Raw genomic sequence first — 63,663 nt, 5'->3', positions numbered from 1 at the left:
CAAACTCTCCCCTCGAGAGAGTCATTCCAATGCTATCCATCCACGGATGACTCTCCCAGGTTTTTTCCTCCAGCTCAAACCTTTTCCTATGCATGTACTCCAGACATGGATAGCCAACTCAACACTTAGATGTGGAATAGGTTTTGAAAACATGTCCAAAAACAAGATCATATGATTTCCCCCCCCCAAAAAAAAAAATCTTGCATCTCTGCAAGATGCAATGACAATTCCATTTTTCCAGGAATTCAGTTAGAAAACTAGATGTCACCTTTGACCATCCTTTATCTCTCTTTCACCAGGAAATCGCCAATTCTTCACTCACAATATATCCAGATCACCATGCCCAACTCCTACTACGTTGGCCCAAGCCACTTTTGTCCCTGGCCTGCATTTATTGCAGTAGCCTCCCATCTGTGGTCCTTACTTCCATTCCTGTTGCATTGTGGGCCTGATCCTTTGTCAAACATGCTGGATGGTGTCCCTTCTTTGCTGAGAACCCTTCAGTGGCCTCCCATCTCTCTGGGAATAAAAACTCAAGCTCTCACCAATGACTTGCAAGGTGTATGGGATCTTGCCTTCTTTCCCTTTCTGACCTCATCTTCTGTCACTTTCCCCTCCTTCATTCCACTCCAGCCAAGATGGCTACTTCTGTTTCTGAAACATCTAAGCATGCTGCTCTTGGGAATTTTGCAGTTGCTCTTCCCTTTGCCTGAACACTTTCCCCCCGGAGAGACCCCATTGGCTGGCTTTCTAACCTTCTTCAGGCTTTTGCTCAAATGTAACCTCATTAGTAAATTTTCCCTTGAACATTCTATTCAAAATTGCAACCCACAATCCCAGCACCCTTCCCAGTGTTCTCAATAACACTTACCAGCATCTGACATACCATATGTTTTACGTATTTGTCACTTATGTATCCGAAACGCCTGGAACACTACCTGTAACATGGAAGGTGTTGGGCGTTGTGTTAAATGAATGAATGAATGAATGAATGAATGAATGAATGAACGGACGAATGAAGCAGACTGGGCACGGAGAGTTCGGCTTCTGTCCTCCAGTCACGTCCAGGCAGGGGTCGCAGAGGGGCCGCACCAGTGGCCACCCAGTGCAGGGAGAGACCAGCCGAGGCCACCTAGCTGGGCTGCGGGCAAGGTCGTCGGGCGGGCGCTGAGGGCGGGGCCGGGCGGGCGGGGCGGGGCGGGACGGGGCCCGGCGCCTGCGCCTGCGCCATGAGGCCATAAAGACCGCTGCTTGGGACGGGCCAGCTGCACGCCGTCAGCCCTTCTGGTTCCTCCGCCCTCCTCGCCGCCCGTGCATCCCGCTGCTCTCGCCATGGCCGCACTCACCCAGGACCCGGAGTTCCAGAAGCTACAGGAATGGCACCGCAAGCACGGCTCTGACCTCAACTTGCGCCGCCTTTTCGAAGGGGACAAGGAACGCTTCAACCGCTTCAGGTGCGCGCGGGGCCGCTGGCGAGCGGGACGTGCGGGCCGGGATCGGGGCGCGCGGGGCCGCGGCGCCTTGGCTCAAGGTGTGCGGGGCCGGGGCCGGGGGGCCGGGCGGGCGGTCCCTGGGAGCCCCCGGCCCGGACCAGGACCCAGGCCGCACTTCGTCCTTGACGCCTCCTTGAAGCCGGTTCCGGGAACTCGCCGGAGGTCCCGGGGCTGCTTAGCGCTGAGAAGTGGGCCCCTCCGCGGCTCCCCTCCACGGGGACATGCCCATCACCCTCCTCCCGTCCCCACCGCGCAGCCCCCGCGGATTGCAAAGAGGCTCCTTCGCTGTTGCGAGGAGCGAATCTGGCTGACGCAGCAGGCGGGGAAGGGCTCCCTGCTTCCATCCGCTCGCTGCTGAGGGCGTGGGACCCTCGGCGGGGTTCGGTCTGGGTGGGGCAGGCCGGGGGGGGTGGGGGTGGTGGTGGTGGTGTTGCAGGCAGTCAGGTGGAAGGGTGGAGATGTGGGGACGTGATTCCTGCGGAAGAGGCCAGGTCTGGAGACTTGTGAAGGACCAGGGAATAGAAAGGAGTCTATTAGGGGACGTCTTGGGGGAATGGGAATGGGGCCCGACCGTGCTCTGGTGCAGGTGTGTTGGGGCGGGGGGGGTGGTGGTCTGTGGCTCCGGCTGGAAGTCCCCTGTGGCCAGCCCTGTCATCGGGGTCCTCCCCTGAGTAAGCTGAGGTGCAGAGTGGGGAGTTCAGGGAGGGACGGTGAACCTCGCTCTGTGTCTTCCCATCCCCCAGCGCAGTTTTAGCAGAGGAATGGCACCTCACCCGGAGACATGCATTCTGTTCAGAGGCTTGGCCCCTCTCCCTGTGCCGCTGCTGCAGGGTCAGCCTGGTGGGCGGGCAGGTGACAGATACCACCCTGTGCTGGGCAGCTGAGGCCTGGTTGGGGTATGGCACAAGGAGGATTTTTTTTTTTTTCTTTTTTCTGGAAGCAGTTCTGGTTAGGGAGCAGGCTGGGGGTACCTGGGTGTGGTCAACGGCTTCTGCCATCTTTCTGCAGCTTGACCCTCGATACCAACCGTGGGCGTATTCTGGTGGATTATTCCAAGAACCTCGTGACGGAGGGCGTGATGAAGATGCTGGTGGACCTGGTAATGTTATTTGGGAGGCTCGACCTGTAACCCACAGTGTGGTGGGCAAGCTGGGCTCCTGGGAGCCCTCATGTCCTTGAGCATCTTTACTTCCTTCTCTCTGTGGACCCCAGTGACTGTGCCAAGCAGGGCTCTGAGCTCCTGGCCTGACCTCAGGTTCTGAACTGACCCTTCTTAACTAGGCGGTGGGAGAGGGTGCCAGGCTGCAGCCGTCTGTCGGCCCCACCTGGGGCTGCCCCACGTCTTGTGCCTGGAGCTTGGACTCCTGGTGGCTAAGGTGGGTGGGTCCCAGCCTTAGTGTCTTCTCTTGCAGGCCAAGTCCAGGGGTGTGGAGGCCGCCCGGGAGAACATGTTCAATGGTGAGAAGATCAATTTCACTGAGGTGAGCATCCCGGTGGCATCAGACTTCCCCGCTCCTCCACCTCTTCCTTCCTTCTCATGACCGTTGGCCTCCCTGTGTCTTCACCCCTCCAGTTAGGCAATGCTTTTGCTTAACAAGGGGCCTGAAGGCCTACTTCCTCCAGCACATTGCCCGACCTTGGGGGGGGGGGGGTGTCTTCCCCAAGACTGCTGGTCTGGACTTGGTAAGCATGGAATGGCTCCCAGTGTCTGCCTAGGGAGAGCACATTTCAAACCTGTGAGGAGGAGGGCTTCTCCAGGCGTACTTGGAGAACTTGGATCTAGCTTTGCTCCAAGTTTTTACTAATGAAAAGAAAACTCTTATGTCAAGAAATAAACCTCCTCAGTGGTAGGAGTCAAGAAGAAGGCCGGGCTTTGGGGGCCCAGCTGGTGAATTGCTGTGGAAGCCCGGAGGCATAATAATCACTGAGCACTCAGAGGCCTGGCCTCAAGATTATTATCCTCCTTTTACACATGAGGAACCTGAGGCTCAGAGGTCAGGTTACTTATCCAAGAGTCATATCTGTACGAGGTAGAGTCAGGATTCAAACACAACCTGTCTTGCACTGCTGGGCTAGACGGAGAGAGGTTGCAATCAAGGAGGGCTTCCTGGAGGGGTACATTTACCTGTTGAAGTGGGGCAGGAGTGGGGCCGGGCAGGGTAGCGTGACCATCTCTTTCCTGCCCACCTGGCATCTTTAGATCTGTTTCCTTCAAGGACTCCTCTGCTGGCTTCAGCTTGATGAGACTTGCTCTTGCATGACAAGGCCAGCTGCCTGGCACCTATCCCAGGCTCGGGGTCCGATTGGTTTGTGATAGGGCTGCTTGGTGAGGGAAGCTTGAGTTGCCTGCTTTTTGCTTTCCATTCAAGAGGCTGGGGGCACTTTTCAAAAGATGCCAGCAAACACCACGTACTCTGATCAGGAAGATGAGATGACTTCAGGCTTAATGAGTGAGCCCTAGTCCTCTGAAGCATTGCTTGTCTCTGACCTGTGTTGTCGCCACTCTGCCTTTGCTCACTGCGTTCCTTTTTTTCCCTTGGCTTTTCACACCCTGAATACCGATGGGCCCTTGGGGCTTCTCCTAGGCTTGTTCCAGTCTCTGTCCCCTCGTGGTCATCTGCAGTGCCTAAGGGAGCAGCACATGCTTTGCCTTACCCCCGGGGCCTGGGGCAGCCCCTACTTCCATAAGCACACAGTGGATCCTCCACGTGAGACCATAGTGCTGACAGAGACCTCGGGGCCTGCACGTCCAATGAATATAAGGGGTCGAGCTGACTCCGGGCCACACTGCACCATGCCCAGCTGGAAGTGGGGCTGCCCTGGGGTGGGGATCTTCTCACTCTGACTCTTGTCCCCAGAACCGGGCAGTGCTGCACGTGGCCCTGCGGAACCGGTCAAACACACCCATTCTGGTGGATGGCAAGGATGTGATGCCAGAGGTCAACAGGGTCCTGGAGAAGATGAAGTCTTTCTGCCAGGTAAGCAGCTATTGGGCTGCACTCGCCTTTAGCTGTATGTGTGCATGTATTTGGGAATTTGGGGGCCCTGGTGGGCCACGCCTCCATTCTCTTCGGAGAGGACTCAAGCCCTCACTGCAGCCTAAGGCGGGGGAGTGGGTATCTGTGTGATTGCTGGCCCTTGGGGGGCTCTGCTAAGGCACGAATCTCCATGACCCCGTTCTGAGGGAACCCACCACTGGCAGCGGTGGAGCAGCTTCCTTCCTGAACGACAGACACCTGTGGGCTCATGGACAAACTGGCCGGTGGCCGAGGTCTGAGAAGAAAAGTGACGGATGGGAGAGTGGGGAAGAGACTTTTCTCATCTGTGTTTAGTCATATGCTCTTATTACCTAGTCTAGAACTAGATAAAAGACTTGCTTTGATGACACTCCCAAGGGCTTCCTATGCATGCACGCATACAGCTGTCATCTCCTCTTTGAAATCCACGCATACCCATGCGTACACACAGGTTCATTCTTACTTACTCTTCTGCAGCTTATTTGTACTTACAAGTATGTCAGCGATGCCCCATGTCAGTGTTAACGTACATGACTTCCTGAGTGGGGCTGTAGGGATATGGCCTCAGAGACCAGCTAGAGGTTTTGCCACATCGACACGGTTGCCTCCGTGTCTTGCCCAGGGGTGATCCTGCAGTGGGCGGCAGACGTCCTCGAGCCTGGAGTCCAAGGATGATGTCTGTGGGCCTGTTTGTGTGTGTGTGGGGGGGGTTTGCCTGTTTGTGACGTGTGCTCTGGGAGCGATAATCTGGGTTCTGGTCAGCTTGTACTGAGAGCAGTGGCCCTCAGGTGGCTGGTCAAAGTCTGGTTGCTTTGGCTCAGAGCCATTTTCAGACCTGAAATGGCAGGAGGTGATCTGGGCATCAATCCTAGAGGCCTGGCAGCCGAACGAGTAGCACCTCCCAGGGTGAGGAAGGCTTGGGGTCCTGATGGGAATCTGGTTTCCAGAATATTCCTTAACAGTGGTTGATCTGTGGGGTGGCTCTGGGTATGAAGGAGGAGATTTCCAGCCGTCTGTTGTGAGTGCCAGAGCTGACATGCCTGGGAAAGCCTGCTGCTCTGTTTGATCAACGCTTGTGTGCTCAGGCAAGCCCATGTGTGGAGAGCGTGCCACTGGCTGTCTGGGGAGCTGATCCCACGAAAGCCGTCCCATAGCGCTGGCTGCTGGAGAACCTGACTCAGACGGATAGGGTATTTATAGTAGAGAAAAGCTGCTGAATGGCAGCAATTCCACGGTGAGGAACACTCCCCATGGCTATGCTCTTACAAGTCCCCTAGGCCCTTGTTCTTGTTGCTAAGTGGTTAGAGTGCTGGCCCATGAACTGAAGGGTCACGGGTTCGATTCCCAGTCAAGGGCATGTACCTGGGTTGCAGGTTCAGTCCCCGGCCCCAGTCAGAGCACGTTTGGGAGGCAGCCAATCGATGTTTCTCTCTCCCTCTTCCTTCCTCCCTTCCACTTCCTATAAAAACCAATGGGAAAATATATCCTCAGATGAGGATTAACCAAACAGAAAGTTCACTGATACTGGGTGAGGATGCCATGACTTGGATTGTGATGGAAAAGAGCTCGGTTATCAGAGGGCACGGGTCGGTAAAGTCAGTGTATGTTCATACACTTGTAGCAATTAGGAAGCACCGTGAGGAAGTAGGGAGCTGTGGTTGCATTGACCTGCCGTGCTGCTTAGGATATACTATGATTTTAAAAAATAAAATCTTTTGCCGAAACCGGTTTGGCTCAGTGGATAGAGCGTTGGCCTGCGGACTCAAAGGTCCCGGGTTCGATTCCGGTCAAGGGCATGTACCTTGGTTGCGGGCGCATCCCCAGTAGGGGGTGTGCAGGAGGCAGCTGATCGGTGTTTCTCATCATTGATGTTTCTGGCTCTCTATCCCTCTCTCTTTCTCTCTGTAAAAAATCAATAAAAATATATATTAAAAAATAATAATAAATAAATAAATAAATAAAACCTTTGTACCTAATTTAGATGACGAGGTTATTAGGTGCATAACTTCCTTTTTTAAATTAGGTACATAACTTCCTGAGTGGGGCTGTAGGGGTATAAGAGACCAGCTAGGAAGTTAACAGAATTGGCATGTGTCGTAAAATACCATCTGGTCAAATAAAGAGTTTGTGTACTTATATTAAAGATAAACACATTTCTCCGCTGAGGTGCTTTATTATAACAAAACTGTAATAGTGAGATTGAGAAAATGTGCAACTTATTTCCTTTTTTGTACTGACGGAAAATTTTCCCATAGGTTGATTACTTTATTATTTAAAACAAAAATAAGAGTTGCAGGATCTCGAAATTACTCCAGAATTTAGCAGCTAAAAACAACAACCGACATCTCTGTGGATCAGGAATTTGCAGCGTCTCTGCTAGCTGGTTCTGCCTCAAGTCTCAGAAGCTTGTGGTTAAGATGTTGGCCCAAGGTTACGCTCATTTGCAGGCTTGATGGGGGCTGCAGGATCTGCGTTCAAGTGGCCCACTAGCGATCCGTGCTGGCTTTTGGGAGCCTTGCGGTTCCTCGTCAGGTGGACCTCTCCACAGACCATTGGATTGTCCTCAGGACAAGGCAGCTGCTTCGCCCCAGAGCGAATGATCCAGAGTGCCTCAAGGTCTTCCATGAGCTGGCATCAGAAATTATTCTGTGATTTCTCTAGTACCCTATTGGTTTTGCAGGCTAGCTCTGATCAGAGTGGGAGGGGACTGTAAGGGCATGAATGCAATGCCAGGAGGCAGGAATCACTGGGAGCCATCTTGGAAGCTGGCTGCCATACTCTGCCCTCTGGCTTCCAGTAATCCATCATGTTCCTCCACATGCAAAATATCCCCAGTCACCTTCTCCGAAGGTGACATCCCATTACTGTATCAGCTAGAAGTCAAGAACCTCGTCATCTAGATTAGGTACAAAGTATAGTAATATCTGCATTTCTTTCTTTTTTTTTTTTTTTTAATCCTCACCCAAGGATATATTTCCATTGGTTTTAGAGAGCATGGAAGAGAGAGGGAAAGATAGAGAGAAACATTGATGTGAGAGGAACACAGCGATTAGTTGCCTCCTGCACACGCTGTGACCAGGGCCCAGGCCAGGGAGGAGCCTGCAACCAAGGTACGGGCCCTTGACCCGACCCTTTGGTTCACAGACTGATGCTCTATCCATTGAGCCAAACTGGCTAGGGCTTCATTTCTTTTAATATAACTTAAATACGGTTCCTTTAGATCTGAAGACATGTGAATTAAAGAGACAAGTTATTTACCCCCTCATACACCCCATATACAAAGGTGAAATAAGCGTAGGCTAACTGATAGGACAATTCCTTTCGAAAAGAGGGGGAAATGGGAGGCACACAGGAGCCATTGGTCCAAAGCAATTCAGAAATCCAGCAGGACACATTTTGGCAGTTCCTTGGTTAGCACTCAAAGCTTGGGAATCATTCCTTAGGGGTTTGGGTTTTGGCTTCATCAGTTCCTTTTATATGAAAGGTACTTGCAAATGCATCGTTTTGTCAGCTGCCTACTCCTGTAGAAATGTGGGTATCTAAGGACTTCTTCTCCTGTTGTACCATCTCTGTCCCTCTTAGTCTAAACTGGTGGTGTTTCTGCCAATTTATCTTAAAAACTTTGTGTCGCCTGGCCAGTGTGGCTCAGAGGTTGAGTGTTGACCCATGAACCAGGAGGACACAGTTCCATTCTGGTCATGGCACATGCCCAGGTTTCAGGCTCCAACCCCAGTGGAGGGTGTGAAGGAGGCAGCCCATCGATGATTCTCTCTCCCATTGATGTTTCTAACTCTCTCTCCCTCTACCTTCCTCTCTCTGAAATCAATAAATATATTTCCTTTAAAAAAAGAAAAAAAACTTGGAGGTTCTGCCCTAACCAGTTTGGTTCAGTGGATAGAGTGTCAGCCTGCGAACTAAAGGGTCCCAGGTTTGATTCCGGTCCAGGGCATGTACCTTGGTTGCGGGCACATCCCCACTAGGGGGGGTGTAGGAGGCAGCTGATCGATGTTTCTAACTCTCTATCCCTCTCCCTTCCTCTCTGTAAAAAATCAATAAAATATATTTAAACAAACAAACAAACTTTGAGGTTCTCCTATAAAGCTTATTGGGGGGTTCACTCCATTAGACAAAAGTTATACCCACAAATGTCTTCAAGGTAACTTTTTCTTACCATTGCTTCTGAGGCCATAGAGATAATAACCTTGAGCTTCTTAAAGCTTTATCTTCACCAAAAGGTTCTCTGTGTTACCACCTGGGCTTTTTCTGAGGTCTAAAGGGTTTACAGCTGCACTCTCAGCTTTGTCTTTATACTATGCTTTTGTGACAGTGCTCTGCATTTGCTCTTTGCCAAGAAGCCATCTCTCTCTCTCTCTCTCTCTCTCTCTCTCTCTTCTTTTTTTTTTAATTGATTTCTAGAGAGAGAGGACATGAGAGAGAGAGAACATGTGCCCTGACCACGAATCAAACCAGGAACCTTTTGGTGCATCAGACGACACCCAACCAGCTGAGCCACACAGGCTGGGGCAAAGAACCATCTCTTAATTTTAGCATCACTTGCTTCCTTGAGAGGCTGTGATTTTCTAACCCACCATTTCCCAGCTTCTTTTTGTTAAAAGTTTCTCTGTGAGCTTATTTCTCTAATATTTTACTATAAACACCAAAAATCCAGGCAGTTCCTTTAATATAGTGAAAAGCTCTGTAGCTAGATCATCCAGGTCATAAATCGGTGTATCTTTTACTTTCCCTGTTAATGCAGGCAACAGTGTTGTTAAATGTTCTGTCACCACATAACAAGGATTGTTTTTCCTCCAACTTCCAATAATGTTTTCCTCCTGTCTCTTCAAATCCACATTAGCAGCCTCTTCAAGGACTATCAAACTTCTGCTAACAGTCTTTCCTAGTATTTTTTAGGCTTTCGTTAACTGATTCTTTTAGATTTTGCCCACAAATTTTGGGGTTTTGTTATGGCAATACTTTCTGGTACCAAAATCTGGCATTATTTATATATCATTATACTAGAGGCCTGGTGCACGAAATTCGTACACTCGGGGGGGTTCCCTTAGCCTGGCCTGCACCCTCTCACAGTCCCTCAGGAGCAGGGGGAGGTGGAGAAACCCTCAGGGGTGATCAGGGCCAGCAGCCGCTGCTTGCACCCACTGATGGCGCCAAGTGCCGGCAGCAGCTCCAGCGCTGGCTGCGGGTGCAAGCAGGGCTGGTGCCGGCAGTGGGTGCGAGTGGGGCCGTCGCTGACAGTGGGTGCAAGAGGTGGCTGCCGGCCTCAATCGTCCCTCAGGAGCAGGGGGAGGTGGAGAAACCCTGAGCGGCGATTGGGGCCAACACCGGCAGCAGGTGTGAGCGCCCAGTGGGACTGCAGCATGTGGGAGCAAAGAATCTTCAGTAACCATCAGAGGCTCGCCCCGATGACAGCGACCCGTGCCTCACCTTGGTCTGGCACCCCCACTCACCTGCTCCACAATCCTGCCGCAGCCAATGCCCGCCGTGTTCCGCACTCTGCCGCCGGCTGCTTACGCTCACCATGTTCTGCACGTGCCCCCTGGTGGTCAGCACACGTCATAGCGACCAGTTGTTTAGTTGTTCGGTCTATTTGCATATTCGGGTTTTATATATATAGATAACATATTACACCCAAGTTTGGCTTTAAACAGCAGTATACATTTATCTCACATAGTTTCTCTGGGTCAGAAATTATGGACTGGCTTAACTGGTTTGGGGGTCTCTCTTGAGGTTGTGGTCAAGGTGTTTGCCAGGGCGGCACTTACCTGAATGTTTGGCGGGTTCTGGAGGATCTTCTTCCCAGGTGGTTCCCATTCACGGATGGTGAACTGGCCCTGGCTGTTGGAAGAACGCCTCAGTTCCTTGCCACATGGGTTTCTTCGTGTGATCTTTTGTGTGTTCTCACAACACAGTAAACGGCTCCACCAAAAGTGAGTCATACAAGACCAAACCTTTCATGACCCAGCTTCTGAAGTCACGCTCCATCCTGCCCGCAGTACCCTAACGGGTGCACAGCTCAGCCCTGTTCAACTCAAGGACTGTGCTCGGGAGTGAATACCAGGAGGCAGGGATCATTTGAGGTCCATGTGGAGGTTGGCTGTGTGTCTGATGTTCTTTTTCCGGTACGGACCAGCGTTAGTGATTGGCATTTCCCATCTCTCGGTCTCTGATACGTTGGGTTCTGCTGAGAGTTCACCCTTGTTTTATAAATTCTGACAGTATTACTGTGAGGGGAGGATGTATCCCACTTTGCTAATGATGAACTAGTTGGTGATGAGCGTGGCAGGCATCTGCCACTCAATAGGCCCCCGTGAGGGCCTGAAAGTTAGCACTGAGGCACAAGGAGGAAGCAGTGATGATGTGTCTGAGCAGCAGCTTATCCTTGGGGTTTTGGGCTAATCACATCTCTCGCTCTATGCCAGCGCGTCCGAAGTGGTGACTGGAAGGGGTACTCTGGCAAGCCCATCACAGACATCATTAACATCGGCATCGGTGGCTCTGACCTGGTAAGGAGAGGACGGTCTTGGGATGGGGTGACGGGTCCCATCCAGGGCCTTGGTTTCTCCAGTGATGGGATCTGGCTGTCCCTGCCTCTTCCCCCTGGAATCTTGTTTTCTGATGCCTTGCCTCCCCACAGGGACCCCTCATGGTGACTGAAGCCCTTAAGCCATACTCTTCGGGAGGTCCCCGGGTCTGGTTTGTCTCCAACATCGATGGGACCCACATTGCCAAAACCTTGGCCAACCTGAACCCTGAGTCCTCCCTGTTCATCATCGCTTCCAAGGTACGGGCCTCAACCCCAGCCTGGCTCCCCTGTGTGTGTTGGGGTGCGGGCAGGGCATGGGACCCTCCCCACCACTTCTGAGTGGACTCTGTGTTGTGGATCCAGTCAGCACAGCTGCCCTCAGACTGTTCCTTGTCTGGGGTCATTCACTGTTTGCCTGATGAGAGCCTGGACTCATCAGCTTGAATCTTGGTCTTCAGGCCGTTACCCAGTTGCTTTATGGGATCTGTGCTCAGCCTGGGACTGTTCTCATCCTTAGTGACCTCTCCCTAGTGTCTGCTCCTTTCTGATCCCAGAGCCATGCTCAGGTGATGTAAGCATTTTGTTTGTTGGTCAGTTATGCCCTATTTACTCACGTTAATGCACCTAAAATATTAAAAATCCCATCTGAATTCTGAGATATAGCCTGGCCCGGGCTGAAGGAACGTCCAGGCGTGGCCGCAGCTCTTCTCCTGGAAGATGCTCTGGCCCTCGACCTGTGGCGGGGATCGGAGGGAGTGGGATGGGTTGTGGCTCTTAGTAGAGTTCCCCTCTGTCACTGTTCCCTTCTGGTTGTGAAGTCTGGGAATCACAGGATGTCGCTGCTACTCCCAGGCCCCTTTTAGCCCCACACGCAGCCACTCGCCGTGGCTGCGTGGACCTGCGGGCGGAGGTCATGTGGAGTCCTGCACCGCTCCTTGTGGCAGCCGCGCACCCCCATGGCCTCTGCTGCTCAGACTGCTGTGCTCTCTGGTTGCAGACCTTCACCACCCAGGAGACCATCACGAACGCAGAGACGGCGAAGGAGTGGCTTCTCCAGTCGGCCAAGGATGTGAGTGCTGGGTGGGCGGTGGGCGGTGTGTGGGCCGGGAGGGCCGGGGCGGGGATGCTTAGCCCTGTAGCCCTATTTCTATAGCAGGAGGCAGCCTGCCTGACTCTCCTGGTTCATGTGGCAGAACCTGCTGTCATTGGCTGAGGGCCCTTTCTTTAAGGCCCCTTGCTCTGCGGGATCCTCTCCTCCCCTGGCCACACCCACTTTCTAAGGAGGGCCATTTCTGGGCCTTGTAGGCTGATGAGGTGGGATGGGCCAGCCAACCTTTCTGTCCTCTCGACCTTTGACCTCGAGGTGGGGCTCCTCCAAGAGCCTCAGAACCAAGGACCTTGGTTTCTCTAGAGGTGGGGGTGTCCCCTCCCGTGGGTGGCCCCCTGGGATGGGTTCAGTAGTAACTTGGCTCTGTCTCTTGTAGCCTTCTTCTGTTGCGAAGCACTTTGTTGCCCTGTCTACTAATACGGTAAGTGCCCGTGTGGGTCCCCAGACTACCTCCCAGGGAGGGCCCACACCACACAAGGACATGGCCTTTCAAAATACGTGCCAAGGTCACGGGTTCAGGGACCTCGGCTTGGCTGATGGGATAGGAGGGTTAGGTGCCTATGAGGGAAGTGAGCTACAAACTCCCCTTGTTTTTTCTGCATTCTCCCAAGTCTCTGCAGCTCCAAGGGCTTTGCACTCGGTGAGATCATGTCGGGCCCATGCGTTTCCAAGGCCCGCCTGATAGTTCAGAACACTCCATGCACACGACCTCCCTTGTCTTTGCTCCCCTACCACCAGCCTCTTCCTAAATGGTGTTGGGGTTGCATCCCAGTTCTTACATAAAGATGGGACTTTTTGCCCAGTCATTGCCGGGATTAGAACGCGGGCCATCTGCCTGCCAGGTCTCATAGTCTGCCTGGCTGGAGGTTGTGCAAGGTAGGGTGGGAGTGGGCCAGCGGAGCGGGGCGGGGCTCTGGGAAGAACAACCACGGCAAACCTTGTGAGCACTTGCTGTGTGGCGGTGGGCTTTGTGCTGGGCTGCGTAGAGTTGGAGCCACACCCAGGTTCCTGACCGCTCCCTCCCGCCCCTTCCACCTCTTCCTGCCTCCACTGCTGACCTGCCCGTCGAGGGAGACAGGCGGCCCTCTTTAGGCTGGCTAACCACAGCACCACTGTCTGGCAGAGCCTGAGCAAGTGGTAGTCAGAGACATGTGGGCGCTCCTGCTGTCCAGGAAGCCCGGAATCAGATTGATCATCCCTGAAGGCTTCCTAGGGCAGAGTCGCCATCCCAGATTTTTGAAAGGGCTGAGCAGGTGTCCTGGCTGTGTGGTACCTGGCCTAGAGGTAGCCCCTGCCAGGGCTCGGGTTCCAGCACTAGGTTACGTTTCCCAGCTGTTCGGGGGATAGGAGAGGGGTGCGTCTCTGGGACCCTGGCAGGCAGATACAGGTGGGTCTTGCCGGAGCAGCATGTGGGCCAGGTCCTCGTACTGGGTGTGCAACCCCCTCGGCAGGAAGGCTTCACAGGCGCTAGGCCACGGCGTGCCGGATTCGAGCTGGCCTGGTGTCCAGCCCTGGGAGTGGGCAGCTCTTGGTCCCTGCCCTGGACCCACAGGCTGTTGCAGCCCTGCCCCATCCGGGGCTCTGCGGAAGGTGGGGGGTGCTCCCATGCTCGGACCGCACAGTTCCTCATCCCCTGGAGCTCCTGTTCTTGTCCAGCTAACCCATGCTTCCTTCTTCCCTCTCCCTTTGCTGTTTGTAGACCAAAGTGAAGGAGTTTGGAATTGACCCTCAAAACATGTTCGAGTTCTGGGATGTAAGTAAAGGCACTTCCTTGCGGGTTAACTTTGTGTCCTTCTCTAAGTCATGACGGCGGAGCCACAGATAAGGGTCCTATGGGGTCAGGTCCACATTTATTCATTACCTGCTGCATGCCTGGCTTTGAGAAAAACCAAGAGGTTCTCAGAGAGGCATGTGGGGCAGGAGCAGCCCAGTCAGGATGAGGGCTCCACTTCCACCGAGGGAGAGCCAAGCTCACAAAGCTAGGGTGACACTCCCCTGGGTGCCTGCCAGCAGCACCCACTGAGGCGTAATGGGAGCCGCCCCTCCCCTCCTTACAAAGCTGAGGCTATGAGTTATTCTCAGTGGTGACCTTTCTCCTGAACTACGGCCGCAATCTGAAAAGGCCAAGGGGCAGGGAGAGGCAGGGGGTGTGACCAGGCAGCCTGGGAAGATTGTGCAGGAGCAACTGGAGGGCAGCAAAGAGGAGGCACCAGGCCCGGGGCCTGGGAAGGGCCTTGCTAGGCAGCTTGCAGAGCAAAATTTGACTGAGTGGCAGAGCCGCAGGCCACTCTACCGACATGTGGTCACATGGACTCATCTCTGCGAGAGCCAGAGCTGGTGCCAAGCAATGGGCAGGAACTTTCCTGAGAGCAGCAGTGGTGTGAGAAGCGCTCCGGCTGTGGAATGCAGGGAAGGCTTGGGGTGCAGGGCTACAGGGCAGGGTGCGCTGTGGGTGCTGTGAATGCGGGGGGCATAACCATGGCAGGCTCACTGAAGAGGGCTTGATCCCTGCGGCTGTTTCCAGGCCTTTAGACTGTTTGCATGGTGACAGCATTCACAAATGTAACCTTTGAAAGCTCTGCAGGCCTTGGAGTCTGGGAGAGAATTAAGCTCTAAGGCATCTTATTATGTGCAATGATTTAATGTCTTTCTAGGATGGGGACTAGTTATGTACCATCCTTGGGAGAATTGAGAAGTCACTCAAATAATTTTCTACATCCGGTGGCTCAGATGAGGAACTGCGGTCGAGAGAGACTGCAGCTCTAACAGATGCTGCATGCCTGCCAAGGGAGGGGAGGTTTTCACCTCCTCCCAGGGTCTGGAGCCTGAGCGAGTGGTGGTCAGGGGCATGTGCTCCTGCTAGCCAGGTTGTGTCCTAGTCTGCGTGTTCAGTGCCCGTACGTGCCCAGCATGCAGAGATGAGCTGGGATATGGCTTAGGGAGAGGCCTGTGTCTCCCAGGTAAGGCCTAGGAATGATACTTGGGCACAGGAACATGGGTCTAGGGCTGCCTAGTGAGGCCTAGGTGGCCAGGCCAAACATACCACATGCCACAGGAGCTGGAGGAGGGACCTGCCTGGTTCACTAAAAGTATATGTTGCTGAATGGAGTCGTTGGCGTCTGAGGAGCCAAGAACAGGGACAGGTGAAGTTTCAGGAGTTAGGGTGTCTCAGGTGAGGCAGAGGAGTCAGGACAGGCATAGGGATATTGCATTGGCTCTGAGGTAAGGTTGGAAGAGTCCAGTCGGGCAGAGGTATGTAAATTGAGGCCCGATCTGTTGAGGTCGGTCATGGGGCATCTTTATGTGTTGGGATCAAGCAAGGGCATGGCAGTCAATCGTGGGCTGTCTCCGGGCTTGCCTGTCAGAGCTAATTTTGCCTGGTGAGATCTGAAGAGGAACCAGGACAGGTACAGGTGGGTTCTAGAAGGTGCAGGAGAGGTAAAGGTACAGGTGAGGTCTTTGAATTCTGGAGGAGAAACAGGTATTTAGAGATGGTTCTATCAAGTGAAGTCTGAGGATCCAAAGTCCCATACAGATCTTTAAGTCTGGATCTGTGAGTTGAGGTTTAGATCTTGGACAGGTACGTACATTGGGGTCTCTCGAGTCAGTTCTGAGAAGTCAGCATCAGGTAATGGGTGGCTGATCACTCAAATGAGGTGATTAGAACTCAGGATTAGACATAGGTGAATCCCCTGAGCCAGGGCAACCACCTGGCTCTCAGCATCCTGACCAGGTATGATGGGCAGAGCACAAGGTACTGCAGAAGCCTCTGAGGTTTCATAACTAGGCCAAGGCATGGCCTGTGGCATTGGGGTCTGGCTGGGGTAGGGTTAGAGAGAGAGGTAGGAACGCACCTGGTTATAAAAGGCGATGATTCGTGTTCTGGGCAGAATGCAGCAGGACAAAATGAGATTTCATCACCCTACTCAGAATGGTGTGCAATTAAAATTTTGTAAATTGTTTATTTCTTGAATTTTCCATTTAATATTTTTGGAGCATGGTTGACCCTGGTTAACTGAAATTGCAGGAAGTGAAATGAATAAGGGGTGACTTGGAGTCTGCCACGGGCAGTCTGTAAAGCCACATCTGTCTGAGGTCTCAGGAGCTGGAATCAGACAAGGTGTGTGTGACTATGTTTCTTAAGGAGGTCTGAGAAGCCAAGATTAGGCACATTTAGGTAGACCTGGGTTGGTCAGGTAAGGACCAACTGGAGCCAAAGATAGGCAGAGACAGAGCTGAGTCTGACAGGTGAGTTCTGACAGGTCGAGGTCAGAACTTTGTCCTCAGGTGATGTCTGAGCAGTTCTGGTGTTGCATAGAGGTCGATGGGGAAAGACTGAAAGCTGGAGTCAGGCCAAGGGATGTAGAACTGTATCCATCTGGGAGGTTTGGGAATTCTGGGTCTGACTCAGGTATGTAGAGCAGGGTGTCAAGTGAAGTCCGAGGAGTTGAAGTGAGATACACAGGTTAGTACTTTTGGGTCTTGAACAGGTAAGTTCTGAGCTGCTAAGGCCAGGCCCTGGTTCTTATTCTACATCTGAGGAGCTGAGGTCACGCACAGGTAGGTAGAATTGAGTATTTCAGGTAGTATCTGTGAAATCAAGGGCAAGTAGAGGTAGGTTGACCTGTAAAGCCACGGCTCAAGTTCTGTCTCACTTTAGAGGCACAGGTAGGTAGAGCAGATTTGTAGGAGAGGTCTGAGGAGCCAGGGTTAGGCTCATTTAGAAAGAACTGAATCTCTTAGAACCGTGGTCGGCAAACTGCGGCTCGCGAGCTACATGCGGCTCTTTGGCCCCTTGAGTGTGGCTCTTCCACAAAATACCACGGCCTGGGTGAGTCTATTTTGAAGAAGTGGCGTTAGAAGAAGTTTAACCCTTTGCACTCGCTTGCTTTTTTCTCGATTCCTTTATTCGACTCGGGATTTAATTTTTTAAATACCCCAGATTTTACAAAGTGCGGAAGTAGAATAAAAAACTGGAGTTTCTTTTCATACAAACTTATTTATTTGGGTTTTTTTATATTTCAAATTATTGATACATTCAAAGAGTATAAAAAGAGCTGCTACCGATGCTAACCGTGTCGAGTCATACTCGACATCCAAGTGCAAAAGGTTAAGTTTTAAAAATTTGGCTCATGATGAGGGAGAATCATTGATTGGCTACCTCCTGCACGCTTCCCTCTCCCTCTGGGAATCAAGCCCACAACCAGGGCATATGCCCTGACTGGGAATGGAACCGTGACCTTCTGGTTCATAGGTCGACACAAAAGAAATTTCAATCGTTGTACTGTTGATATTTGGCTCTGTTGACTAACGAGTTTGCCGACCACTGTCTTAGATCACCTCTGAGAATATGAAGTGAAAACAGGTGGACAGAGCAGGCTCTCTCGGGTGAGATCTGAAGTGCTGGGATTAGGTACAATCTCCTAGGTAAGGTCAAGTTTGGCAGGTAGAACTGCATCTCTACCTATCTTGTAGAGATTTCATGTGAGGTTGAGGAGGTGTGGCCAGGTACACGTATATGGAATTGAGTTTCTCAGGTAAGGTCTATGGAATCTGCATCTGGCACAGGTTTGTATCCTTGGCTCTGTCAGTGTATTTTACGCACAGGTGGGTAGAACAGGGTTTGTCAGGGAAGGTCTGTTGGGGCCAGGATCAGGTCAAGTTAAAAAACTGGGTCTGGCAAGTGAAATCTAAAAAGTCACAGTCAAGCTCAGGTAAGAACCGAATGCATTCAGTGAGATGTAAGCAGGTAAGATGAGGTACAGGTAGGCAAAGAAAGCCCACCAGGTGCAGTTTTAGCAGCCAGGAGCAAGCTCAGGTAGGCAGCACTATCCCAGCAGGTGAAGTCTGAGGAGCGAGTGTCAAGCACAGGTGGGCAGGTCCAAGGACACAGGGTCAAGCATTGGTAGGCAAAGCTGGCCTATCAGGTGTGTTCTGGGACCCAGGGCCAAGTACAGGTAGGTAGAGCTGGGCCACAAGCTGCAATGTAAGTAGCCACAGTCATCTATAGGAAGAGCTGGCCTTCCAGGTTCAGTCTGAGGATGGAGGGTCAAGCACAGGTAGGTAGAACTTTCCCACCCAGTGTGGTCTAAGGAGCCAAAGTCAAGCAAGGTAGGCAGAGCTGGCCCACCAAGTACAGTATGAGGAGCCAGGATCATGTGCAGGTAGGCAGAGCTGACCCACTGCATGCAGTATAAAGGGCCAGTGTCTGCCCAGATGGTGTGGCTCAGTGGTTGAGTGTCGACCTATGAACCAGAAGGTCACGGTTCCATTCCCAGTCAGGGCATATGCCCTGGTTGTGGGCTTGATTCCCAGAGGGAGAGGGAAGCGTGCAGGAGGTAGCCAATCAATGATTCTCCCTCATCATTGGTGTGTCTATCTCTCCCTCTCCCTCCCTCTCTGAAATCAATTTTTTTTAAAAAGCCAATGTTATTTGCAGGTAGGTAGAGCTGGCTCACAGGTGTGGTCTGAGGAGCCAAGGTCAAGTACAGGTAGTAGGTAGAGCTGGTTAACCAGGTGAGGTCTGAGGAGCCAGGGTTAAGCATAGGTTGGCAGAAATGCCCACTAAGTACAGTATAAGGAGCCAGGGTCACATACAGGTGGGTAGAAGCAGCTCACCAGATATGGTCTGAACACCCAAGGTCAAGCACAGGTAGGCAGAGCTGGCCTGCCAGATGTGGTCTGAACACCCAAGGTCAAGCACAGGTAGGCAGAGCTGGCCTGCCAGATGTGGTCTGAGCACCCAAGGTCAAGCACAGGTAGGCAGAGCTGGCCTGCCAGATGTGGTCTGAGCACCCAAGATCAAGCATAGGTAGGCAGAGCTGACCCACCAGGTGTGTCTGAGACCCAGGATCAAGCACAGGTAGGCAGAGCCCATTAGGTACAGTATAAGGAGCCATGGACATATACAGATAAGTAGAACTGCACTACCAGTTGTGGAGGAGCCTAGGTCAAGAACAGGTAGGCAGAACTGACCTGCCAGGTGCTGTCTGAAGACCCAGGGTCAAGCACAGGTAGGTAGAACTGTCCCACTAGATACGGTCTGAGGAGCCAAGCTCAAGTACAGGTAGGCAGAGCTGGCCCACTAGGTACAGTATAAAATGCCAGGGTCATGCCCTAGCTGGTTTGGCTCAGTGGATAGAGCATCAGCCTGTGGACTGAAGGGTCCTGGGTTCGATTCTGGTCAAGGGCACATACCCAGGTTGTGGGCTCGACCCCCCAGTAGGGAGTGTGCAGGAGGCAGCCAGTCAGTGATTCTCTCTCATCATTGATGTTTCTATCTCCCTCTCCCTTCCTCTTTGAAATCAATAAAAATACGTATTTTTTTTAAATGCCAGGGTCATGTACAGGTAGGTAGGTCATGTACAGGTAGGTAGCTGGCCTACCAGGTGTGATCGGAGGAGCCAAAGTCAAGCACAGGTAGGCAGAGTTGGCCCACCAGCTGCAGTGTAAGGAGCCAGGAGCATGAAATGGTCTGACCGATGTTATCAGAGGACCCAGGGGCCAGTACAGTAGGTAGAGCTGCCATCAGGTATAGTCTGAAGAGCCCAGGTCAAGCACAGGTAGGCAGAGCAGGCCCACTAGGTACAACATAAAGAGCCAGGGTCATGTACAGGTAAGTAGAACTGTCGTGTGGTCTGAGGAGAGAAGGTCAAGCACAGGTAGGCAGCGCTGACCTGCCAGGTGCTGTCTGAGGACCCAGGTCAAGCACATGTAGGTAGAACTGTCCTACTAGGTGTGGTTTGAGGAGCCAAACTCAAGCAGAGGTCGCCAGGTATGGCTGAGGAGCTAGGTACAGTGGGAGGAGCCAGGGTCACATACAGCTAGATAAAGCTGGCCCATCAAGTGTAACCTGAGAACCCATAATCAATCTGTGGGGTAAGGAGAGCGGGCCCACCGACTGGAGAAACCAGAGTCTAAGGCAGGTAGGCAAAGCCTGTCTGCCAAGTGTAGTGCCTTATGAACCGTAAAGAGTTAGAGTTGAACGCAGGTAGGTAGAGTTGGCTCTTTCACGTACTGGATTCAGGTGAGATTAGGTGCCCTTGGGTCTTTGTGGTAAGGCCTGAAAGAACCAGGGCACAGCCTTCCGGGACAGGCAGAGAGCACTGTGGGGCTTATGGGGCTCCAGGGGCCAAAGTTAGACACAAGTAGGCAGATGTGGTTCTCAGGCAGGGACTTGGGAGCTACAGGTATGTATGCCTGGATCCTTCAGGTGACGTCCTTGGAACATGGCCTTGGCTCAGGTGCGTTGACCCAGGTCTTAGAAGTTAGGCTTGGGGAACGTGGGTTCGTCACGGGTAGGTAGCACTGCATCTCTCAGGTGGGGTCTGTGGGGCACAGGTATGCAGAGATGTTCGTGTCTGATGAGATCTGTGACTCCTCAGGGAGGTATTGATACACAGGGTAAGCAGGGGTTGGGAGTGCTGGGTCTGTCTAGAAGATGAAAAGAGCAGAGTCAAGCATAGGATATAGACCTGGGCCTCTCAGGTTAGGCCTGAGAGCCCATGTAGATATAGCCAGCTCTCTCAGAAAGGTGTGAGGAGTCTGCGTTGGGCTATCGGTTGAGATGCAGGCAGGTATGTGAAACTTGGTCCATTAGCGGAGCTGTCTATAACTCCCGCCTCTGACGGGCGTGTAACCGTGCGATATGAGGTACTGGGACAGGACACAGACAGAGCTAACCTCCCAGGGGAAGCCTTTGCCTCCATGCCCAATGCTGGCTTTGTCACTGAGACCATTGATCCAGGGTCCTATGGGCAGAGGTGTAGAAACATGATCTTAGGTGGGTTCTTGCCACCTGGATTCAGGTACAAATTGGCATCCTTGGGCTTGTTAGGCAGAATGAGTGGGCAAGATTTAGCCCAGAAATGCATAATTGGTGTGGCTGGTGAGGCCTAAGAAGGAGGTCAGACACAGGTCGGAACTTCAGTGGTAGGATTGGACAAGGTCAGATGGGCGGTGTGGGGCACTCATCAAGGGAAAGACCAAGTCATTCTATGTATGTGTGCCTGGGTCTGCCTGGGAAGGTCTTAAGAGCCCTTAGGATCAGAGAGGACAGATAGAGTGCCCCAGGCTCGGTCAGCATCCTGTCAGGTTGATGGGCAGAGCTCAAGGTATTGTAGAGGCCTGAGGATCCATAACGAGTCCGAAGTGTGGTCTGTAGTCTGGTTGGCATAGGGCCTGACTTACCCAGGTGAGGGAAAAGATAGGTTTATGTCTTATTAGATAAAGTAAGGTCTGGGGCACAGGTCAGGCTCAGAATGTTGAATGGCTGAGGAGCTACATCTATAAGATGTGGTCTAAGAGGCCCACTGTAGCTACAGGTGAGGTCTAGACACCTGTGTTTGCAGGTTGAGGTTTTAGAGTCTCAAGTCAGACACTGACATGGCTGGGCTTTCCAAAAACGTGAGGTCTGTTAGCCAGCCTCAGCCAAGGTCCGCAGCGTGGAATCTGTCTGTCTAAGGGCTTGTTGGCTCTCAGTCCAGTATCTAGAATTGAGTCTTGTTTGGTGAGATCTGAGAGCCTATGTCAGGCATGCTGTGGCCAGTGAAACTGTGTCTGTCAGATAAGGTTCCCCCAAACCTGGACCCTTTCCAGGTGAAGACCCCCACCATCCGTCTTTATTACCCAGGCCAGAGACCTCTGGGCCACTCTTGGTTCTCTTATTCTCCCAATTCATCCTGTTTGATTGAACTTCCTGAATCTGAACTCCCAGAGTAGTATCATTCTCTGGATGACCACTGGGGGTCCTAAGTGGTTTCCTGTTTTCATTTTCACCTCTCCCAGACTTCTCCATTCTCCAGCCTTGCCTCTCAGCTTCTACCCTCCAGCCCCCACTCCTTTCTTCATCTTCTAGATTGTGCTGTGTTTCCTCCTGGCCAGCCTATTTCAATGGGTTTCCAGTACAGAATTAAGCCTTAATGCCTCAAGGCATCCATTTAATGTAATGAAATTAGCATCTGTCCTTAGCATGTAAAAGAACTATCCTTGGGATAAGTGGGAAGTTAAGTCACTCAAAGCATCTTCTGTGGGAATTAATTCTCTCACTATTGAGAAAAAGCTGCTCTTGCCACAGGACCTTTGCATCTGCTGTTCTGGTTGCTGATGGGTAATGCCTGCTCTTCTTCAAATCTAGGCTCATGCACCCCTCAGATTTCTTTTACTAATTTTTTTTATCTTTGGGAGAGGAAGGGAAGGAGAGAGAGAGAGAGATGTGAGAGAGAGACATCGATTAGCTAGCTGCCTTCCGTACATTACCCAACTGGGGAATGAACCTGCAACCCAGGTATGTGCCCTGACCAGGAATCAAAACAGCAACCTTTTGGTGCACAGGACAGTGCTCAACCAGCTGAACCACTGCAGCCAGGCAAGTTCTGAGGATTCTGATGATACAAAGTAGAATCAGTATTATGGCATGGAAAGGCACAGTGTGAATGAATAGTAGGCCTTAGTGTGTCTTGGGCTGAGGCTGCAGCCATCAGTGAAGCTCAACTATGAGCTGCTGGGCCTGTGGCTGTGTCAAGAGGCAGGCTGGGCCCACGTATGAGGCACTGAACCTGTTAGTCTGAGGATGCAGGCATGGCATAGGTACAAGGCACTGGGTCGGTCAGTGTTCAAGGAGATAAACTAGGCACAAGTTTGAGACACTGGAACTGTGGGTGTCTGAGGAGGCCGAACCAGGCACAGGTATGAGGTTCTGGATCTGTGGGTGTCTGAGGAGGCCTTACCAGGCACAGGTATGAGACACTGGAACTGTGGGTGTCTGAGGAGGCCGAACCAGGCACAGGTATGAGGTTCTGGATCTGTGGGTGTCTGAGGAGGCCTGACCAGGCACAAGTATGAGACACTGGAACTGTGGGTGTCTGAGGAGGCCGAACCAGGCACAGGTATGAGGACCTGGATCTGTGGGTGTCTGAGGAGGCCGAACCAGGCACAGGTATGAGGTTCTGGATCTGTGGGTGTCTGAGGAGGCCGAACCAGGCACAGGTATGAGGTTCTGGATCTGTGGGTGTCTGAGGAGGCCTGACCAGGCACAGGTATGAGGTTCTGGATCTGTGGGTGTCTGAGGAGGCCTGACCAGGCACAGGTATGAGGTTCTGGATCTGTGGGTGTCTGAGGAGGCCTGCCCAGGCACAGGTATGAGGTTCTGGATCTGTGGGTGTCTGAGGAGGCCTGACCAGGCATAGGTATGAGGCGCTGGATCTGTGGGTGTCTGAGGAGGCCTGACCAGGCATAGGTATGAGGTTCTGGATCTGTGGGTGTCTGAGGAGGCCGAACCAGGCACAGGTATGAGGCGCTGGATCTGTGGGTGTCTGAGGAGGCCTGACCATGCACAGGTATGAGGTTCTGGATCTGTGGGTGTCTGAGGAGGCCGAACCAGGCACAGGTATGAGGCGCTGGATCTGTGGGTGTCTGAGGAGAACTGACCAGGCACAAGTATGAGACACTGGAACTGTGGGTGTCTGAGGAGACCTGACCAGGCACAGGTATGAGGTTCTGGATCTGTGGGTGTCTGAGGAGGCCTGACCAGACACAGGTATGAGGTTCTGGATCTGTGGGTGTCTGAGGAGGCCTGACCAGGCACAGGTATGAGGCGCTGGATCTGTGGGTGTCTGAGGAGGCCTGACCAGGCACATGTATGAGGTTCTGGATCTGTGGGTGTCTGAGGAGGCCTGACCAGGCACAGGTATGAGGTTCTGGATCTGTGGGTGTCTGAGGAGGCCTGACCAGGCATAGGTATGAGGTTCTGGATCTGTGGGAGTCTGAGGAGGCCTGACCAGGCACAGGTATGAGGTTCTGGATCTGTGGGAGTCTGAGGAGGCCTGACCAGGCACAGGTATGAGGTTCTGGATCTGTGGGTGTCTGAGGAGGCCTGACCGGGCACAGGTATGAGGAGCTGGATCTGTGGGTGTCTGAGGAGGCCTGACCAGGCACAGTAATGAGGTTCTGGATCTGTGGGTGTCTGAGGAGGCCTGACCAGGCACAGGTATGAGGCGCTGGATCTGTGGGTGTCTGAGGAGGCCTGACCATGCACAGGTATGAGGTTCTGGATCTGTGGGGGTCTGAGGAAGCCTGACCAGGCACAGGTATGAGGTTCTGGATCTGTGGGGGTCTGAGGAAGCCTGACCAGGCACAGGTATGAGGTTCTGGATCTGTGGGGGTCTGAGGAGGCCTGACCAGGCACAGGTATGAGGTTCTGGATCTGTGGGGGTCTGAGGAGGCCTGACCAGGCACAGGTATGAGGTTCTGGATCTGTGGGAGTCTGAGGAGGCTTGACCAGGCACAGGTATGAGGTTCTGGATCTGTGGGTGTCTGAGGAGGCCAGACCAGGCACAGGTATGAGGTTCTGGATCTGTGGGTGTCTGAGGAGGCCTGACCAGGCACAGGTATGAGGATCTGGATCTGTGGGTGTCTGAGGAGGCCTGACCAGGCACAGGTATGAGGTTCTGGATCTGTGGGTGTCTGAGGAGGCCTGACCAGGCACAGGTATGAGATTCTGGATATGTGGGTGTCTGAGGAGGCCTGACCAGGCACAGGTATGAGGTTCTGGATCTGTGGGTTTTTTAGGAGGCCTGACCAGACACAGGTATGAGGTTCTGGATCTGTGGGTGTCTGAGGAGGCTTGACCAGGCACAGGTATGAGGTTCTGGATCTGTGGGTGTCTGAGGAGGCCTGACCAGGCACAGGTATGAGGTTCTGGATCTGTGGGTTTTTTAGGAGGCCTGACCAGACACAGGTATGAGGTTCTGGATCTGTGGGTGTCTGAGGAGGCCTGACCATGCACAGGTATGAGGAGCTGGATCTGTGGGTGTCTGAGGAGGCCTGACCGGGCACAGGTATGAGGTTCTGGATCTTTGGGTGTCTGAGGAGGCCTGACCGGGCACAGGTATGAGGTTCTGGATCTGTGGGTGTCTGAGGAGGCCTGACCAGGCACAGGTATGAGATTCTGGATATGTGGGTGTCTGAGGAGGCCTGACCAGGCACAGGTATGAGGTTCTGGATCTGTGGGTTTTTTAGGAGGCCTGACCAGGCACAGGTATGAGGTTCTGGATCTGTGGGTGTCTGAGGAGGCTTGACCAGGCACAGGTATGAGGTTCTGGATCTGTGGGTGTCTGAGGAGGCCTGACCAGGCACAGGTATGAGATTCTGGATATGTGGGTGTCTGAGGAGGCCTGACCAGGCACAGGTATGAGGTTCTGGATCTGTGGGTTTTTTAGGAGGCCTGACCAGACACAGGTATGAGGTTCTGGATCTGTGGGTGTCTGAGGAGGCCTGACCATGCACAGGTATGAGGATCTGGATCTGTGGGTGTCTGAGGAGGCCTGACCGGGCACAGGTATGAGGTTCTGGATCTGTGGGTGTCTGAGGAGGCCTGACCGGGCACAGGTATGAAGTTCTGGATCTGTGGGTGTCTGAGGAGGCCTGACCAGGCACAGGTATGAGGTTCTGGATCTGTGGGTGTCTGAGGAGGCCTGACCATTCACAGGTATGAGGTTCTGGATCTGTGGGTGTCTGAGGAGGCCTGACCATGCACAGGTATGAGGTTCTGGATCTGTGGGTGTCTGAGGAGGCCTGACCAGGCACAGGTATGAGGATCTGGATCTGTGGGTGTCTGAGGAGGCCTGACCGGGCACAGGTATGAGGTTCTGGATCTGTGGGTGTCTGAGGAGGCCTGACCAGGCACAGGTTTGAGGCGCTTGGTCTATCAGTGTTTGGAGAGGCTGAACCTGGCACAGGTATGAGGCTCTGGGTCTTTCAGTGTCCGAGGAGACAGGGTCAGCTATGGTAAAAATCTCCGATTGAGTCTTCTGGCTCTGATCAGTCTCAGCACCTGGCCCGAGGTGGGCTGGGCCCCGGCCCTCTGAGCTGCACCTGTGGAAGAGCATTGCTCTCAGGGGGCAAGTTTTGTGGCAGGAGGGAGGGGCGGGTGTGCCAACCCTTCCTCAGCACCGTTTCCTGTCTCTCTCAGTGGGTAGGAGGACGCTACTCGCTGTGGTCAGCCATTGGACTCTCCATTGCCCTGCACGTGGGTGAGTGTCCGTTTCTGTCTTGGGAGGTGATGTTGAAAGTCTAAGGATGGAGGGTGCTCATGTCACTGAGCACCTTCCTGTGCCCACAGGCCCCTGGCCTTGCTGCCCTTGGCTGGTACATGTCTTTCAGGTCAAGAGGGATGGACCGAGTTTTCTTTGGGGTTTGCAGGCTGGCCTTTCTCTCTGCCCCTCACAGCTGCAGTCCTGCTTGTTTCCCAGAGGGGTTGGGAAAGCCTCGTTTTTCCTGTGAGGCGTTTAGATCCATCTTTGCGCTCAGAGCTGATCCAACAAGAGAGGCTTCCCGCAGGCCCAGTTCCTCCCAGGTCCTCCTTCTCCTGGCTCCCCATCTAGCCTTTCCCTGGTTCCAGAAGAAGCTGTGCCCACTGCCAGGAGGGCTTAGGGCATGACCACTTCTGTTGACTCTGCTTTTGTGTCACAGGATTTGACAACTTCGAGCAGCTGCTCTCGGGGGCTCACTGGATGGTAAGTGCGGAGGCTTGTGTTCTCTGCCAAGCACTGGCCAGAGACTTGTGCTTAGTCCATCTCCCTCCACTCCCCCCTTCCCCCCCCCAATCCCTTCCCCTGCCCCTTCCCCTCCCCTCCTCCCCTCCCATCCCTGGCAGCTGCTCAGTGCCCATCCACCCTGCTCTCATTTCAGGATCAGCACTTCCGCAAGACGCCCCTGGAGAAGAATGCCCCCGTCTTGCTGGCTTTGCTGGGTGTCTGGTACATCAACTGCTTTGGGTGTGAGACACATGCCATGCTGCCCTATGACCAGTACCTGCACCGCTTTGCTGCCTACTTCCAGCAGGTACGAGCTGCCAGGCCAGGCCTTGGGGTCAGCATAGCCTTTGGGGGGCCTGAGAGGCCTATGAGTCCAGGTTCCCAGCTTCCTGCACATCCATTACCCCTGGGCATGACCAAGGCCCACCTCTGCTCCCCATCTCAGGGTGAATCTTTGCATCCAGGATCTGTCTGAGCTGAGTGTCGGCCACGTTTGATTTCCATGGGAAAGGCATGGCTGGTTGTCATGGAGCCCTGGCCAGTTAAGTCCTGGCTTGGCTCAGGGCATGTTTCTCAGCCGGGTGGTTTTTCCTTGTACATCACCCTGTGTGCCTGCGATAGGGTGGGGCCACAGGTCAGGACCCCTATGGTTTTACTCCCTTTGTCCCTCCAGAAAAGCAAGTCCACACGCAGTTTGTGGTGCCTCTTTGGGCTACTCACAGCCCTCTGCCCCCTGCCGGAATCTCCAGAGCCCCTCCCCTAGTCCAGCCTCCGCTCTGGGCAGGCAGCCCTTCCTCATCTGTCCCTGCTTGTCTTTAGCACAGACCCAGTCCCTGCCTTGTAGCCCTGGGGCAGGCCCAGCAGACTTTCACCAGCACCTGCAGGTGAATCCTGTGCTTGAAGGAGGGCAAAGACGTCCCAAGGCCCAGTATCCATTTGGGTGACAGCCCTCAAAGGCTCTTCACTCTGGACGCCAGCCTGCTTCTCCCTTAAGAAGCCAGTTGAAGATTTTGTGACCCAATTTCTTCCCTTAGGGAGTTCTCCCTGGAACCTTCATACCCACTTTCTCCTAGTCGTGGCTTCTTCCTGCAGAGTGGTCTAAGCTAGGGAGCTTGAGAGCCTGTATCTTCACGGGTGAGGGGAGATAAAAGGATCATGCTTGTGGATCTCTCTCAGGGCCAGGGCAGGGTTTGGGTACGGTGCGTGAGGGAGCAGCACTTGCAGAGAGAGGGCTGGTTTCTGTCCACATCTCAGGGTGACATGGAGTCCAATGGGAAGTACATCACCAAGTCCGGCACCCGTGTGGACCACCAGACGGGCCCCATTGTGTGGGGGGAGCCAGGGACCAATGGCCAGCACGCCTTCTACCAGCTCATCCACCAAGGTAGGGCCCACCTGGCCTGGGCACAGGTGCCGCTGGGCGGGAGAGGGCCCACCAGCACAGACCCCTCCATTAGGTCCGCGCCGGCCCCTGCGGGCTGGGGTAGTGCCCGAGTGACCACAGTGCCGTTCGCAGGCACCAAGATGATACCTTGTGACTTCCTCGTCCCGGTTCAGAGCCAGCACCCAATAAGGAAGGGTCTGCATCACAAGGTAAGAGCCCCCATCCAGACCCCCCGCACGCTTTCCTAGGCTCACGTTACAGCCAGACCCCGTAAGACCGGATGCACTGATCGGCAGTTAGACTAGTTTTCTATTCCTGCCGTGACAAATGACCACACGCTTAGTGGCTTAAAACCACACCCATTTGTTATCTCGGTTTCTGTGGGTCTGAAGTCCACACCAGGCTCTGCTGGGTCTCTGCTGAGGTTAGAACCAAGGTCCAGTTTCCTTGCTGGCTGGTGGCCGGGGGTCACTCTCAGCTTCTAGAAGCCACCTTGGCTCGTGGTCCCCTCCATCCCAGAATCAGCAATAGAGGGTTGAGTCCCTCTCAAGCTTTGATTCTCTTCTGTTGCATCTCTGTGACTGACTCATTTGCCTTCCTCTTTCTACTTTTAAGGGCCCAGTGGGCCCACCTGCATAATCTCTAGATCTTAAGATCTGTGACCTTAATTCATATATATATATATATATATATATATATATATATATATATACACACACACACACACACACACATATATATATGTGTGTGTGTATATATATATATATATATATATATATATACATATATATATATATATATATATTTATTGCTTTCAGAGAGGAAGGGAGAGGGAGAGGGAGAGAGAGAAACATCAATGATGAGAGAGAAACATTCATCAGCTGCCTCCTGCACACCCCCTCCTGGAGATTGAGCCCCCAACCCAGGCATGTGCCCTGACCGGGAATCAAACCGTGACCTCCTGGTTCATAGGTCAACACTCAACCATTGAGCCACACCAGTCGTGCTGTGACCTTAGTTCCATCTGTAAAATCCTTTTTGCCATGTAATGTGACATACACAGGTGTAACAGCAGTGGGTAAAAAAAAAATCACAGAGCCAAGATCTTGCCTACACAGTAGCAAATGGGAAAATCATCTAATTCTTAACCTGATAAAGTCCTTTAAGAGGATTGATCATACCTCATCTTGGGTATCCACATTAGCCTGGTTACTGTGGGCCCCATGCCCACAGTATTTGGACTCGGAGACCTGGGTTTGAATTCTGATTCTTCCCCTTGTACTTCTGCGCATCAGTGCTGTTCACTTGAAGAAATTGAGGCTCCACTCGAGAGAGATGATGCCTTTCCTCCTGGGAATCTTAGTAGGTGTCATTTAAGTTCTTAGCAGGGCCCGTGGCAAGTAGTCCATATTCCTTAAAGGATAGTTACCTTCTTCTGGTGTCGTCAGATGTGCCTTGCTGTCCCCCTGTGCTCCAGCTGAGCTCTAGAGTGGGGACGGCCGTCTGGCCCATGTTGGGATTAACTGTGACTGGCAAGTTCCAAGTGGTCTCATCCCTCTGCCTGAAGCTCAGACAGTGCTTCCAAGCAAAATTGCATGTCTCTCTCATCAGATCCTCCTGGCCAACTTCTTGGCCCAGACTGAGGCCCTGATGAGGGGGAAGTCGACAGAGGAGGCTCGGAAGGAGCTCCAGGCTGCAGGAAAGAGCCCAGGGGAGTTGGAGAAGCTGTTGCCACACAAGGTAAGCACTTCTGAAGTGGGGTTTAGGTGGCATATTGGAGTTGGAAGGATAAAGTTGTGGGGCCCAGGCAGGGCTCATGATGTGCTTGGCTTGTCCTACACAGTAGGAGGGACCATCCTAAAAGACCTACATATCCCTGCTTCTGGGGCAGGGTGGGCTTCCCTTCTGAGGACTTAGGGATCACAACTAACTGGGGGCTGTTCCTGGGTGTTTTCTGAAGGTCTTTGAAGGAAATCGTCCAACCAACTCTATTATGTTTACCATGCTCACACCATTCATTCTTGGCGCCTTAATTGGTAAGTGAATGGGGAAGGTCCCGGCTTGGGATAAGTTGTACTGGGCTGGAAGAGCCCTAAATGTGCACATCTGCCACCTCTGCAGCCATGTATGAGCACAAGATCTTCGTTCAGGGCATCATCTGGGACATCAACAGCTTTGACCAATGGGGGTGAGTTACTGATTCAAGGAGAGGGTGGGCATGCTTGTGGATCTCACGCGAGCAATACCGGAACCTTCCTCGTACAATTCTTCCTCCTTTTCCTGGCAGAGTGGAGCTGGGAAAGCAGCTGGCTAAGCAAATTGAGCCTGAGCTTGATGGCAGCAGCCCGGTGACCTCTCACGACTCTTCCACCAATGGGCTGATCAACTTCATCAAGCAGGAGTGTGCCGCCAGAAGCCAATAAACTCATGCTGGGCTGCAGTCCCTGTTGTGACTGTCCTTCTTGTCCCTCCTCGCCAGAGTCTGCACTGCATGGTCCTGCCCAGAACACCCTCTGGTCACGGGCTTAGACCACAAGCCCTTTAAGGAAGCTGGTCTGGAACTGTCACCCCCCACCCTCTGTGTCCACTCCCCTCTGTTTTACAATTAGTTGAAGTGTTTCAGTGCAGCTGATTTTTTGACCCACATTTACATTGTTCACGTACCAGGTGGGAAAATAAAGATGCCACAAAGGAGACTGTCAGCTCAGCCTCTTGTTTCCTGAGATGGTGCTTTTTGCAGGAGTAAGAGCGCCTGTAGGGAGAGTGACGTGCCTGGATTGAGGCTTGACTAAGTGGTGGGCATCCTTTAGCCCAGTTGATGCATAAAATTATCCATCACAAACAGGTAGCTCTTCAGTGTGAGACTGAAGCAGCTTTCAACAACTTTATTCTGTATTTCCTCATACAAACTATCATAACTTGTTATGTGTGGGTTTGCCAGGTGGTTCGAACCCTAGAAAATAATGCGTTAAGCCAGATACTTCAAATCTCACACATGCAAGTATTTTTTTGTGACATTGTTCCAAGGACTCCACAATGATGTCATTGTCAACTTTGATGTTGAAATTGCCTCTGGAATTCCAGAATGTGGCAGTAATTAATATCCTGAAAATTCACCTTAAGCAGTAGGCCTTCATGCTGCGATCACACTTCAATCAAGAGGTTGTAATAGATAGTGATATGAGGTAAGGAAGTGACTGATGTTGGAGAGTGGTCAGTAACCGTGTTAGCAAACATAAGAACTTTGAAGTTTGTTTCTTGCTATAATTTTTTTTACTATTATATTTTATTATTTTTATATATTTTTATTGATTTCAGAGAGGGAGAGAGAGCTAGAAACATCAATGATGAGAGAGAATCACTGATAGGCTGCCTCCTGCACACCCTACATTGGGGATAGAGCCCACAACCCGGGCATGTGCCCTTGACTGTAATCGAACTCAGACCCTTTACTCTGCAGGCCTACACTGTATCCACCGAGCCAAACCAGCTAGGGCAGTGGTCGACAAACTGCGGCTCTGTTGACTAATGAGTTTGCCGACCACTGAGCTAGGGCATTCTTGCTATAATTTAAAAATATGTTATGGGAAACGTGTCAGGTCATCCAACTCTTTGTCTAGACCTGAAGTGAACACCAAGGTCAGACTTCACAGCCCTTTTTAAAGCTATCTATCAGATTGGTATTAATAAGCCAGGAGTAAACTGGCCTCATCTCCAGGTCCTCTCTGGGGCTTGAGCCGAACATTATGAGTCACCTGTGCCCTCCTTTGAAATGTTAGCTAGGATAAGAGTCTCAAGATCTAGGCAGTTCTAAACATTTTTTTTTTTTATTGATATCTATTTATTTATTTGAGAGAGAGGAAGGGAGAGGGAGATATAGAGAGAAACATCATTGATCAGCTGCCTCCAGCATACCTCCCACTGGCAATCAAGCACACAACCCAGGTATGTGTCCTAACCAGGAATTAAACCATTAACCTCTTGGTTCCTGGGTTGATGCTCAACCACTGAGCCACACTGGCTGGGCTAAACAGTTATTTCTTGTTAAATATTAAAATAATAGAGGCCCGGTGCACAAATTTGTGCACAGGTGGGGTCCCTTGGCCTGTCTGGTGATCGGGGCCGATTTGGGCCATCTTGCCCAGTCCCAACTGGGGCTGATCAGGGCTGGCCAGCAGTGGGAAGGGACTGCGGGAGGTTGGCAGGCTGCAGGAGGTTGGCAGTGGGAGCGCACTGACCACTGACTGGCCTGGGGTAGGGACTGTGGGAGGTTGGCTGGCCCGAGAGGTTGGCTGTGGGAGCACACTGACCACCAGGGCGCAGCTCCTGCATTGAGCATCTGCCCCCTGGTGGTCAGTGCACATCATAGCGACTGGTTGGTGGTACGGTTCAGTCATACGGTCACTTAGGCATATGTGTGTGTGTGTGTGTGTGTGTGTGTGTGTGTGTGTGTGTGTGTGTATATAAGAGGCCCAGTGCATGACATTTGTGCACTTGGGGGGAGGGGGTCCCTCAGCCCGGCCTGCATCCTTTTGCAGTCTGGGAGCCCTTGGGGGAAGTCTGACTGGTGGGGAGTGGGCCTAAGCTGCAGTCGGACATCCTTAGCACTGCCGCCAGCTGTCGCCAGTTGTCAACCTGGCTTGTGGCTGAGCAATGCTCCCCCTGTGGGAGCACACTGACCACAAGGGGGCAGCTTCTGCATTGAGCGTCTGCCCTCCGATGATCAGTGCATTTCATAGCAACCAGTCATTGTGCTGTTCAGTCGATTAGCATATTACTCTTTTAAATATAGGACTAGAAGCCTGATGCACGAAGATTTGTGCAATAGGCCTTCCTGGAAGAGAAACCAAGATGGCGGCATAGGTAATCACCTATACTTGCTGCCTCTCACAACCACATCAAAACCACAACTAAATGGCAGAATAACTATCACCCAGAACTGTGAGAAAGCTGGCTGAGTGGAAGTTCCACGACTAGAGAGGTGAAGAAAGCTCACTGAGACTGGTAAGAGATGCGGAGGCACGGAAAGTGCTGCACCTGGGGTGCAGCAGGGAGGCCCTGAGGAGGCGTGCTGCTCAGAGGCCATCTTTGTCAGGTTAATTTGCATACTCACTCCTGATTGGCGGTGGTCATTGAGAAGTGATAGTCAATTTACATGTTTCTCTTTTATTAGTATAGATAGATAGCACAGCATTTTGTAAGTGAAGCAGTAAACAGGATGAGCTGATGGGAACTCAACCTGATGGAAGTAGCCAACTGCAAAGAAGAAACCAACTTGTAATTGACCTAATTGTGTATATAAGTAATGGCTAAGCCAGGGGTCCTCAAACTTTTTAAACAGGGGGCCAGTTCACTGTCCCTCAGACCATTGGAGGGCCGGACTATAGTTTTAAAAAAACTATGAACAAATTCCTATGCACACTGCACATATCTTATTTTGAAGTAAAAAAACAAAACGGCAAAAATACCCACATGTGGCCCACAGGCCGTAGTTTGAGGATGCCTGGGCTAAGCCTTCCTTCCAAGAGTCAGAACTTTGATATTCTGACTCATTTACTTGCTGCAAGGAAATAAAACTACCTTGTGACAACCATGTCTCTTTTCTTTTTTCTATTTTTTTTATTGATTTCAGGGAGGAAGGGAGAGGGAGAGATAGAAACATCAATGATGAGAGAGAATCATTGATCGGCTGCTTCCTGCATGCCCCCTACTGAGGATCCAGCCCACAACCCAAGCATGTGACCTTGACTGGAATTGAACCTGGGACCCTTCAGTCCGCAGGCTGACACTCTATCCATTGAGCCAACCCAGCTAGGGCTCGTTTATTTTTATTTTTATTTATTTATTTATTTATTTATTTATTTATTTTTTACTGAGGTAAATATATTTACTAAATTAAAAACCACCAGAGGGCAGCTTAATACAATCGTGACTGAATACATAAAAAATAATTCCAATAAGTTAGATAACTATAAATATAGAGAAAGGAGAATGAAAGAGAAATTTAATATTTTAAAATTTCGCTTATAATAAATGTTTCTGAGTTTGGCATATTTGGTGCACTTTTTAAGTTGATCTTCAAATACAAATGTGAATTAAAATTATCCGCTTCCCCCCCACCCCCCCTCTTTTTTTGTTTTTTTGTTTTTTTGTTTTTTTTTTTTTAATTTCTTTATTGATTAAGGTGTCACATATTTGTCCTCATCCCCCCATTCCCATCCCACCCCTCTCCCCACGCATGCCCCAATACCCTGTTGAACTTAACCGTTGGATAGGCTTATATGCATGCATACAGGTCCTTTGGTTGAACTCTCCCCCTCCCCCCACCCTCCCCCTACCCTCCCCTATCCTCCCTCTGAGGCCCGATAGTCCGATCGATGCCTCCTTGCTTCTGGTTCTGTTCTTGTTCCTCAGTCTATGTTGTTCATCATTTCCCCTAGATGAGCGAGATCATATGTCACTAGATATATACTAATAAGAACTGAATGTGAGACGAGCAATAATAGTTATGCTGACAGGCAAATGAATCAATCTGTAGCGAGCTTCCCCCTGGACCAACAGTTCTTTTGAGACCCAATTTCAATGTCCAGTAGTTCCTTATGTGTACATGTCAGCACTGACCCCTCAGCTCTGGGTGGTGGACAAATGGTGGTAATGGAGGTCCGACTCCCTCTGGTTTGGTCTCGGCCGAACCCAGGGGCACGGCGTCACCCAGACTAAGGGGCACGTGGCCTCACACCTACCCAAGGGGCGCGTGGTCTCACCCGGGCCTGGGACCCAGCCTCACCCGGATGGATCTAGGGGCGCACGGCCTCACCCGGACCCAGGATCTGGCTTCACCCGTACCCAGGGACGCTTGGCCTCTCCCAGACCCAGGGGCACGTGGCCTCACCCGGGCCTAGGTGCACGAGGCCTCACCCGGATCCTGGGACACATGGTCTCACCCGGACCGAGGGACGCTTGGCCTCTCCCAGACCCAGGGCCACTTGGGCTCACCCGGGCCTAGGTGCACGAGGCCTCATCCGGATCCAGGGACACATGGTCGCACCCGGACCCAGGGACGTTTGGCCTCTCCCAGACCCAGGGCCACTTGGGCTCACCCGGGCCTAGGTGCACGCGGCCTCACCCGGATCCAGGGACACATGGTCTCACCCGGACCCAGGGATGCTTGGCCTCTCCCAGACCCAGGGCCACTTGGGCTCACCCGGGCCTAGGTGCACGAGGCCTCACCCGGATCCAGGGACACATGGTCGCACCCGGACCCAGGGACGCTTGGCCTCTCCCAGACCCAGGGCCACTTGGGCTCACCCGGGCCTAGGTGCACGAGGCCTCATCCGGATCCAGGGACACATGGTCGCACCCGGACCCAGGGACGCTTGGCTTCTCCCAGACACAGGGCCACTTGGGCTCACCCGGGCCTAGGTGCACGCGGCCTCACCCGGATCCAGGGACACATGGTCTCACCCGGACCCAGGGATGCTTGGCCTCTCCCAGACCCAGGGCCACTTGGGCTCACCCGGGCCTAGGTGCACGAGACCTCACCCGGATCCAGGGACACATGGTCTCACCCGGACCGAGGGACGCTTGGCCTCTCCCAGACCCAGGGCCACTTGGGCTCACCCGGGCCTAGGTGCACGAGGCCTCACCCGGATCCTGGGACACATGGTCTCACCCGGACCCAGGGACGCTTGGCCTCTCCCAGACCCAGGGCCACTTGGGCTCACCCGGGCCTAGGTGCACGAGGCCTCACCCGGATCCAGGGACACATGGTCTCACCCGGATCCAGGGACGCTTGGCCTCTCCCAGACCCAGGGCCACTTGGGCTCACCCGGGCCTAGGTGCACGAGGCCTCACCCGGATCCTGGGACACATGGTCTCACCCGGACCCAGGGACGCTTGGCCTCTCCCAGACCCAGGGCCACTTGGGCTCACCCGGGCCTAGGTGCACGAGGCCTCATCCGGATCCAGGGACGCATGGTCTCACCCGGACCCAGGGACGCTTGGCCTCTCCCAGACCCAGGGGCACGTGGCCTCACCCGGGCCTAGGTGCACGAGGCCTCACCCGGATCCAGGGACACATGGTCTCACCCGGACCCAGGGACGCTTGGCCTCTTCCAGACCCAGAGCCACTTGGGCTCACCCGGGCCTAGGTGCACGAGGCCTCACCCGGATCCAGGGACGCTTGGCCTCTCCCAGACCCAGGGGCACGTGGCCTCACCCGGGCCTAGGTGCACGAGGCCTCATCCGGCTCCAGGGACACATGGTCGCACCCGGACCCAGGGACGCTTGGCCTCTCCCAGACCCAGGGCCACTTGGGCTCACCCGGGTCTAGGTGCACGCGGCCTCACCCGGATCCAGGGACACATGGTCTCACCCGGACCCAGGGACGCTTGGCCTCTCAGACCCCGGGGCACGTGACCTCACCCATGCCTAGGTGCACGAGGTCTCACCCGGATCCAGGGACACACGGTCTCACCCGGACCCAGGGACGCCTGGCCTCCCCCAGACCCAGGGGCACGTGGCCTCACCCGGGCCTAGGCGCACGTGGCCTCACCCGGATCCAGGGACACACGGTCTCCCCCAGACCCAGGGGCACGTGGCCTCACCCGGGCCTAGGCGCACGAGGCCTCACCCGGATCCAGGGACACACAGTCTCACCCGGACCCAGGGACGCCTGGCCTCCCCCAGACCCAGGGGCACGCGGCCCCACCCGGGCCTAGGTGCACGAGGCCCCACCCGGATCCAGGGACACATGGTCTCGCCCGGACCTAGGGGTGCGTGGCCTCTCTCAGACCCAGGTGCACGTGGCCTCACCTGGACCTAGGTGCACGAAGCCACCCGGACCCAGGGGCGCGTTACCTCTCTCAGACCCCTGGTCGCGTGGTCTCACCCGGATCCAGGGGCGCACGGCCTCACCCGGACTCGGGACCCAGCCTTACCCGGATCCAGGGGCCCACGGCCTCACCTGGACCCAGGGTTCAGCTTCACCCGGACCCAGGGGGACGTTACCTCTCTCAGACCCCTGGTCGCGTGGTCTCACCCGGATCCAGGGGCGCACGGCCTCACCCGGACTCGGGACCCAGCCTTACCCGGATCCAGGGGCCCGTGGCCTCACCCGGACCCAGGGTTCAGATTCGCCCGGACCCAGGGGCACATGGCCTCACCCGAACCCGGAATCCAGCTTCACCTGGACCCAGGGGCGCGTGGCCTCACCCAAACCCAGGGGCGTGAGGCCTCACCTAGACCCAGAGGCGTGTGACCACATCTGATCCCAGAGGCTCGCAGGCTCGCCTGGACTCGGGTCTCAGCGGGGTTTCGTCTTCTTGATCCCAATTCCTGTTGGTCAATTCCCTCTCAGCAATTCCTTCGGTCATTTTCTCAGAGCTCCAGGGCGGCTGCCGCAGAACTCGTTGGGCGGCGGGCTCGGCAAGGCTCCGGTGTGCCCGGTGCACGGCGGTGGGCTGGTCCGGTGTCGCTGCGTCGGCCCTTGGGTCTGCAACGGTGGCCGGTCGCTGAGCGTGCGCACCTGGCCACTTCGGGGCATTGAGATTCTTGAAGGACTCGGAGGTCAGCAAGCACGGAGTCTCCCACCCCATGTCTCCCAGGGGCTCGTCTGTCCGTGCTCGGCAGCGAGTGGAGCCGTCCCCTCAGCCGGAGACCGCCGGGGGAACTGCGCCGAGCACGTTCCAGGCCGCCATTGTGTCGCCTGAGCCATAGTTCTTAAAGTGTGGACTTTGGGTCACCGGCATCTGCATCATCCTGCGTACCCCTCTCTTTTATTCTAGTTGTAGAGCATCTGCTCAGCCAGCCCCCCGGTCTTTCTGGCTGGTGTCTGCTCTGCTCTCCCGTCGTAGTCTCAATATTGTTGTGGTAGGCAACGATCAGGCTGCCGCCCTATGTCTCCATCTTGGTCCTCCTTTGTACAGTTAAGTCTTGATTGTTGTTGGTGTCACTGGGAGGAATTGTCCTCCAGGCCAATTGGCCGTGAGGACCCTCTTTGTCCATATAGGAAGAGTTGCTGTGCAGGAGACATGTTTGTGGGCCGGGTCTTGATGCAGCAATGCCTTGACGCTCACTGAGTCTGCCTCTAGAATGCCTCCCTTATGCAAGTGATTGAAATCTGGTGTCATCTCCCACCAACCACTAGATGCCCTCGTTTCTGGGTCTCCAATGCAGTGTGGGTCAGCCACTACCTGAGGCACTCAGCAGGAAAAAGCTTCTGCTCAGCTTGGCTGGGGCGGAGCTACAGGGTGGAGCCTACAACCTTGGCTTCCTGTCAGCCCCGCCCTATGAGGCTCCTGTGTCTGTGTCCCTCTGTATTCCTTGCAAACACCTCTGAGAGAAACGCGCCCTGGAGTTTCGCCCACTGCCAAACAGTCCAGTCCCTCCCCTAATGAATCTGGACTCCCAGATTCTCGCCTGGAACTGGGTTTCAGTGCAGTTGGAACTGGGTCTCAGCGCAGTCTGGCGTCCCTGTCTCCTTCCCAGCAGGGCCACCCAGTGGCGCAGGCAAAAGTCCGTCCTCTGCGCACCTTCCAGTGCGCGCGTCTGGAGCCGCCGCTTCTCTGTGCCTCCGCCACCACAGCCCAAATTCATTCCCCCAGCGTGCGCCTGGCTTCCCAGGGTTTCGCCCGGGACTGGGGTTCAGTGCAGTCGGAACTGGGGTTCAGCACGGTCCTGAGCTTATGTCTCCTTCCCGCTAGGGCAGTTCAGTGGCGCAGGCAACAGTCCGTCCTTTGCGCCCCTTCCCGTGCGAGCCTCTGGAGCTCTGCCTTCCCCCGCTCCTCTGTGCCTGCGCCCCACAGCCCAGATTCATTCCCCCAGCCTGCGCCTGGCTTCCCAGGGTTTCGCCCGGAACTGGCGCTCAGTGCAGTCGGAACCGGCGCTTAGCGCACTCCGGAGCCTTTATCTCCTTCCTGCCAGTGAACGCCGGCCAGGCCGTCAGCCGCCCCTTCCTCTCAGGCTCCATCCTCCCCGCAGGCGCGCGTGCTCGTGTCTCCGCCAGTTTCTCCATACCTCAGGCTTTTACGGCTCCCCCGATTGTCCCCGTGGCCTTCTCCTTCCCCCCAGCTGTGGGCATTTCAGTCCGCCAGCTCTCCTGTGGTTCTGGACGATGTCCGTTCTGACCTCTAGTTGTGCCTTTGAAATTGTTGTGCCCGGCTGCAGGTTAGGTGTTTCACCTATGCCGCCATCTTGGTTTCTCTCGTTTATTTTTTAAAAAATTATTTATTGTTAATTCTTACCTGAGGATATTTTTCCATTGATTTTTAGGGAGAGTGGAAGAGAGAGAAACATCGATGTGAGAGATACACATCAATTAGTTGCCTCCTGCAGGGTCCAGGCCGGGGAGGAGCCTACAATCTAGGTATGTGCCCTTGACCACAATCGAATCTGGGACCCTTTGGTTGGCAGGCTGACACTTGAGCCAAACCAGCTAGGGCCCATGTCTCATTTTTGAATAGAGCACCCCAAGTGGCAAACCCCTTGAGTTTGGTAGCATTGTGGGTCCCTGAAAAGATTAATTTCTTTTTTTTAAATTTCTTTATTGATTATGGTATCACATAATTGTCCTCATCCCCCCATTCCCATCCCAAACCCCTCCCCATGTATGCCCCCAACCCCCTGTTGTCCGTGACCACCGGTTAGGCTTATATGTATGCATACAAGTCCTTTGGTTGCTCTCTCCCCCTTTCCCCCACCCTCCCCTAACTTCCCTCTGAGGTCCGACAGTCTGATCAATGCTTCCCCGTCTCCGGGTCTGTCCTTGTTCATCAGTTTATGTTGTTCATTATTTCCCCTAGATGCGTGAGATCATGTGATACAAGAAATACACTTATAAGAACCGAAAATGAGACAAGCCATAATGGTTATGCTGAGAGGCAGATGAATCAGTCTGTAGTGAGTTTCTTTCTGGACCAACAGTTCTTTTGAGTCCCAATTTCAATGTCAAACAGTTCCTTATGTGTACATGTCAGCAATGATATTTCAGTTCTGGATGGTGGACAAATGGTGGTGATGCAGGTCCGACCGTCTCTGGTTTGGTCCTGGGCATCCTTCAGCGACGCACAGCTGCTGTCTGCTAGTATGGCAAGGCGTCATCAGTGTCTTCCATCTCTGGAGTGTTTCTCTTCTGTCTTCATGGCTGGAGCAGTCCTGTCAATTCCTCTCTGTTTCAGGAATCCACATGGTCTTGGAGTTGGAAAACATTAATTTCTTTTGCACCCTGATATGAAGTCTGAGATAGTGCTTTTGCAACATGCATTTTTTTTTAAAAGTCAGGTTTATTGAGATATAATTTACATATAGTAAAATTCACCTTCCTCTGATGTACAGTTCTGAATTTTGACAAATGTATACAGTCATGTAACCACACAGTTGAGATATACAGCATTTCATCACCCAACATAATTCCTGGCACCCCTTTGTGATTAATTCGTCAGCGGTGGACAAGGAGGGGTCTCTGGCCGGAGATAACCGCTGGCCAGAGACAGTACTCTGCATCCCCTGTTTTCATCTTACTTGTACAAATAAATTCAACAAAAGACAGCAGAAACAGGTAAGGAATTATGTGTAGGAAAGCAATACACTCAGAGAGGACCTGAGCGGGCAGCTAAGCTGGCTGAAACAGAACCGAGTGTCCTGCCTGGGTGGGGTTTGGGATATTTATATCCCTGGACTGGAGTGCCCCTTGGTAAGTCTTCCCTTCCCTTATCTCCCCTTCCCCCTACACACACACACACACACAAAATTTATCTTTAAGTTATAAGACTCCTTCATCTAGTTGTTATGCCACCAGTTAGACCTCATCCTGGGGAGGTCTGTATCTTTCCTGCTCACATAAAGGCCTGCCACCTCCATTGTTTGTTTTCAGCTTGTCAGGTCTGGCCCTTACCTTCCTCCAAGCCCCAGCTGCCTCTCCCAGCTCCTATCTTTCTATCTGCCTACTCTTAACAAATCCCTACCTCCCAAACCCAAACCCTGGCAATCAGTGGTCTGATTTATCTTTAAAGTTCACCTTTTCCAGGATGCGGCCTTTTGTGCCTGGCTTCTTGCACAAGTTCACCTAGGTTGTGCATTCAAAAAACTGTATTTTGGAAAACTTCAAACTATAACAAACAGTATAGAAGACCCCCATGTACCTGACACCAAATTTCAGTAATTACCAACTCATGACCTTATTTCATCTACCCCTTCATCCTGTGTCGGCAAGTCTCAGATACATCCTTTCACCTATAAGCGTTTTTATGGGTCTCTCTGAAAATTACGGACTTTTGTTTTTTTCTTGTTAACCATAATGCTATTATCTCGCTTATTTCAGGTAAAACTTTATGGAAAGACTACTTCATACGTGTGCGTACTTCCCACTGCAGTGCACGTGGAGGCACATAAATGCCTGGGGCTCCCGGGTTTTGAGCCCAGCACAGCGGCAGCCCCCAGTTCGGCTGCCACCCTCAGAAAGGGCCATCAGGGGCGGGGCCGGCTCGCGGATGTAGGAGGTGCGCGTGCGCAGCGGGGCGCGCGGATGTAGGAGGTGCGCGTGCGCAGCGGGGCGCGCCTTCTGGGCTACCGTAGTTCCTCTTTCCACGTGGGCGCCCCGTCGTCATGGCGGCCGTCCGGAAGCCAGTCCTGCTCGGTCTCCCAGACGCAGCGGTGCATGGCTGCCCCACAGGGCCAGGCGCCTGGACTGCCAGCAAGCTGGGCGGCCTTCCGGTGAGATGGGGCGCCGGAGTCGGGTCGGCGGCGGGTGCTGGTGCGGGGTGAGGGCGTGGGCTAGGTCCCGGGCGCTGTCCGGGTCTGAGCGCCGCCCCCCGCCCCCCGCCCTTAGGACGCCCTGCCCGCGGTAGCAGCGCCGAGGCCAGTGTGTGCACGTTGCAGGCAGCCGCTCGCCTTGGTCGTGCAGGTGTACTGCCCGCTGGAAGGCTCCTCGTTTCATCGGCTACTGCACGTGTTCGCTTGCCCCAGCCCCGGGTGCGGCGGCGGCGGCGGGGCGCGCAGGTAGGTGGGAGGTGCTGGGCGCCGCGCCGGGCGCCCCGGGATGGGTGGTTAGCTGGCTGGCGGTCCGGAGTGGAGCCCTCACCGCCGTTATCTTTACCCTGAAGCTGGCAGGTGTTCCGCTCCCAGTTCCTGCAGATGCGAGAGAAAGAAGTGCCGGACGCTCAGGTAAAGCGGTTGTGCATGTTAGGAGTTGCCGTGATTTGAGGGTATGTTACAGGATATCGTTTAAGACAAACATTAAGCCCTGTTCTTTGGAATTTTTTTTGCTCTTTTCTGAACCATAAAATGCTATCTCCTTAAGGTTAGTTGTGTCTTTTAATATACACTGAAGGATTTGAGGCACATAATTTACTGATTTTTTTTGTTTGGGAAGAAGTATGAATGTATACATATACGTGGTTGTGTGTAATACATATATGTGTTTACAGGAAAAATTCTTACTGTGATATGTATATATGTATATGTATATAACTCATTTAATAAGACGAACTCTGAATTTAATAATCTAAAAGTCAGGCAAATGGGTAGCAGCAGAACAAATTTCAGTCTCCCTTTGCCTGTAAGTGTTGCTTTATATATATACTAGAGGCCCAGTGCATGATTGAATCATGCACGTGTAGGGGGGGAGTTGGGTGCCTGTCCGCTGGTGCACCAGGCCTTTCAGAAGCCTCCAGTGAGGCAGAGGCTTCTGAAAGGCCTGGTGCTTGAGCGGACAGGCACCCAGCTCCCCCGCTTTTGATGGTCCACAGTGGGACGTGAGCTCGCTGCCCCAGAGGCCCATTCTGTGCTGCAGCACAGCCATGGCGCAGACGCTGAGCTCGAGCCGCTGCTGGCAACGCGAGCTCAGCCTCCCGCCGGCCCAATCGGCCACCCCGGCCATCCCGAGTCCCGCCCCCCCCTGCCTCCTGGCCAATCGGGGGCATAGCGAAGGTACGGTCAATTTGCATATTTGTCTATTATTAGGTAGAGGACTAGAGGCATGATGCACGAAATTCGTGTAAGAGTAGGCCTTCCTTCCCCTGGCTGCCATCACCAGCTTACCTCTGGCACCCGGGACCTGGGCTTCCCTCCTGCCACCAGCAGGCACCTGGGACCCAGGCTTCGTCCGGTCTAATTAGTGTATTACGCTTTTATTATATAGATGCTGAGTTCTTAATATGTGCCAGGCACAGTACTAGCAGTACTGGGGATAATAAGATGACCGTGGTGTCTGCCTATATTTGTCAGGGTTCATTTGGAGATAATAGATAAGCAATTTGTCTTTTTAAAGATGAGACATAAAATTAGATTTTTGCTAACTTACTGGATAGGCTGGAGAACGCAACTCCAGGAATGACCTCCAGAATGACACCTCAGAACTGGTCTGTGAGAGAGCTGCTGTGCTACCTCTCTCTGCTGCTGTCAGGAAGCTGAGGTGTGGGCTCCTGAACTGGTAGTTGCCCTGTCAGAATGTTGGTTCCAGAGCCATGCTCTGTCTCCCTCTGTAGAGTTTTGCTTCAGGGCCTCTCAAGTTTGTCTTTCTCTTTAGTGGACCTGATTAGCAGACCCCTTATCAGATTTGGACCCCTAGCTGCTAGAGAGTCTGGGAAAGGTAATTCTTTCCTGCTAGATTCTGCAATACATGAAGCACAACTGAAAGAGTTTGGAACAGGTGGTTGAACAAGACAGTGGACTGCATCTGCCATCCTGCCCCTAAAGAGGAAAGATACTCTCTGCCACCTCCAACATGCTTATAAGTAAATGATGTCCATGAAGTGAATCAGATTGTGCTGGAAGGGAAGTGGCTGTGTGACTCCTCCCTTAAGGAGGTGAAGGGATGAGTGGCTGAAGCCAAGGGAATAGGTGAGATCACCCAGGTGTGCTTGGACCTCATTCACTGGATGTTCTTCCAGAAACAGGAAAATGGCCTTGCAGCTGAGGATTGGTGTGAAGGTGCGGATGACTGGGGAAGTGACAATGAGGAGGCGCCTTCACCACAGCTTACCTTGGATTTTGGAAATTATTCTAACAGTGCCAAAGACATAGACTGGACTGTCCAGCTCCAAGACCTCCACCTTCAGGATACTTACCCGAATGCTGCTCTTCCTGTGCCTCCTGGGGAAGGAATGGCCTTGCCTCCTGTAGTGCCACAGTTCCTGCCCCACTACATCTGTGTGGTAGAGGAGGAGGATTACAGAGACGTTGTCAGTCTAGATCATGCTCATAGCCTTCTCAGGGAATATCAACAACGAGAAGGAATTGATATGGAACAATTGCTTTCCCAAAGGTGAGAATGTGTGCAGCTGAGGTTAAGAGGTGACTTGATCCGAAAGCTGCCCCAGTAGATACCCTTTGGTTTTACCCTAATACGTGGGAAAACTTTTTCAGGCAGAACTTGTCTGTGTAAGACCTTTTTGCTGCAATCTCTTGAGTTAGCTTGAAAACAGAAGTTAGGGATGCCAACTATTTACAGAAGAAGATGTGCTCACTATCTCTTGTTTTCTGCTACTAAATGTATAGCTGAGACAGGTAAGTTAGAAAAATGCTATTTGTGCCCTGGCCATTGTGGCTCAGTTGGATGAGCCTCTTTTCTGACATGTAAAATGGAAGTGACTTTGATAAATACTGTCTTATCATCAGACTAGTAGCCCTGTGCACAAATCCGTGCACCAGTAGCTCGCTAGTAGCTCGCTGCCCTGCCCTCCTGTAGCTCCCCCTAACCCCTGTCATAGCTTGCTGCCCTGCCCCCTCCTGTAGCTCTCTGCCACCTGCTTGTAGCCAGTAGCTCAATGCTGCCCTCCTGTAGCTCTCTGCCTGCTGCCCCGCCCTCCTGTAGCTCCCCCGCTCCCCTCATAGCTTGCTCCCCTGCCCCATCCTGTAGCTCTCCACCACCTGCTTGTAGTTCGCTGCCCCACCCTCCTGCAGATCTGTGATGTGGTCGTTACGCCTTACGGTGTAACATAATTAGCATATTCCTCTCTTATTATATAGGACTAGAGGCTCGGTGCACGAAATTCGTGCACTGGGGAGGGTGTCCCTCAGCCCAGCTTGCACCCTCTCTAATATGGGACCCTTCGGGGGATGTCCAACTGCAGGACATCCACAGGAATCGGGCCTAATCCTGCAGTTGGACATCCCTCTCACAATCCGGGACCTCTGGCTCCTAACCGCTCACCTACCTGCCTGATTGCCCCCTAACTGCTTCCTTGCTGGCCTGATTGCCCCCTAATTGCTCCTCTGCGGGCCTGATTGACCCCAAATACCCTCCCCTGCTGGCCTGATCACCCCCAAGGCTTTTATTAGTATAGATATGACCCTGCACAGAAAATTTTACTAACCCTGCTTTACAATAAGGGCTTGACGATTGAATCATTAGGACCAGAGACCAAGATTTCCTTTCTTTGAATAGTGGAGGGAATACTTACCTTGTCTTTAAGTTGCCTGGAAATTAAAATGAGATAATGACTTAGAAAAGTATAAAAGCACCATATAAAGACAACTGTCTTTTTAATGAAGTGGCAAAATGAAAAACACTTTTTATTCTCCCCTTCCTTCCTTTATAGCTTTTATTTAAACTTTGAAATTTATAAAAATTTCACTCCAATTTTCATTTCTTTACATTCAACATTATTTTGTATTGGTTTCAGGTTTTATATTAGTTACAGAATAGTGGTTAGACAATCATATACTTTACAAAGTGTTTCCCGATATTTCTAGTACCCACCTGGCATCATACCATCATTACAATACTATTGACTATATTCCCTATTTAAGTGACAATGGGTTCAGTCTTTCTTTTGTGTTTCTTGTCCTTCCTTTTCTTTCTCACTTCTTCCCTCATTTTCTTTATATAGTATCTCAATTGGCCATCAAAGCTCAGTGAAGGCACTGGGACACGCTTCATCCATTTTACAGACCAGGAAACTGAGGCCAATTCCAGTTGGCTGTGGAACTTGACTCAGCACACAGGAAGCCCTCAGAGCCATGCTCTTTGTGCTTCCTAAGGGGCAGCGGCCCAGCAAACAGAACAAACCTTCCAGTCAGGCTTCCCAGCCTCTTTCTCAAGCACCTCTTCATTGTGGATGCTCCACATTCTTTCCTCTCCCCCCATTCTTTACTGCCCCCCCTTCTCCGAAGAAGGTGGAAGGCTTCCCACTCACTGCCTAGGCATGCTCTGCCATGGGGCAGGGTGTAGCGAGCTTGCTTTTGGGTCAAGGCAGGAGCAGGAGTCACTGCCTCTGAAGTGTGAAGGCCGCCTGAGCGAGGCCCATTAGCACTGGGAGCTTCTCTGAATCACATCAGTCCAGTACCCTGCAGTGCAGCACCCCTTCACTGAAGTGGCTCCACCCCTCAATCCCCGCCTCAGGGGTGAGGGTCCTTGCCCCTCTGCCAGGAGTCCTTCCATGCCCCTTGATCCCTGGCTGGGCCCACCCACATCTTAGGGGCACTGCAGAACCTCTGCCTCTCTGCAGATGAGGCAGATCCCTGCCCTAGGTCTCCGCAAAGCTATGAATCTGTGGCCAGAGGCCTGGCCTGGGTCTCAGCAACCACATGCCTGCAATGTTCCCAGGGACCCTGGGAGGGGCTGGGCGAGTCCTGCCATGCCCCCCCAGGGTGGCCATCTCCCCAGGGACCCACGGGAGCGGCTGGGTGAGTCCTGCCATGCCCCCCCAGGGTGGCCATCTCTCCAGGGACCCCCAGGAGCGGCTGGGCGAGTCCTGCCACGCCCCCCCAGGGTGGCCATCTCCCCAGGGACCCGCGGGATCGGCTGGGCGAGTCCTGCCACGCCCCCCCCCCCAGGGCGGCCATCTCCCCAGGGACCCGCGGGAGCGGCTGGGCGAGTCCTGCCACGCCCCCCCAGGGTGGCGATCTCCCCGGGGACCCCCGGGAGCAGCTGGCTGGGCCCGGCCGCGCGCGCCCCCTCCCCCCCCCCCCCCCCCGGTGGCGATCGCCCTGGGGACCCCGGGGAGCGGCTGGCTCGGCCCGGCCACGCCCCCCCAGGGTGGCGGTCACCCCCAGGACCCCCGGAACTAAGAGGATTGGGCGCCGCCATCTTGGTCTTCTCAACAGCCGGATAGGCCACCCAGAGTCCCGCCCCCAGCCTCTTGCAGGCCCAATCATGGGCATAGCGGAGGTGCGGTCAATTTGCATGTTTCTCTATTATAAGGTAGGATGGTTTGGGGAGTCAAGTGAGAGAGTAGGTCTTGAAGGGCTGTATAAATCAAAGCCCTCTAAAGACGTAAGCATGATTATTTTGCTGTTATAATTACAACAAGATATTTGGAGAGATGACCTGGTTCTGTACCAGAGCTCTTCCATTCGTAATCTTTTTCAGAATAATTTTGGGTTGCATAAAGACGTGTTAGTGTTTGAAAATAATCCAAATGGAGAAAGAAATGGAAGGAGTCATTGGACACAATGACTCTTCACATTGCAAACAATTATTCCAGAGATGAAAATGGTTAGGGAGCAGGGCTTGGGAAAAGGGTGGGCAAGAGGATTACTGTTATACATTATAATGTATTAAATGTATGATATTTAAATTGTTTGCATATGTTAACTTTGGTAAAAAAATTTTTAATCACCTTTACTCTTCTAAATACTATAATTCTCTAGATATAGACACTCAAAACTATTTTTTGCTTCTCTTTTTAGTCTTCCTAGTGATGGTAATGAAAAATATGAGAAGACCATAATTAAAAGTGGAGATAAGATATTTTACAAATTCATGAAGAGAATTTCTGCTTGTCAGGAGCAGATATTGAGGTAAAGGTACAATTTTCTTTTATTTCTCTTGATATGTTAGTTTGGAAAACACAGGAAAGTAAAATGAGAAAACTAGTATTCCTCAAACTGAAGCTAAATTTTAGTATATTACATTCACTTATTTTTTTATGCATTTGGATGCATGGATGCAGGTAGGTATTGTGTATTTTTTAAAAATATAATTGGACCCTAGCCGGCTTGGCTCCATGGATAGAGCGTCGGCCTGCGGACTGGGGGGTCCCAGGTTCGATTCTGGCCAAGGGCACGTGCCTGGGTTGTGGGCTCCATCCCCAGTAGTGGGTGTGCAGGAGGCAGCCAATCAGATTCTCTCTCATCGTCGATGTTTCTAGCTCTCTCTCCCTCTCCCTTCTTCTCTGAAATCAATAAAAAATCTTAAAAAAATTTTTAATTGTGCTATCAGCTGTTACATTGTGTATATATATATATATTTTGGGGACACCCTGTATTACAGAGGTTAGCCTTTATTATTATGATTAATTTTCTTGATTTGTTTGTTTTTTGACTTTGCTTATAGATATATCATTGGGTATTTAAGTGTTCCCATCCAGTTTGTTTCAGTTTTGCAGTTTAGTGCTGCATTACTGAAATCAGTAAAAATATATGTAAAAATCTTCTATATCTTCTATATATAAAGAAACCTAATATGCAAAGTGTCCCCTTGGGAGTTCGATTGCTCACTATGATGTGCACTGACCACCAGGGGGCGACGTGGAACAAAGGAAGGCCCCAGCCGGCAGCCAGAAGGCCCCAATCGGCCCTGATAGCTGGCCAAGCCTAGGGACCCTATCTGTGCATGAATTTCATGCACTGGGCCTCTAGTCTACTCTAATGAAAGAGTAAGATGCAAATTGACCATACCCTTGCGACACCCACCAGCCAATCAGGAGTGAGTATGCAAATTAACCCAACAAAGATGGCAGATTAATTTGTATACGCAGGCACCGAGTGCTTGGGGCAGGGTGGGATGCAGGCATTCCGCACCATCCCAAGTGGCTCCGGCCGGAGCGAAGGCGGTACCAGCAGCCAGGGGAAGGAAGGCCCATTCTTTTTTTTTTTTTTTTTTTTTTTTTTTAATATATTTTTATTGATTTCAGAGAGGAAGGGAGATGTATAGAGAGATAGAAACATCAGTGATGAGAGAGAATCATTGATCAGCTGCCTCCTGCAAGCCCCCCACTGGGGATTGAGCCCACAATCCAGGCATGTGCCCTTGACTGGAATCGAACCTGGGACCTTTCAGTCGCAGGTCGACACTCTATCCACTGAGCCAAACCAGCTAGGGCAGTGGTCGGCAAACTCATTAGTCAACAGAGCCAAATATCAACAGTACAACAATTGAAATTTCTTTTGAGAGCCAATTTTTTTAAACTTAAACTTCTAACGCCACTTCTTCAAAATAGACTCACCCAGGCTGTGGTATTTTGTGGAAGAGCCACACTCAAGGGGCCAAAGAGCCGCATGTGGCTCGCGAGCCACAGTTTGCCGACCAGGGAGCTAGGGCAAGACTTCGTTATTTTTTTTTTTTTTTTTTTTAATATTTTTATTGAGGTATTATATGTGTACATATCTTACTATTACCCCCCCCCACCCCACACCCACACATGCCCTCCCCCCCCAGAGTTTTGCGTCCATTGTTTATGCTTATATGCATGCATACAAGTAAGGAAGGCCCATTCTTGCACGAATCTTTGTGTATTGGGCCTCTAGTAAATAAATAAAAAGCTTATGCCTGGCCAGTGTGGTACAGTGGTTGAGCATCAACCCAAGAACCAGGAGGTCACAGTTCGATTCAGGATTGGCACATTCCCAGGTTTCCAGCAATCTTCAGTGGGGGGCGTACAGGAAGCCGCTGACAATTGATGTTTCTCTCTCCCTCTCCCTTCCTCTCTCTGCAATCAATAAAAACATATTCTTAAAAAATAAATAAAAGCCTTAAAAAAATAAAGGAATGAATTCTAGTTCCTCCACATCCTTGCCAGTACTTCATATGGTCAGTGTTTAATTTTAGCCATATTAGACGATGTGTATTAGTAGTATTTCCTTGTGGTTTTAATTTGTATTTCCTTGACGACTAATGATGCTGAACATCTTTTCGAGTGTGTTTTCCATCTGTATCTGTCATCTTTAGGAAAGTGTCAGTTCAGATCTTTCCCCATGTTTTTTTTTTTTTTTTAAATATATTTTATTGATTTTTCACAGAGAGGAAGAGAGAGGGACAGAGAGCTAGAAACATCGATGAGAGAGAAACATCGACCAGCTGCCTCCTGCACACCCCCTGCTGGGGATGTGCCCGCAACCAAGGTACATGCCCCTGACCGGAATCGAACCTGGGACCCTTGAGTCCGCAGGCCGACGCTCTATCCACTGAGCCAAACCGGTCTCGGCTTTCCCCATGTTTTTATTGGGTCATTTATTTTTTTGTTGTTGAACTATAGGAATTCCTCATATTTTCAGGATATGAGTTCTTTTTGAGGTTATATATACATTTCAAATATTTTCTCCCTTTATGTGGTTTGCCTGTCATTTTATTAATAGGGTCTTTTAAGGTGAAGTTTTAAATTTTGATCAAGTCCAACGTAACAGTTTGGGGTTTTTTATCCCCTTATAATTTTTACTTTTTAATAAATACAGCATTACACAGATCCTGTGTCCAGTGGCCTTAGCAGAACGTTGCTTCGGAATTTGTCTCGGACTGTGCCACTGTTCCATGAGGATACTGCCTTTCCCCAGATTGCTCTGATTTTCTTAGGTTTCCCACCAGGAGTCACTGTTGGTTTTTGCCTATACACATCTTTTTCCTACATAGATTTCAGTTTCATCTCAAGCATAAGCATCTTCAGTTTTAAGAAGAGCTGCTCTAGCTGGTTTGGCTCAGTGGATAGAGCCTTGGCCTGCGGACTGAAGGGTCCTGGATTCAATTCCGGTCAAGGGCACATGCCTGGGTTGTGGGCTCAACCCTAGTAGGGGGCGTGCAGGAGGCAGCCGATCAATGAATCTCTTTCATCATGGATGTTTCTATCTTTCTCTCCCTCTCCCTCCCTATCTGAAATCAATAAAAAATTAAAAAATAAGGAAGAATAGCTGTGTGCTCCCTCTGGTTCTAGAGATCCCACTTACAGCTAGCAGCCTTCCAGACATATTTGTTGTTTTAGAGTTCCTGTTCCCAGCAGGCTCCCAGATGGTAGAGAGGCTGGTTTTTTGTTTTTGTTTTGCTTAAGAAAGTTCTGCCTAACCCAAGAAGGTTTTTTTCTGTGTTTTCTTATAGAAATTTTTATTTTCAGTTTTTACATATATGTCTGTGATCCATTTTCAGTAAATTTTAATATATGACATATGAGGATCAAGGTTCATTTTTTTCCATGTGAATATCCAGTTATTATAATACCAGTTTTTATTTATTACTTACTAGAGGCCCGGTGCACAGATTCATGCACCAGTGGGGTCTCTCTGTGTGGCATGCGGGAATCCAGGGAAGAGCCACTCCCACTTTATGAGTGTACTGACCATCAGGGGGCAGCTCCTGCATTGAGCATCTGCCCCTTGGTGGTCAGTGTGCGTCACAGCGACCAGTTGACCAGTTGCTTAGGCTTTTATATGTATAGGTTACTGTTGTCTTCTTATCAATTACTGGGAGAGGAATGTTAAAACCTCCAACTATGATTATGGATAGCTTTTTCTCCTATTCTGTCATTGTGTCTCATGAATTTGGTGCTGTTTTAAGTTATGTACACTTAGTGTTGTTATATTTATCTGATGAATTGGTGGTATTATAATTATGACATGTTCCTATTTATTTCTGCTCATACTCCTTCCTTCGAATGTATTTTGTCTGATGTTAATATAGCCACACTAACCTTCTTTTGTTTAGTCTTTGTTCACTCTTTTACTTGCAACTTCTTTCTTATTTTTATATAAATTATCAATTGATTTAAACTAAAAAGTAAACAAAAACAGTTCACCTATTTGCCTCCCTCCCAACCTCCACCTCTGGCAATGACCAGTCTGCTCTCTGTACCTATGAGCTTGGTTTTCGTTTTCTTTTAGATTAATTCTCCATATAAAAGAGATCACATGGTATTTATCTTTCTCTGACTTATTTCACTTAGGGTCAACCCATGTTTATCATAAATGGGAATATTCATTCTTTTTTTTTTTTTTTTAATACATTTTATTGATTTTTTGCAGAGAGGAAGGGAGAGGGATAGAGAGTTAGAAACATGGATGAGAGAGAAACATCGATCAGCTGCCTCCTGCACACCCCCTACTGGGGATGTGCCCGCAACCAAGGTACGTGCCCTTGACCGGAACCGAACCCGGGACCCTTCAGTCCGCAGGCCGACGCTCTATCCACTGAATATTCATTCTTTTATATATGTACTAGAGGCCCAGTGCATGGGAATCATGCACTGGTGGGGGGGCGTGGCCTGCAGGGATCAGCCCGCTGTGGGAGCGCCTCTGCTCATCCCAGTCAGCCAAGCATCTGTGGATCCACCCTCTGAGTGGCTGCTCCCTGGTCCGACATCTTCCGTGGAGCCGGGTATCCTGTCAGGGCTGGGCCCGGGGACAATAGCACTGAGAGATGGCAGAGTAGGCCTCAGTCCTGTGGCAGCGATGAACCCACCTCCCAGCCTCCGGGGTCAGCTCTGCGAGCCCGGTTGTGGCACTGTGCAGCCTGCAGGCATCTGGAGGAGGCGGCAGGGAGCGAGGAGGAGGAGCCTGGGGTGCGGAGTGACGATCGCAGCCTGGGTTCCTGCCCGTTGGCCTGGGGTTTGCAGCGAGAGCAGCCGTTCATCCCAGTCAGCCGAGCGGCTGTCTCACTGTGGTAGCGCACTGACTACTAGGGGGTAGCTCCTGCATTGAGCGTCTGCCCCCTGATGGTCAGTGTGTATCATAGTGATTGGTCAACCAGTCTTTCTGGTTGTTCTGCCATTCTGTTGCTGGGCTTTTATTATATAGGATATATACATATATATACACATATACACACTTATACCACAATTTCTTTTTTTTCTTTTTTTTTTGTTTCAGAGAGGAAAGGAGAGGGAGAGAGAGAGAGAGAAGCATCAATGATGAGAGAGAATCAATGGGCTGCCTCCTGCATGCCTCCTACTGGGGATTGAGCTGGCGGCACCCTGGGCATGTACCCTTGACTAGAATTGAACCTGGGACCCTTCAGTCCGCAGGCCAATGCTCTATCCACTGAGCCAAACCAGTCAGGGCTATACCATAATTTCTTTATCCATTTATCCATTGATGGACACTTACATTGTTTTCTTTTTTTTTTTTTTTTAATATATTTTATTGATTTTTTACAGAGAGGAAGGGAGATGGATAGAGAGTTAGAAACATCGATGAGAGAGAAACATCGACCAGCTGCCTCCTGCACACCCCCTATCGGGGATGTGCCTGCAACCAATGTACATGCCCTTGACCGGAATCGAACCTGGGACCTTTCAGTCCGCAGGCCGACGCTCTATCCACTGAGCCAAACCGGTTTCAGCTGAAGAACTTATTTTAATTATTTTTTTTTGAAGTGAAGACTTGTTGGAGACAGTCTTTAAGGTTATGTCTGTCTAAAAATGCATTAAAATTTATTTTTTTAAAAATATATTTTATTGATTTTTTACAGAGAGGAAGGGAGATGGATAGAGTTAGAAACATCAATGAGAGAGAAACATCGATCAGCTGCCTCCTGCACACCCCCTACTGGATATGTGCCCGCAACCAAGGTACATGCCCTTGACCTGGAATCGAACCTGGGACCCTTGAGTCCGCAGGCCAACGCTCTATCCACTGAGCCAAACCGGTTAGGGCTTAATATTTCTTTTAATGGACATTTTTATTACATATACTGGTGCATGAAAATTCATGCACTGGAGGGGGCTGGGGAGTCCCTCTGCCCGGCCTACCCCCTCTCACAGTCTGGGAGCCCTCAGGGGCGGGAGGCGACCCGGCGATCAGAGGAAGGCGATGTCCCCATCACACCTCTGCTGCTGCCACTGCCGGCAGTGCAAGCCTCGGGTGGCCCTGGTTACCTGAGCCTCGGGTGGCCCTGGGCGACTGGGCAGCTGCCATCTGAGGCTTGCCTGCACCTTGGGCGTCAGCTGGGCAGCTGGGGGGCTGAGGGGACTGGGGCTCCGGAGGCAGGTGCGCAGAGTGGCCAGACCCGCCTGGGGGCGGGCTTGGCCATGCCACGTGCCTGCCGCCCTGGCGTGGCTAAGGGGACTGGGCACTGCCATCTTGTGGCTGTGGGTGCCACCATCTTTGGGGGTATGGCAGTCAATTAGCATATTCCCTCTTTATTAGATAGGATATTACTTTTTACTTTTATCTTTCAGTACTGAAAAGATTTTCTATTGTCTTCTTGGTTTATTGTATTCATTAGAAATTAATTCTTATTGTTTCTGGTTCTGTTTTTAACATATTTATATTTTGTGTACTTTAGAATTTGTGTGTTTCAATATATTCTGCCTGGGATTTGCTGAGCTTTTTGAATTTATGGGTTGATTACTTTCCATTAATTTTGGAAAAATTTTGGTCATTATTTTCAAATATTTTTTCTATCTTTCCTTCTAGGACTCTAGTGAGTTGCATGTTAGATTATATGAAATTGTCTCATGATTTTTAAAGCTTTTTTTCCTTTTGTTTTAAATTTTCACTTTTTGTTTCATTTTGGATATTTATATTTTCCTCAGACATAGAGGTTTTTTGTTTGTTTCCAGTCTACTGTTTTCCTTTATGGAGTGAAGTTATTTCTGATAACACATTTCTGTTTCAGTCTTATCATTCCATTTCTGTGTTAAATGCCTAATCTGTTTATTGCATGGTCACCTTTTCTACTAGATTCTTTTACATGTGTATTATTGGTATTTTAAAATCTTTGTCTGGTAATACCGTTATCTTGTCTATGGATCGGTCTCCTTATATTGACTTGCCTTATGGATTAAATTCTTCTGCTTCTTTGCATATCTAATAACTTTTTTTAAAAATTGTTTACCAGGAATTGTATGTTGAAGAAAGGTAGATAGTAAAGTAAATATTTACTCCTTAGAAGGGCATGCCAGTAGTGAGAAGGTCTGAGTCTGTTTAATTTGCCGTTGAGCTGAATCCGGGCTTTGTGGCATTTTTAGTTAGAATCAGTTCCACATTGGCTTTTGTGCCTACATCCAAACTTTGAATCAAGTATTGATAAAACTTCAGATATCTTGCCATGCTTTACAGGTTTGCTGCTGGTGTTTTGAGCCTGTGGATTTTCTTTTTCTCTGGCTTAGGCCTGGTACTCTGTAAGAAAGAAACAAAGTTTGCAAAGCGAGCTCTTAGATCTTGGAATGTGACTTGTATGTGGTCCTGACTGTTTTTTTTGTTTCCGTGCTCTAGGTATTCCTGGAGTGGACAACCACTGTTTTTGACCTGCCCTACATCAGAAGTCACTGAGCTCCCAGCCTGCAGCCACTGTGGAGCCCAAAGGACATTTGAGTTCCAGCTTATGCCAGCGCTGGTCAGCATGCTAAGGAGTGCTGATTTAGGTAATAAGCTCTTTATTAATTTGAGTTTGTGAATTTATGGCACTAAATTGGAATTATTTTTAAATGAAAGGCTATTTTGTTTTACTTACTAATAAAATATAAGCATATTACAGAAAATTTGGGAAATTGAAATTATGGTAAGGAAAATTAGAATCCAATCAATCTAATGTGAATGCACTGATAACAATATAGTTGATTTAAGGCCACACTATTTTCTGTCCTTAAAATTATTTTCATCTCACCCTATCCGGTTTGGCTCAGTGGATACAGCATCGGCCTGCAGACTGAAGGGTCCTGGGTTTTATTCCGATCAAGGGCACATGCCTGGATTGTGGGCTCAAACTCCAGTAAGGGGTGTGCAGGAGGCAGCCAATCAGTGATTCTCTCTCGTCATTGATGTTTCTCTCTCTCTCTCTCCTCTCCCTTCCTCTCTGAAATAAAGATATATTTAAAATTTTTTATTTTCATCTCATTATAATATAATAAAAATGTATTATGTAATACATACTTCCCTCCCCTCCCCTCTCTCAAATGAATAAAAAAGTCCCGTGCAGGAGGCAGTCAAATAATGATTCTCTCTCATCATTGATGTTTCTCTCTCTCTCTCTCTCTCTCCTTGCTCTCTGAAATCAATAAAAAAATATACTAAATCTTAAAAAAAAATAACAAAAAGAAGCCCTAGCCAGTCTGGCTCAGTGGATAGAGTATCAGCCTGCAGACTGAAGGGTCCCGGGTTCGATTCCGGTCAAGGGCACATACCTTGGTTGCAGGCTCCTCCCTGGCCCAGGCCCTGGTCAGGGCTCATGCAGGAGGCAACCTATTTCCCTCTCTCTTCTACTCTCTCTTTAAAAAAAAAAAAAAGGGAAAAAAGTCTTCAGGTGAGGATTAAAAAAACAAAAAGAAGTAAAGGCCTTCCTCATGTCAGTTACTAGAGGGAACTTTTCTTTTTTAATTGATTTTTAGAGAGAGAGAAACATCTGATGTGAATGTGAAAGGGAAACATTGATTGGCTGTCTCCTACACACCCCTCACTGGGGTTCAAGCCCACAACCCAGTCACATGACCAGGAATTAAACCCAACAACCTTTCAGTGCACAGGATGACAGCCAGCTAACTAACTGAGGCGCACTGGCCAGGGCTAGAAAAAACTTTTTATTGCAAGTTTATTTTTTTATACTTTCCTCTAAACATACTTTATGTGTATACACATGTAAAGCAGTTTTTTGGACAAAACTAGGTTTTAGCCGAAACCGGTGTGGCTCAGTGGATAGAGCGTCAGCCTGCAGACTGAAGGGTCCCAGGTTCGATTCCGGTCAGGGGCATGTTTATTGGTTGTGGGCACATCCCCAGTGGGAGGTGTGCAGGAGGCAGCTGATCGATGTCTCTCTCTCATCGATGTTTCTAGCTCTCTGTCCCTCTCCCTTCCTCTCTGTAAGAAATCAGTAAAATATATTAAAAACAAACAAAAAACTAGGTTTTATAGGCTCGCTCTCTTTCTCGTATATTGGGTAACTTTTTCCATGTTAATATATTAGAATTTTTTGCAAATAGCTTTATTGAGATGTAATGGCATATAACAAAACTATATATTTTAAGTGTGCAGTCTGCTAAGTATTGACATATGTATACACATGAAATCATCACTACCATTGTCAAAGTAATGAATGTGTTCCTTACTCTCAGAAGTTTTATTTTATTTTAAAACTATATATTTTAAGTGTGCAGTCTGCTAAGTATTGACACATGAAATCATCACACCATTGTCAAAGTAATGAATGTGTTCCTTACTCTCAGAAATTTTCTCAAGCACCTTTGTACCCTGTTCTATACCCTTCTATAAACCAATTGACTTTTTCATTATAGATTAGTTTGCATTTTCTAGAAATTTCATAAATGGAATCATTTACTTTTTGTTTGTTTATTTTTACTAATAATTACTTTGAGATACATCCATATATTGTATATCAATATATCACATATTTTTCTCTCTTTTTTTTTTAATCATCACCCAATATTTTTTCCATTGATATTTTACAGAGAGAGAGAGAGAGAAGAATTGCTGTGAGAGAGACATATCAATCGGTTGTCTCTCCCACACATCCCAAACTGGCTGGGGATTGAACCTACAACTCAGGCACATGGCCTTGACCAGGAATCAAACGCGGGACCTTTTGGTGTGTGGGCTGACAATCCAACCACTGAGTCATACCAGCTAGAGCAATAGATCGCATCTTATAGTTGTTGATTACTATTTTATGGGTACATCACACTTTGTTTATTTATTTATTTTTTATTGATTTCAGAGAGGAAGGGAGAGGGAGAGATAGAAACATCAATGATGAGAGAGAATTTTTGATCGGCTGCCTCCCACGTCCCTCACTGGGAACCAAGCCCGCAACCCAGGCATGTGCCCCTGACCGGAATCGAACCTGGGACCCTTCAGTCCGCAGGCTGACGCTCTATCCACTGACCAAACCCGCCAGGGCACACTTTGTTTATTGATGGACATTTTTTGGATGTTATGTGTTTCCATATGGGGCTGTTACAAATACAGATGCTATGAAGATTTACATGAACAGAGGTGTTGTTGTTTTATAATATATTTTTATTGATTTCATAAAGGAAGGGAGAGGGAGAGGAGAGAGAGATAGAAACATCAATAACGAGAGAGAATCACCAATCAGCTGCCTCCTTCATGCCCCCAACTGGGGATGGAGCCTGTAACCCAGGCATGTGCCCCTGACTGGAATCAAACCTGCGACCCTTCATTTTGCAGTCTGATGTCCTATCCACTGAGCCAAACCAGCCAGGGCTAATTTTTTAAAAAAATACATATATTTTTATTGATTTCAGAGAGGAAGGAAGAGGGAGAGAGAGATAGAAACATCCATGAGGAGAGGGAATCATGGATCAGCTGCCTCCGGCAAGTCCCCCACTGGGGATCGAGCCCACAACCCAGGCATGTGCCCCAGACTGGAACTGAACCTGGGACCCCTCAGTTCACAGGCCAACGCTTAATCCACTGAGCCAAACCAGCTAGGGCTAATTTTTTTTTTTAATGATAGTTTATTTTGTTGTTAGGCTGTATTTTATTTTATTTGTTTATTTTTTAGGGTTAATCAATTTATTGTAAATATTGAGTTTATTTTTATATGTATCATCTTTTGTTATGCTTTATGTTTATCACACTTTTCATTTGTATTTTCCTTTTTTTGGTTTAATAAATCTTTATTGTTGAAAGTATTACATATGCCCTCTTTTCCCCCCATTTACTCCCTCCAGCCTGCCCCAGGCCTTCACCACCCTATTGTCTGTGTCCATGGGTTATGCATATATGTATACATGGTCTTTGGTTGATTACCTCCAACCCACCTACCATCCTTTGCCTCTGAGATTCTGCGCTCTGTTCCATGCTTGCATGTCTCTGGATCCACTCCATCAGTTTATTTTGTTAATTAGATTCCACATATGAGTGTGATCATGTGATACTTGTCTTTCTCTGACTGACTTATTTCACTTAGCATGATACTTCTAGGTCCCTCCATGCTGTCTCAAAGGGTAAGAGATTCTTCTTTTTTACTGCTGCATAATATTCCATGGTGTAAATGTACCACAGCTTTTTTATCCACTTATCTGCTCATGGGCACTTGGGCTGTTTCCAGATCTTAGCTATTGTAAATTGTGCTGCTATGAACATAGGGGTGCATACATTCTTTCTGATTGGTGTATTGGATTTCTTAGGATATCTTCCTAGAAGTGGGATCACAGGGTCAAATGGCAGTTCCATATTTAATTTTTTTGAAGAAACTCCATACTCTTTTCCATAGTGGCTGCACCAGTCTGCATTCCCACCAGCAGTGTACTAGGGTTCCCTTTTTCTCCACATCCTCGCCAGTACTTGTCATCTGTTGATTTGTTAATGGTAGCCATTCTGACAGGTGTGAGATGGTACCTCATTGTCGTTTTGATTTGCATCTCTCTGATGATCAGTGACTTTGAGCAGGTTGTGTTCCTGGCCTGAAGAAACTGCAAGGAGGCTAGTCTCTAGGGAGAGGAAGCCAGGTGTTGCTACGTGATGTCATTACCTGGAAGGTTGGACACTTAGCATATTAGCCTTTTATATATATAGATCTTTTGGTATTGAATGTTGCTTTTTAGAAAACTTGTTTTCCCCCTTTGTAACTAACATTTATGCTAGGATGCCTGTAGAATTTTCTTTATTCATGAAGTCAAGTCACTAAACTAGTTAAATCTTGCTGTCCTATTGTTCTATAATCCTTTTATCATGGGACAAGATAGGTTTTTGGACCAATATATTTTCCTTTCTTTTAATTTCTGAATATCTTTTGTTGCACGTAGCTTTTCTGCTGAAGCAACACCAGTTCCTTTAGTCACCTTACCCCTCTGAAATCCATGTTAACATCTTTTTCCTTTTCCTCTGCATTCATTGAGATTCTCTCAAGTTTTTCCTTTCTGCCTATAATTAGGTTTCACCTGTCTTTTCTGTTCCTTGTGCTTTCTGATATTTTTCATTAGATGTATAATGGGCTGTTTTGACCTTCAGATGTTTCTTCTTTTTCTGACCCCCTCCATAATCTCCCAACTGTGACAGGTCTCTGAGCTCAGCCTTCATGTACACTACTCAGGTACTCGGTATTTTATTTCATTTTTATTTTTATTGATTTCAGAGAGGAAGGGAAAGGGAGAGAGAGACAAACATCATTGATGAGAGAGAATCATTGATCAGCTGCCTTCTGCATGCCCCACACTGGGGATCGAGCCCGCAACCAGGGCATATGCCCTGATCGGGAATCAAACCATGACCTCCTGATTCATAGGTCAAAGCTCAACTACTGAGCCACACCGGCCAGACGGGATTTTATTTTGTGTACTGCCTTTTTTCCTAACCCGGCGGTTAATAGTTCTGAGGCTCCAGCCTTCTCCTGTCCTCTGCAAATGCTTTTACACATGCTTGTTAGAAATTATTTCAGATACACGAGGTTATTTCCCCCAAATCAGCTCTATTTTGGCCTTCTGTCGTCTGGCTTTGATCATTTTCTTACCATTAAACCTGTCTACATTTTTTCCCCCTTCGTTGCTTCAAACCAGTTGTCCACCTCATCCTGTTGTCCTGTCTTCCTGTTCTGTTATTAGCAGGAGTTGTGTTGCTCATGTTTCCTTGGTACCACTCTTCATGGCTCCATCCACTGATAAATTTCTATAAGCTCTTAGGATTTATTTACTATTTTTTGCCTGAGTCCTTTCTTGGTGGTAGTGTGTTCCTGTTGGAGTGATGTATTTTTAAATGTCAGATAGTCTAGACAGATGTAATGAAGACTTGTTTAGATTTTCATTTATTTTTTTAATTATATTTTCCTTTTAAATGTGCTTTTTGTCATTAGTGGTCACTTAATGTAGGAAAGAGTGTGACTGAAAGTTAGCACTGTTTTTGCTTTACATAATTATTTTTTCAGATTTTAAGTTAAAATCACTCCTTGTATCAGTTAGCCTGATATTGAGCTATCTTTCTCCTTTCCTTCTATCATCGTCTAGTTGCTTAACTAACCTCTTTGTTTGATGGTAAACACATAACACGTGCCAGGATCTGTTGTAAGTATCTTACATGGACTAGTTTATTTAATCCCCTCACAACATTGTGATGAATCCAGTCATTATTACACAGAGGTGAAGTCACTTGCTAAAGGTGGTAGAGCTGGAATACGAACCTAAACTGTCTTGCTCCAGAGTGGACTCTATCCACTAAGCAAACTCACATATTGAGTGTATCTCCTAACAGTTGCTCTTAGCTGGGATCCTGACTTTGTTATATTTTTCAGGTCTTTCTGTGGAATTTGGAACAGTTCTAATTTACACATGTGAGAAGAGTTGCTGGCCTCAAAATCAGCAGACTCCCATGGAAGAAGTTTGTATTGTACAAGAAGACCCAGATGAATTATTATTTAAGTAGAATATTTCCATTTTTAATTTAAATTCAAATAAATTTTAATGTCCAAATTTGTGTTTTTACTTCATTTTGACTTACAAGCTATTCACTCTTGTTAAGTGTTGTCTCGCTTGTTGGCACCATGCTGGGACTGAAGCGAGATTTAGAACCTCCTGGCTGTGGGCTGGTCTACCAGGATTAGTAGCCTTTCCCCACAGGGTAAGCGTGGAATGAGGCTCGTCTGTAACAGAGGGCAGCTGTTCCCTGCACAGACAGCCTGATGGACGTTCTGGGAGGGTGAGCAGCTGAAGAGCCAGGAGCAGCCATCAGCCTCTAATTCCCCTGCTGCCTCTGCCCCTCACTGCACTCTTGCAGCCCTTGGATCCTGACAGATCAAGCCACTCTGCCTGCTTCAGCTGCTTCAGGCTCCCACCTTCTGCCTGTGCAGCATCACAGGAAGGGGCCCTTACTGAATGCTGGACGTTGTCCTTCCATCCAGCCATGTACTTTTCCAAGTTCTCTTTCTATTCACTTTTTGTTATTAACCCCTTCCATTCTGCTACTCCTTGACAGCAGTATGAAAACACTCCACCAGTTTGTACAGACCTGCTCTTTGCCTGCGAAGATGAGGAAACTGGATATAAACAATTTGGTTTGCAACTCTGGTAAATAACACATTAGGCCCAGAGTATCATGAGATGGGGTTTTTCTGGACAGTGCTGTCTGCTTAGAACCCTACCTGATCCTTCCCCCTGGGGCACCTGAGGGAAAGTGGCTGGCTGTGTACAAACTAAAGGTGCTGGTCAGTGAGGCTTCAGGCATGCTGGATTTTGTTGGGGAAGACAATTTTCCCTTCTAGATTCTTGTCTGAGACACCCCCAGTGTAATAAAAGATTAACAGAAGAAAATCAAGCTTAATAACATGTATCCCTCTTGTATATAAGGGAGAGACCCAGGAAAACTGATTAACTCGCAGAAATGGTCCAAGCCATCATCTTAAAGACCTTGTTCAGCTAAAGAGAAAAAGTATTGGGAAACAAGGGGGGACCTAGTCAGGAGAGGTTACTAGACACAGTAAACAAAGGGAGGGTTATATATTGTTAAGGCGGAAAGGACAGTGTAAACGCTTGTAAATGTAAAACTGCACATGGCTATGTAAATACCTAGGTCTAGAGAGGCCAGCAAGGGCCCTGAGGAGTAGGATTAGGACCTTTTCAGTTTTTATTTCCTGCATTTAAAACACTGAATTTGGTGGGCAAGTATTTTATACTTTACATACACACAGAGACATATTCACAAAGAAAAGCCACGGCCCAGGGGAAGAAGAGGGAGGCAGGAGAGAAGCCAAGGAAGTGGCTCCCGTTCACTGAGTATCTAGAGAGGAGTAAGTTCAGCCCTAACCGGTTTGGCTCAGTGGATAGAGCGTTGGCCTGCGGACTGAAGGGTCCCAGGTTCAATTCCGGGCAAGGGCGTGTACCTTGGTTGCGGGCACATCCCCAGTAGGGAGTGTGCAGGAGGCAGCTGATTGATGTTTCTCTCTCATCGATGTTTCTAACTCTCTTTCCCTCTCCCTTCCTCTCTATAAAAAATCAATAAAATATATATATTTTTAAAAAAAGAGAGGAGTAAGTTCAGCATCTCTGGGGGCCTCTGTTCGGTTTAGCTGCCAGGGTGGGGCCTTTGTGAGAGCCGCCCAATATAGGGAAGAAATATGAGCAATCCACTACGCAGGGGTGCCCCGACCCTGGTTGGGCACTCTGACACTCCCTGCACCTCCTGCTTCAGGGCAACAGCCTACGTGTTCCTCACAAATCAGCTTGGCCTGTAGTCTGTGAACTAAGCAGTTGATTAGAAAGACCATAGAAGTCAAAAGCATTTTTTTCCTGTTTTTTTATCTTTACCTTTTTTCTTCCAATAATTTTTTAAATAAAGGAATGGCAAGGAAACAGGCCTGTATTTTTCCTAAAATAAATTTTATTTTTATTGATTTCAGAGAGAGGAAGGAAAAGAGAGATACTAGTAGAAACATCAATGATGAGAATCATTGACCGGCTGCCCCCTGCTAGGGATTGAGCCCACAACCTGGGCATATGCCCTGTCCGGGAATCAAACTGTGCCCTCCTGGTTCATGGGTCAACGTTTAACCACTCAGCAACACCGGCCAGGCTTTTCTAATAATTTTTAATTAAAGATTTTTCGTATAATATTGTGTAAAAATTTAAGGTGTACAATGTGTTGATTTGATACATTGATATATTTATTATGATTGCCATTGGAGTGATATTTAGCGCCTCTATCACATTAGATAATTATCCTTTCTTTTCAGTGGTTGGATAACAATATTTTCCCAATTTT

At 50.2% G+C, this 63,663-nt stretch overlaps 2 protein-coding genes across 3 annotated transcripts; both read left to right on the top strand.

Moving 5' to 3' along the window:
• The first annotated feature begins 1,249 nt into the window (after nucleotides 1–1,249).
• GPI (glucose-6-phosphate isomerase) lies at nucleotides 1,250–30,771 on the top strand. Its single transcript, XM_008139791.3, has 18 exons — nucleotides 1,250–1,454; nucleotides 2,502–2,592; nucleotides 2,906–2,974; nucleotides 4,352–4,471; nucleotides 10,948–11,031; nucleotides 11,163–11,309; nucleotides 12,049–12,120; nucleotides 12,536–12,580; nucleotides 13,859–13,912; nucleotides 26,129–26,189; nucleotides 26,629–26,672; nucleotides 26,848–27,000; nucleotides 27,948–28,077; nucleotides 28,210–28,286; nucleotides 29,689–29,817; nucleotides 30,038–30,113; nucleotides 30,199–30,265; nucleotides 30,365–30,771. The coding sequence occupies exons 1-18, from the start codon at nucleotides 1,333–1,335 to the stop codon at nucleotides 30,498–30,500; spliced, it is 1,677 nt and encodes a 558-aa protein (XP_008138013.2). The 5' UTR covers nucleotides 1,250–1,332; the 3' UTR covers nucleotides 30,501–30,771.
• Nucleotides 30,772–41,669: 10,898 nt separating this feature from the next.
• Nucleotides 41,670–61,379, top strand: PDCD2L (programmed cell death 2 like). 2 transcript variants are annotated; one of them, XM_054710434.1, is made up of 7 exons: nucleotides 41,670–41,787; nucleotides 41,903–42,072; nucleotides 42,177–42,237; nucleotides 43,971–44,338; nucleotides 47,707–47,817; nucleotides 55,216–55,364; nucleotides 61,202–61,379. In XM_054710434.1, the coding sequence occupies exons 1-7, from the start codon at nucleotides 41,680–41,682 to the stop codon at nucleotides 61,330–61,332; spliced, it is 1,098 nt and encodes a 365-aa protein (XP_054566409.1). In that variant the 5' UTR covers nucleotides 41,670–41,679; the 3' UTR covers nucleotides 61,333–61,379. The 2 variants fall into 2 exon arrangements, with proteins under 2 accessions (XP_054566409.1, XP_054566408.1); XM_054710433.1 differs by having other exon boundaries at nucleotides 43,965–44,338.
• Nucleotides 61,380–63,663: the final 2,284 nt, after the last annotated feature.

This window comes from Eptesicus fuscus, chromosome 21 (assembly GCF_027574615.1).
Source record: "Eptesicus fuscus isolate TK198812 chromosome 21, DD_ASM_mEF_20220401, whole genome shotgun sequence".
In the NCBI taxonomy this organism is placed as follows: Eukaryota; Metazoa; Chordata; class Mammalia; order Chiroptera; family Vespertilionidae; genus Eptesicus; species Eptesicus fuscus.
The sequence above is the reverse complement of the archived record's forward strand: the minus strand, read 5'-3'. Positions and strand labels throughout refer to the sequence as shown.

What these genes read in the sequence shown, in the direction of transcription:
- GPI (XM_008139791.3), top strand. Translation starts at nt 1,333, where the DNA reads ATGGCCGCACTCACCCAGGACCCGGAGTTCCAGAAGCTACAGGAATGG. An exon ending in TGAAGATGCTGGTGGACCTG is followed by an intron (nt 2,593 to 2,905) that starts GTAATGTTATTT and finishes CTTCTCTTGCAG; the next exon opens with GCCAAGTCCAGGGGTGTGGA. An exon ending in GCATCGGTGGCTCTGACCTG is followed by an intron (nt 11,032 to 11,162) that starts GTAAGGAGAGGA and finishes GCCTCCCCACAG; the next exon opens with GGACCCCTCATGGTGACTGA.
- PDCD2L (XM_054710433.1), top strand. Translation starts at nt 41,680, where the DNA reads ATGGCGGCCGTCCGGAAGCCAGTCCTGCTCGGTCTCCCAGACGCAGCG. An exon ending in GGCGGCGGCGGGGCGCGCAG is followed by an intron (nt 42,073 to 42,176) that starts GTAGGTGGGAGG and finishes TTTACCCTGAAG; the next exon opens with CTGGCAGGTGTTCCGCTCCC. An exon ending in GAACAATTGCTTTCCCAAAG is followed by an intron (nt 44,339 to 47,706) that starts GTGAGAATGTGT and finishes TTCTCTTTTTAG; the next exon opens with TCTTCCTAGTGATGGTAATG.